At 43.6% G+C, this 52,085-nt stretch overlaps 2 protein-coding genes across 5 annotated transcripts in view; one reads left to right on the forward strand and one right to left on the reverse strand.

Annotated features, from left to right (window-relative positions):
- Positions 1-18,296: 18,296 nt before the first annotated feature.
- Positions 18,297-38,233, reverse strand: mrasa (muscle RAS oncogene homolog a). Of its 3 annotated transcripts, none has more exons than XR_014915582.1 (7): positions 38,064-38,233; positions 25,411-25,678; positions 24,484-24,637; positions 22,953-23,052; positions 22,522-22,601; positions 20,215-20,939; positions 18,297-18,629 (listed from the first exon to the last, which is right to left on the reverse strand). XR_014915582.1 is itself a non-coding variant. In XM_085434734.1 (6 exons), exons 2-6 carry the CDS (start codon positions 25,601-25,603, stop codon positions 20,840-20,842), a joined length of 627 nt encoding a protein of 208 aa, XP_085290860.1. In that variant the 5' UTR covers positions 25,604-25,678; positions 38,064-38,233; the 3' UTR covers positions 18,297-20,839. The 3 variants fall into 3 exon arrangements, 1 of the variants encoding a protein (XP_085290860.1); XR_014915581.1 differs by having other exon boundaries at positions 18,297-18,416; positions 18,566-20,939; XM_085434734.1 differs by having other exon boundaries at positions 18,297-20,939.
- A 12,431-nt stretch (positions 38,234-50,664) lies between these two features.
- tmem177 (transmembrane protein 177) overlaps positions 50,665-52,085 on the forward strand; it is a 2,983-nt gene continuing 1,562 nt past the window's right edge. Inside the window, exon 1 of one of the 2 annotated variants that reach the window (XM_085434735.1) lies at positions 50,665-50,774. The gene's annotated coding sequence lies outside the window, so the exon portion shown is untranslated. Of the gene's footprint in view, positions 50,775-50,824; positions 51,302-52,085 lie in introns of those variants that run through there. The other variant, XM_085434736.1, reaches the window with a different exon arrangement.

A 52,085-nucleotide genomic window follows, 5' to 3' on the forward strand; every position in this document is an offset into this window, starting at 1 on the left:
GTGTTTACCTTTTTTTTTTTTTTTGCACATTATACACATTATTCTGTTTCTATTTCTTTGCTATGATTTGCCATTTGTCAAGTAACATTGCTGCACTCACTATCCCAGGTTTGTTTGTGGAAGCGTTCTGTTGCCAGCAAATCAAACATTCTGCAAATTAAGGCAAATACTCAGTCACGTTTCTTTATATTTTATTACGTTACAGATTAAGTCACTTGTTCATACTTACTTTGTTCTGTCTTTTCAGTCTTCACGAAGATCAGGTGTGGGGAAATGCCTGCCTAGCATTTCCTCATTTTAAAGTCCTGCTGATGTCACACATGACATCAGCAGGTCAAACCAAGTGGAGGGGTTTCTTTGTCAATAGAAATGCTTCCTTTTTTTGTGTTAAGGTTTAAAGGGATTTGTTGAATGTTTTTCTTTTCATTAATACCACCATTTAGCTGTGTAAATGTGCATATTAGAAGTGTGAAGAGGTTTTGTGTCTTTTTAATCATCTGTGTAGAGTTTTAGATCCCTCAGTTCGAGTGAGTGGTACTGGCTGGGCTAATTGGAGGGAAATTGTTAGCCCTATTTAAAGCCAGTCTCTACTAGATTCAAGAGAGAGATGCTCCATACCAGTTAGTGGCGGTGAGGCGCCATTTTGCTGTTTGCCAACCGCTAGTGATGTGCATACCACTGATTTCCTTTCCGATCCCAAGTAATATTCAGGGTGGTATTGACGATACTTTGTGCAAAACCTTATTTTATTTATTGTATCTTAAATTATAGCGTCATAATGATTACAGGACATCAGATCACTTGTTCTTATCACTTAATAATGCAGAGTTCATCATATAAAACTGAAGTTGTGTGCTATTTGAACACCTTGCCTGCCTGCAGCACTAAAGGACCCCGTGAGAGACATCTGTCTCGCCCTAGCAGCACCTGTCCCTGTCCTCCTCTTCAGTTCGTCTCAACATACGCTCGTCATATCCTGTGATATGATTTACTCTGAGGCGTTTGACAAGGTTAGTGATGTTGCCACAACCATACATGCCAACCCTCCCGATTTTTCCAGGAGAATACCAAATTTCAGCGCCCCTCCAGAAAATCTCCCGGAGCCAAAATTCTCCCGATTTTCCACCCGGACAACAACATTGAAAAACCATATCGCAGAATTCATAGCGCGGCCCAGCCAATTCCATTTTCCAACAATGGCGGCAGCGACTTAGTTTTAATATTACTCTTATTTCTCTTTCTGGGTCGCAAAAAGACTTTTAACATATTTTCAGGTGAGACTATAGCTGTGTGAACTTCAAATATCTGAGCCGACCGACACATCGTCTTCAAACCCCCGCGGGCTTTCACTACTCGGGTTAAACATATATAAGTCACTTTGATAACTTAAAAATGTTATTGTTTGGCTTTTCCAGTGTTTTATTTGTTCGTGAGATTAAAGATATTAGATTAAATTAAATTTAACTTTATTAATCCCTCGGGAGGGTTCCTCCGGGGTTTTCACACAGTGAACATGTGGGAAAACTTGCTCCTGTGTTAATGTTCCGCCAATAAACCCTATACTGTAGAAGAAGAAGAAAGAGAGAGGAGAGGTGAGCTGTGTTACCTGATCCATGTTCTGTTGAGTTTTGTTAATTGAGTTGATTTGGGGGAAGTTTTGTTAATTTATACATTAAATTAAGTTCACTGTAAATAAATTGCTCACCTCTGGGAACCTGAAATGTCTGCGTAGTCTGCTTTCCTACCACCTTCCTGGACGTTGGAGTCTGACTATTCACAGGTTGAAACTGAACTTCTTTTTCTTAAACGTATGAATGGCTGTCTGTCTCTCTATATTAGCCCTATATGCTAACATACACTACAGCTCCCTTGTTACCTTGAATTGGAGTAATAGAAGAAAATGGATGTATATATTTTGACGTATGCAATAACAACATTTTATTGAATAATAATCTTGAAATTCTAGATATTAAAATCCTTCAATCAAAAATGAGCCCAATAGTTAGTTTAGAGCTTTAGTGATCGAGCCTTACATAATAACTTGGTGGGAGAACTTAGTGCTGCTGGAGCAAATATGCTCCTCACAGAAGTTGCTGGGGTTGAAATCTCCGAGTCGCCATGCTGCCGCTTACAGTCTGTAATTGCTATGCTTCAGGCTTTACTGGAGTGATTTTTCCAGTCATTTATACTTCACCCAAGTGCTGAATATCACCCTCCATACAGCTGCACCACAGCGGGGCGTCTGGGTGCACCTTCGACAAGGCCACCCTCTGAGACTTCCTCACCTCTCTGCCTCTGTAACTCCACCTCAACCGAAAACGACTGCAATCAGTCGCTTAGTTTCCCGTTACATCTGCCATTTGAAATTGTGAGGCACCGTGCAATCATTCTAATCAAGCTGTTATTGGATGCCACACGGTGAGTTAAACATAAAGGAGCAAAGTGAAAAGTCCCAGTTTTCTTGATGTCAAAGCTGCTGTGTTAATCTTTTCTGCACCTTTGACACGGAGCAGAGCTTTAGCACACAAACCTTTGAGTGCATAGCTGCTGAATCTGGCTTTCACTTCAGTCGTGCTGCATATGCTTACTCACAGACCGCTCTTTACAGCACATCTTCCTCTTTTTTACATTTCAAATGCACGGTTTTCACTTGGAGCTTCTCTCTTACCCTCAATCCATTTAATAATGCGCGCACTTTAGCACAGCCTACTTCCATGTCCTTAAAATTGTACAAAACCAAGAAGGAGATCCTTTGAAATGCTACTGAAAGGAAGGCCCGCTTCATTGTAACAATCAGTGAGCGTACCATTGCACTTAGTGATGAGGTTCTGCTCTTGAAAATGCAGCTCAAGTAAATCTAGCTGAAAAAAGCTTGCAGAGGATGATGGGAGAGTGCAATTAAGCCAGCCGGCTGAGCAGGTGTCAGTGGGTTGTTTGTTACCAAACAAGCTGCTGTTGCTGACCATGTCCATCCCTTTATGGCCACAGTGCACCAATCATCTGATGGCTCATTCAGGATAACATGGCACCAAGCTCAAATCATCTTAGACTGGTTTCTTGAACAAGACAGCTGACTTGACTCAAACGGCCTTCAGTCAGCAGATCCCTGCAGAGGACCTTTGGGATGTGGTGGAACGGGAGATTCTCATCAGCTGGCAAATCTGCAGCAGCCGTGTGACGCAGTCACGTCAACGTGGAGCGAATATCTGAGGAATGTTTCCAGCAGCTTTTTGATTCTGAAGGCAAAACCCAGCATTCACAGGTTGTACCTAATAAAGTGTCTGGTGTGCATCTGAATGCACAGATTGCTCTAATGAAAAGTAGGACATGCTGTAAAGACCCCAGAGTCCCTGAACAGTGCTACGGCAACATGAGGCTCTGTTTGCTCCTGCCTCAAAAAAAACATCACTCCTGGTTAATGTGTTCAGGCTGCTGTGCCTCAATTTGGTATTTTTCTATTTCCATATAAATGACTTATTTGTGAGTTTTCAAACTACTCGGAGAACTTGAGATTTTTGCCATTTTAATTCTGAATTTGTCCATTTTGGGGGGGTGGGTCCTTGAAGCAGTCTGTGGGTTTGCTCACAATGCAAAGGTGTGCTTGGCAAAGCTTTTGGTACCACTGTAGCGACAGTGAAGTACTGACCCCCAGTGGTGAGCAGTGGTGATGCATTTTAAATCAAAGCAGAATGTGGTTCATTTTTCTCTCATTTATTCATGTAAGTGTGCAAAAACACTGAGTTTAGAGCGTCATTAAAGCAGAAACAATCTTCTAGTTACGGCAAAGATGACCTTTTCTGCTTCATGTCCTGATCATTTAATGTTGGGGGCATGACTCACTGCTCGTCCACCTGGACTCACACTGAGCAGCCTCTTCCCAGTTCACCTGTGCAGGAACAGGACTATGAATGATTTACATGCAGGACTTGTTCTGTGTGCCAACCTGGCCAAATCCCCTCCGAGGAATTTGGACAGGCTTTTTTTGCCAACGAGGCAAAAGTGAAGCTTTCAGCATTCTCACAGTTGAAGTCGATGGAGTGTGACGTCTCTGAAGATTAATGAGGGGAGCTTCTGCTGAGCGAGCAAGGCGACAGGAAACACGAGCAGCCGCTGAATGCCACTCTGATCACATGATCAGGAGAGTACTGCATATTCTACGGATCCACCCCACCCACCCAAAAAGTGTCTAAAAAGATAAATCACAGTCCTGTTATTTATTTTATTGAAATATAATCGACCCCTGAGGCTAGAGAAGAAGGCCACAGATTGTGCCTCGTCTAGCGCCTCAGTCTGACACAGCCAGTTAGAACACAACAGACCTGCCAAAAAACACGTTACACAACTTGTGAAAACTCCTTTTTTGCAAACCAAATGTAAAAGTTTCCACCTTCATTCACTTACAAAGTTTCGGGATGTATAAAACTGAAATCTGTTACATAATTTAAACAGAAGCTCTTCATTTACTCACAATCGCCCTTTCAGGATTCCTCAGGGATTTTGATCAACCCGAGAAAGGCAGCAATCAAATGTTTCTGGACAAAAAACAGATACCAGCAGGTAGTTTGCTTAGTTTAGCACGAGCCTCACCAGGAAATTTGAAAAACACACACAGTGGGGAGCTTTTTTTCTTTGTCCAGGTCTGGGACACACTGAGGTAACAGACAGTAATAAATTATTTAATTCCTTATAAAACACACAAGATTCATATCAATAATACAAAATGGTATCAAACACACATGATGCAACATTTTCAACACATTCGGTTTTTCTTCTTTTTTCCTGGAGTCTGTTGCTTCTGTAATAGCTGGAGTCCTTTTCTGGAAACTCCTGATCAGTAAATGTCGATCAGTACTGTCAATGTTGTATTCCTCCTTTAGCAGAGGGCGATTCCCACTTCCACGCTCAGGTGAATTTGTCATTTAATAAATGATTTTTCACGGGCAGCCTTCTTAAATTCAAAACTGAATACCGAACAACGTTTTTTTAAATACCTTTTGAATATTTTTAGTCCCATCCTAGTTTTACTCTGTTACAATCACCACAGAGGCAACAGGCACACAGCGTTACGACACCTATCAGCTCGCTTCGTTTTCCCTATTTTTACATTCAGACGTTGTTACCGTGCTCCTCGCTTCTATTACTGATTCAGAAAGAAAACGTTGGGTTACTTAACGTAATCCCTGGTTCTTTGATAACAGAGTGAGGTGTTTCACTATGGGAATCGCCTCGGCGTGACCAACTACGGAAGCTCCAATGACACCACGTCTGTCTATGACAGACCTGTCGAGCCGTGCTCAGGGCTCCGCCCCCTCGTACTAACACGGCCGACCAGCTCCTCCTAACTCATTCCAAGCAGATTTCTTTCCGTGCCTAAGCAAGGAGGGAAGTGTTGGTGAAACACCTCACTCTGTTATCAAAGAACCAGGGATTACGTTAAGTAACCCAACGTTCTTTTTCTAACTTCGCTCGGTGTTTCACTATGGGAGATATGGCCCACTCCCGGATTGCGCCAGCTCCCGAAGCTACTCTCCAGTGCTACTCCAGGATCTCAGGTCGAACCTGAGGCACCAGAATCCAGCACCGTCTGAGCCAGGGATGACTGTGCAACATCCAGCCGATAAAACCGGACAAACGTGTGCGGCGTAGCCCAGCTTGCTGCCGCACAAATATCCTGGACTGATACACCTCTGAACAACGCCCAGGATGTGGCCACACCCCTAGTGGAGTGTGCTCGGAGTCCCGGGGGGGCCTGCAAGCCCTTACAGCTATAAGCCAGAGCTAAGGCCTCTACAATCCAATGAGCTAGTCTCTGGCGTGATACGGGCCTGCCCTTGTGAGGGGAGGCCCAGGAAACAAACAGCTGATCCGACTTCCTGAATCCAGCTGTTCTGTCAACATAAGTCCCCAAGGCCCGGACAGGGCACAAAGTGTTCAGCCTCTGCTCCCTCTCGGAAGAGAATGGAGGGGGGTGAAAAGCTAGGAGCTCTACTGTAGGGCACCTGTATGATGTTTCCAACACTTTAGGGACAAAGGCTGGGTTAGGCCTCAGGAGTGCTTTAGTGAGTCCCGGGGCCAACTGTAGACAAGAGGGGTGAATAGACAGAGCCTGTAATTCACTAACTCGCTTGGCTGTGGTTAGAGCCAACAGCAGAGTGGTTTTAAGAGAGAGAAACTTCAACCCCACTGCCCCAATAGGCTCAAAGGGGTGGTGGGAGAGGGCGTCTAAAACGACTGACAGATCCCATAAAGGGACCAGTGGTCTAGAAACTGGGAGCGTTCGACGCGCTCCTCTCATGAAGCGACCTACAAGGGGGTGCTGCCCAGCAGGTTTATCACCAAACCCCACGTGGCAGGCTGAAATAGCTGCTAAATAGACCTTTATAGTGGAAAAAGCTTTCCTTTTGTCCAGCAAGTCTTGAAGAAAACACAACAGCTCCACCACTGAACACTGAAAAGGGATAATCTGCTTTTCATGGCACCACTCTTCAAAAACACGCCATTTACTGCTGTAAATGGAACGGGTGGAGGAGGCTCTGGCATTCTGAATGGTTTCAATAACCTTCGGAGGCATGCCTGCTGCCTTCAAATTCCACCTTTCACGGGCCAGGCCCAGAGAGCAACCTGGTCTGGATGGGGATGGTATATCTCCCCCCGCGCCTGAGACAGAAGGTCCCTGCGGATGGGGAGTGGCCATGGCTCGTCCACCAGAAGCTGGATGATTTCTGCTATCCAGTGTTTGGATGGCCACCGTGGAGCTATTAAAATCAGAGACAGCCCCTGATCCCTCACTCTGATCAGTGTTGGGGAGATCAGGCTGAGGGGAGGGAAAGCATACAGCAGAGTTTTTGGCCAAGGATGGGCCAGCGCATCCACGCCCAGTGGCGCGTGTGCGTCTGACAGGGAGAAAAACAGGGGGCACTGTGTGTTTTCTCGCGAGGCGAAGAGATCTACGGCAGCCCGGCCGTATCTCTGCCAAATCTGCTCCACCACCTGTGGGTGAAGCCTCCATTCTCCGAACAGTGGATTTCCTCTGGACAGGAGGTCCGCCCCCCTGTTCAGAATTCCTGGCACGTGAGTTGCCCGAAGGGAGAGGAGCCGAGTGCTGCTCCACATAATTATTTCCCTGGCTAACCTGTGTAGCTGCCGGGAACGGGTGCCGCCCTGGCGGTTGATATAAGCAACTACAGTGGAGTTGTCTGTTTTCACTAAAACATGTTGACCCCGGAGATACGGCAGAAAATGCCGTAAGGCTAGGAGCACCGCGCGGAGCTCCAGCACATTTATGTGATTCAGAGTGAGTCTCTGTGACCAAACGCCATTCACTGCTCTGCCCATCATAGTTGCACCCCAACCTGACAGGGATGCATCTGTGGTCAGCGTCACCCTGGATGATACTGCCCCGAGCGGTACCCCCGCCGCGAGAGCTGTCGGGCTCCTCCAGGGCCGGAGAGCCGCAATACACGGCTGCGTTATTTTTACACCGCGACTGAGATGTCGGCGAGGGCACAGCTGCAGAGAAGCGACCCACCGCTGAAAATCTCTCATCATAAGCAGCCCCAAGTGTACCACCGATATCACCGAGGCCATGAGGCCGAGGAGGCGGAGACAGAGTCGGAACCGCACGACTTTCCCCAGCTGAAAACGGGAAAGACAGTGAGTGAAGGATGCGATCCTCCGCTCTGAAAGTGCGATACGATAAGAGATGGAGTCTATTCTGAGCCCCAGATACTCTGTAAACTGTGCGGGTTCCAAGTGGCTCTTTTCCAGGTTGATAGTGAACCCAAGCTCCGTGAGGTGATTCACCACCACCTCGGAGTCTTTGATCGCCTGCTCGCGCGATCTTGAGCATATTAGATAATCGTCTATGTAAGAAAATATTCTGATGCCGCTGTTCCTTAACGGAGACAGCGCTGCCTCCACACATTTGCTGAACACCCTCGGAGCTAAGGATAGCCCGAATGGGATAGTTTGAAACTCGTACGCTACGCTCTGATAAGCGAACCTGAGATATTTCCTGTGTGGAGGATAAATGGCGATGTGAAAATATGCGTCTGATAGGTCGATTGTAACAAACCAATCGCCTGTGTGAATTGAGCGACAAAGCGTCTTGTGTGTGAGCATTCTGAACGTGTACTTTCTCAAATGCTTGTTTAACACACGCAGATCCAGAATAGGACGGAGCGACGTTCCGTCCTTTTTCGGGATGAGGAAATAGCGGGAGTAAAAGCCCTGCTGAGCTTCTTTGCTCGGAACCGCTCCGATTGCCTGTTTGTGTAACAGGGAGGATATTTCCTCCTCCAGCACATTCGCTGAATCGCGACTGGCCACAGAAGCTAACACTCCGCCGAATCTCGGTGGTTTTGCCGCAAACTGTAGTCTGTAACCATGGGAAATGGTTGACAAGACCCAGGGATGAACTGCGCATGCGCGCCACCGCTCCAGCCGCTCTGCGAGCGGGCCTCTGAAGAAGCGGTAGCGTGACGTCACCCCTGTCTCCCGGAAGGAGTTGGGGCTCTCCCCCTCGGGAAGAGCGTGAGCTCCCCCCGCTGGGAACAAAGACAAATTGCAGTGATTTTCTTTTGTTTTTATTTTGAAACTGGGGGGACATTCTGCCCTTGGCAAACTGCCTGGCTGCAGAAATGCACGTTTTATTTCTTTTGTTACCCCCAAACCACAGTGAAGTGTCTGGTGACTCTGGGCAGTGCTTGGTGACACAGACAGAGTGTTTAGAAGTGTTTGGTGACACTGCGCCATTTGTCCACAAGTCTGTCCTCCCTGAACTGGAGGAGGAGACTGAGAGGGTGCTCCTGGTGAACTGGAAACTTCCGGAGACCCTGAACTTTGGAGTGATTTGGTTACCCCTTCTAACACCTTCCTTCTCTTTGGGGAAGAAAAGAGGGGTGACACAGAATGCTGCAGGTGTGCTAGGCTGACCGCTTCTTTTTTCCCTCTCCGGGGTGTGACGGCTTGTTCTTTGCAGCAACTGCTGCAAAGGAATGCTTGCCCCAAGGTCTTCGGTTCTCTACCTTGGCCTGGTGGGCACCCTGCTGGCCTCCTGCTCCTCTCTGCATTCTGACCCCACTCTGTCTCCCTCTCGCAGCTGCTGCTGTTGCTGCAAAGCCAGCTCTTGGCACCTGCTGGGGCTGAGAGTTAGGTTTTCTGGGTAAGCAGAGATTGAATGCTTCACCCTCCTGCTTTCTGCGGGTGCTTGTTTCTCTCATTCTCTCCAGGGCTGGGCCAAAGAGACCCTTGGTTGGGTCATAGGCTGCATCCATGACCTCAGCCTTCTGAGCATCACCCAGGCCTGACAGGTTTAGCCACAAGGCTCTCTCACCCGAGACTGCAAGGCCCATAACGCGACCACACCCTTGGACTGCTCCCCTGGAGGAGCGAAGAATGAGATCATTAACCACGCAGATTTCATCCCAGAGGGCTGGGTTCGGGGAACCCGAGTCAAGCTGACGGCCCATGTCTTCCAGAATTTCTGCCTGATATGCTGATAGCAGTGTGACTGCATTAAGCGAGCACACTGACTGTGCAGCATATTTGTATGTCCTTTGATAAATAGATGCCGTGAGGCAATCTATCTTGTTGGGCAAAGAAATGCTAGAAGAAGCTGAGATTGCCCTGCGGTTAGGGTGAAGGTGATACGCCACTGAAGGCTCCACTGCTGGGGGTTCAGTCAGCCCCAGTTCACCCATCTCCTGGATCTCAAGCTTAGAGCAGCCCTTGGTCGGAAGCTTGCTTTTAAAAGGGCTTGACCAATAGCGACTCATTTCTTTCATGCAGGCTGGGACTGCTGGCAGAAGCTGCTTTGATGGCGGCAAGGCTGGTGGGAGCCTCTTGCCGTCATACAAGTCACGTTCTGCCCCTTCGGCATCCTGGGCGGCTGGCCATGGGATGCCTAGCTTGGCAGCAGCCCGTTTACAGACCTCGTACAAATTGCTGTCCACCAGGGGTGCAACTTCAGCCCCACTCGGTGGCCTGGACTGCTGGGGAGGAAAGGTAGAGTCATCCTCCTGTTCCTCATCCATGTCCTCCAGGTCGAGGAGGTCGGAGTCGGCATCGCCCTCCGCGTCCTCGCCACCCGGCTCGCCCACGTTTTGATCGAGGAGGTCCTCGAACGATGGGGGCATGAGCGGGGACTCTTCTTCCATCATGTCCGCCCAGCTTGTGGAGGCTCGCGGATGACGGATATCGCTCGTAGCAGTAGCAGCCGACAGGCAGGGGTCCTGACTGTTCGTTACTGCTACTCTCAGCCTCCTTTCCAGGACTTTCTCTGGCATCAAAGCACAGTGTGGGCATCCCTGAGGGTCCGCCAGTGAAGCCTGAGCATGCTTGGCACCCATACAGACGATGCACATTGGATGAGGGTCCCTGCCCGAGATGGTGGCACCGCATGATGCGGGGCACGGGCGGGATGCAGCCTCTTTAGCCTTCGGCTCCGACCTTTTGGCGGGAGTAGGAGCCGTAGACATGGTTAGCGGAAAGGGGTGAGACTAGGCTACACCAGGCTCGTCTCGACACGTTAGCCCGTAAGTAGCTAGGACTAGCAGCGGGTGTTAAATCCGATCTAGTCGCGGCGGGAGTCAGCTCGTCGTGACACGTTGGCTGCACTCCGCTAGCCAATATCGTTAGCAACTTAATGCTAACCGAACCCTACGTCGACCAACAAGCTAATGCTAGTGAGACGCTAATGTGGTTCGTGGCCTGCTAACAAGTTAATGCTAGCCGGACACTGAACGAACAGCTCGCCGTAACGCGTTATCCCGAGTCACACAACGTCGGCTACCTCGCTAACTAAAACCAGGAACCGCTGGGACAGCTCGCCTGACGCGGTTGCTGTTCCACAGTGCAACTCTAAGTACACTTCTTTCGAAGGACTTACTCAGCACGATCCAAACTGGAACCGGAAAAACTGCGTTCGGCGACGTACTCCTACACGGGACGCCTGAGAACTGTTAAGCAGCTAATCAAGTTAGCCTGGATGCGCTGAGGGAGCTCAAAGTAGTTTCTCACGGGAAGAAAGCAAGAATGAGTTAGGAGGAGCTGGTCGGCCGTGTTAGTACGAGGGGGCGGAGCCCTGAGCACGGCTCGACAGGTCTGTCATATGTCGTGTCCAAATTCATGGGCTGCATTCTCCTGAGGCCGCATTTGTAGACCGATTACGTCACAGCGACGCGCCGAAGGCTGTCCAAATTCATAGACCCCTCCGAATGCAGCCGACAAATGCGTGCTCCTTTTTCCGAATTTGAAGGATGGGTCGGGTGTGTCCTTCGTGGCCCACCATATCCCAGAATTCATAGCGCGGCCCAGCCAAGCTCCAGTTTCCGGCTAATGGCGGCCGCTACTAAGTTTTAAAATTACTCTTATTAATCTTTCTGGGTCACAAAATAAACTTTTAACATATTTTCAGGCGAGAAAGTAGCTGTGTAAACATCAAATATCTGCTCGGTTTATCAAGATATCGCATCTTTGCTAAAGTGCTTCGACGTTTTCGGAGACGTCTGCTACCCACCAGCTCGATAGCTAGCCGGGAGCTCGAGGGTTACTGATGCGGCCGAGAATGGCACAACTCCCGGCACATCATTTTCAGATCACCGCGGACTTTCGCTGCTCGGGTTAAACGTTGTCAGCCGGTGAACGGGGCCGGGGTTAAAAGAGAGACGCCAGACATCATTCTCTTCGTGTCAGGAGCTCCGAAACTCTGCCGACGTCAGTCTCCGCCTGATTCAGCAACCGTGAGTGATTATCCCTTCAATCCTTTTTCTCTTCCCGGCTCCGCTCGCTCTCTGTCGGTAACGACCGTTCCGAAGCCACGCTTCGTGCACTGATCGTTACTAGAATAACTGCGTGCCTGCTCCAAACCCACCGCTAGCCTTCGCCGCGCTTGGGTCTAGCCAACACGCCACACGGGCACGCCGAATTACTGTGTGTAACCCGCCCGGCCGTGACAAACGTAATATATAAGTCACTTAGACAACCTAAAAATGTTATTGTTGGGCTTTTTTTCAGTGTTCTGTTTGTTCGTGAGTAAATCGGTTTGGCTGAGATTAAAGTTATTAGATTAGATAAAATAAAACTTTATTAATCCCCCGGGTGGGTTCCTCCTTGGTTTTTACACAGCTGACTAAACGTCAAACAGAAAACTGCACAGCAAATCACTGGAGTTAAATATTCTGGAGTTAGGCATAAAAGTGCGCAAGAGTTACATTCCGGGAGTTTATTTTTCACCTTATACTACAGTCAGTGTTGGGGAGTACTCTAAAGCGGTGTAATATTTAGGTGTTCATTCACTGGGTGCTAAGGAGTCTAATTCAACACATTGCTGGTGTTGTTTGTCTGTCGACCGTTACAGCGCCTATCTGTGTTTCTTTCTTGGACTCCGACATGTAGGAGGTAAAAATACTTTATTTACTTTGGAATTTTCTGTGAGTGTAGTGATGTTATTTATATATATATATTCAGTTACATGGATGCACAAGTAAAATATAAAGTTAACTAACTAGCACTACATGTGTTTTCTGTATGTTATGCTGATTTGGAGATAGCAGCTAGGCTAATGCTAGTCAAAAGTTAGCTAACTTACTTATCTTACTGTATTTTAAGATACACATTTCACGTTGTCAATGAAAACGTTTATTTCTATTTCTTAATTTTAACACCAACGTTTAATTTAACGTTAGCTAACTACAGTAATATTCTGTTTAGACTCATGGTAATGGCCGTATTTAACCAAAGAGAGGTGCAGCCTGCACTGATGAGATGTTGAGGTACCATTAACATCAGTTAGTTAGTCCTGCTGCACACTGAGACATGCACACAACCCTGTCTCCAGAACTGTAAAGACAAGGACACAGCAAACATGCAGTCACATTGTCTGCTAAACCAGCCTAGCTAAATAGATTTTAAGCAATATTTAGTGTGGACAGGCTAACTCAATGTAAGACAGTGTTCGTTGATTAAGTTATACACAGTTTACATAGAGTTACCATAAACAACCTCTTCTTCTTGTGTTGTGTTTCATAGTAGTAAAGGTATTTTTTTCCGTAGGTGGCCAAGATGTTGATAAAAGTAAAACACAGAGAGACAAAGAAATATGCAAAATTGGAAGAAGTCAGCTTCACAGATTTTGTGAGAGCAGGTAAGTTATGGTTTGTACTAAGTCATTAAAGAAGAAATGATAATGTTGTTATTAACTAAGTGATGATTTTACTTCAGTGCAGCAGAAGTTTCTCATACCAGAAAATGCAGCACTGAAAGTCACGGATGAGCAGGGTATAGAGGTGGATGAGGATATCTTTCCTGAACTTGCAGCAGTCAAAGAGGTGTGTTTTGTCATCTATACAGCTGAAGGTAAGTAAATATATGCTCTGATAGATTTTGAAGGATTTGATTTGTACAGTTACTCTTAAATAAACATTTTTAATTTGTCTAATATCCTGTGGTAACAATCACAAAATGCTGTTTTCATGGCTCAACAGTAAGTTGGATTTATCACATGCATTTCAGACATCCTGGAAACACAATCATCCAAGAAGCTGCGTGACTGCTCAGACCTAACACACTATGTGACACTCACACCTTGTGGTATGTAAATTGTATATTACCATAATAAAATACAAAATAACCATCTGTTCTCCTGGGAGAAAGTATAATTTAATCAAACCGTGCAATTTACTGGCCCTGTGTGCATAAATGGTATCTTTGTTGTGTTGTGTTTTTGATTGTATATACCTTGTATTCTAATATTTTTATTTGTCACCCTCAGATTTGACTGTCCTGAAGCAACATGTGGAAGAGCCCTCCTCTCCAAGTCTAACAGATACATTGTCTGTCTCAACCACCAGCAGTCAGAGCAGTGACACAAGTGATGCCGGACTTCAAATGGTTCAGCCTCTATTGGACAGCATACATGAAAGAAATGTAGATACAGTACTTAATTGACTTATACTTGACTCTTTAGTTGCCATTACTTGAAAAAGCTTAAACACGAAGATAAAACAGATTAGAGAAAAATAATTTAATATAGTATTTCATGTAGTTTGCTCTGCAACTGTAGTGTGTAATAAGACTTGCTCTCTCTCTCTCGCTCTCTCTCTGTTTTTGTTATGCATGTTAACCATGAAACGTGTTTCCATGATCAGTGTCCTGCTTTTCAGGTAAATGAAACCATTTTTAAGAAGATACTGGTCCTAGAAAGGGAGAAAGTAAGACATTTCAAATGTTTTGATGCCCAAATGTCATATGGGTGTGATTCACAATTTTATGTTCTGTGAGAGAGTTGCATTACTTAATTTGTTGGCTTGATGGAGACTTTACAGAGTCTTCCTCACGTTAACACTGCATTACAAGAAGTGCTTATTCTGTAGTCATTTTTTTCCTTTAATTCTGTTTTTTTTTTTCTTTTCGCCCAATGTTAGGCCTTTCTGACCTCAACTGTTTAGCTGCCAATAATGGTGGATATTATGCTATTACAGTACTGTTACACAGAATGTATGTTAATCCATGCAGCATTCATATTTGAATATGTTATTTTTGATAAATAAAATCCATACATTCATAATAATCACTATTGTGTTTTTGTAGTAATTTGCACCAAAAACCTAAAACTTTTTTCAATTGATGAGTAACACTACAAAAGAGTTAATATCAAACTTAACTCTAGTTATGAGTTAAATTTTACTCTATATGGTAGTAGAAATTTCACTCCGTGAGAGTTTAGTTTTAACTCCTATAAAGAGTTGAAAAATCAACTCCCGGAAAAGAGTTACTCTAACTCTGCACTAGAGTTCATTCGATGGTCACGCATGTACACTCAAATGTAGTTAATCTGAACTCCCTGAGAGTTTATTCCAAAGACCAGAATTTGCTGTGTGATTAAACAGAAGTGTGAGATGGCCGAGAGTTTACTCCAGTGTCCTGTTATATTTTAGACAGCAAGGAGCAGACGGCTGAGTTTATTAAACTCCACCGAGACAGCGGTGACGCTAATCAGAAGGCTAGACCGTCCAATTTCACGGCCGTTTACTTCCGGCCTACCCGATCTTCTGAGGACCCGGCCCACGTAGACCGCGAAGGCCGGGTCCTCCGGAGAATGCAGCCCATGAATTTGGACATGACCATAGACAGACGTGGTGTCATTGGAGCTTCCGTAGTTGGTCACGCCGAGGCGATTCCCATAGTGAAACACCGAGCGAAGTTAGAAAAAGAACAACATGCCGATAGGAAAGTGAGAAATCGTATTAAAAGTGCAAAAAGAAAAAAAAAAAAAAGATGCACTCCTTCCTTCAAGAGTCCGTATTCATCCAGAGAGCAAAGTGTCAGCTGAAACTTTAGTGCGTTAACAGTACGAGCCATTTCGTATATTATTAAACTGTACATTCCTATCCACCGCACGACCACGAGCACCGAGTCACTGAGCGTGTTGTGTAAAGTTCAAATACCTGAGCCGACCGACACATCGTCTTCAAACCCCTGCGGTCTTTCACTACTTGGGTTAAACATGATATATAAGTCACTTTGATAACTTAAAAATGTTATTGTTTGGCTTTTTCAGTGTTTTATTTGTTCGTGAGATTAAAGTTATTAGATTAGATTAAATTAAATTTAACTTTATTAATCCCTCGGGAGGGTTCCTCCGGGGTTTTTACACAGCTGAATAAACATCAAACAGAAAACTAATTAAACAAAGTGTGAGACGGTCGGAGGAATCGATATTTCAGGATCGATCCGCACATCACTACCACCCGCCAATAAACCCTATACCGTAAATTAAGTTCACTGTAAATAAATTGCTCACCTCTGGGAACCTGAAATGTCTGCGTAGTCTGCTTTCCTACCACCTTCCTGGACGTTGGAGTCTGACTATTCACAGGTTGAAACTGAACTTCTTTTTCTTAAACGTATGAATGGCTGTCTGTCTCTCTATATTAGCCCTATATGCTAACATACACTACAGCTCCCTTGTTACCTTGAATTGGAGTAATAGAAGAAAATGGATGTATATATTTTGACGTATGCAATAACAACATTTTATTGAATAATAATCTTGAAATTCTAGATATTAAAATCCTTCAATCAAAAATGAGCCCAATAGTTAGTTTAGAGCTTTAGTGATCGAGCCTTACATAATAACTTGGTGGGAGAACTTAGTGCTGCTGGAGCAAATATGCTCCTCACAGAAGTTGCTGGGGTTGAAATCTCCGAGTCGCCATGCTGCCGCTTACAGTCTGTAATTGCTATGCTTCAGGCTTTACTGGAGTGATTTTTCCAGTCATTTATACTTCACCCAAGTGCTGAATATCACCCTCCATACAGCTGCACCACAGCGGGGCGTCTGGGTGCACCTTCGACAAGGCCACCCTCTGAGACTTCCTCACCTCTCTGCCTCTGTAACTCCACCTCAACCGAAAACGACTGCAATCAGTCGCTTAGTTTCCCGTTACATCTGCCATTTGAAATTGTGAGGCACCGTGCAATCATTCTAATCAAGCTGTTATTGGATGCCACACGGTGAGTTAAACATAAAGGAGCAAAGTGAAAAGTCCCAGTTTTCTTGATGTCAAAGCTGCTGTGTTAATCTTTTCTGCACCTTTGACACGGAGCAGAGCTTTAGCACACAAACCTTTGAGTGCATAGCTGCTGAATCTGGCTTTCACTTCAGTCGTGCTGCATATGCTTACTCACAGACCGCTCTTTACAGCACATCTTCCTCTTTTTTACATTTCAAATGCACGGTTTTCACTTGGAGCTTCTCTCTTACCCTCAATCCATTTAATAATGCGCGCACTTTAGCACAGCCTACTTCCATGTCCTTAAAATTGTACAAAACCAAGAAGGAGATCCTTTGAAATGCTACTGAAAGGAAGGCCCGCTTCATTGTAACAATCAGTGAGCGTACCATTGCACTTAGTGATGAGGTTCTGCTCTTGAAAATGCAGCTCAAGTAAATCTAGCTGAAAAAAGCTTGCAGAGGATGATGGGAGAGTGCAATTAAGCCAGCCGGCTGAGCAGGTGTCAGTGGGTTGTTTGTTACCAAACAAGCTGCTGTTGCTGACCATGTCCATCCCTTTATGGCCACAGTGCACCAATCATCTGATGGCTCATTCAGGATAACATGGCACCAAGCTCAAATCATCTTAGACTGGTTTCTTGAACAAGACAGCTGACTTGACTCAAACGGCCTTCAGTCAGCAGATCCCTGCAGAGGACCTTTGGGATGTGGTGGAACGGGAGATTCTCATCAGCTGGCAAATCTGCAGCAGCCGTGTGACGCAGTCACGTCAACGTGGAGCGAATATCTGAGGAATGTTTCCAGCAGCTTTTTGATTCTGAAGGCAAAACCCAGCATTCACAGGTTGTACCTAATAAAGTGTCTGGTGTGCATCTGAATGCACAGATTGCTCTAATGAAAAGTAGGACATGCTGTAAAGACCCCAGAGTCCCTGAACAGTGCTACGGCAACATGAGGCTCTGTTTGCTCCTGCCTCAAAAAAAACATCACTCCTGGTTAATGTATTCAGGCTGCTGTGCCTCACTTTGGTATTTTTCTATTTCCATATAAATGACTTATTTGTGAGTTTTCAAACTACTCGGAGAACTTGAGATTTTTGCCATTTTAATTCTGAATTTGTCCATTTTGGGGGGGTGGGTCCTTGAAGCAGTCTGTGGGTTTGCTCACAATGCAAAGGTGTGCTTGGCAAAGCTTTTGGTACCACTGTAGCGACAGTGAAGTACTGACCCCCAGTGGTGAGCAGTGGTGATGCATTTTAAATCAAAGCAGAATGTGGTTCATTTTTCTCTCATTTATTCATGTAAGTGTGCAAAAACACTGAGTTTAGAGCGTCATTAAAGCAGAAACAATCTTCTAGTTACGGCAAAGATGACCTTTTCTGCTTCATGTCCTGATCATTTAATGTTGGGGGCATGACTCACTGCTCGTCCACCTGGACTCACACTGAGCAGCCTCTTCCCAGTTCACCTGTGCAGGAACAGGACTATGAATGATTTACATGCAGGACTTGTTCTGTGTGCCAACCTGGCCAAATCCCCCCCGAGGAATTTGGACAGGCTTTTTTTACCAACGAGGCAAAAGTGAAGCTTTCAGCATTCTCACAGTTGAAGTCGATGGAGTGTGACGTCTCTGAAGATTAATGAGGGGAGCTTCTGCTGAGCGAGCAAGGCGACAGGAAACACGAGCAGCCGCTGAACGCCACTCTGATCACATGATCAGGAGAGTACTGCATATTCTACGGATCCACCCCACCCACCCAAAAAGTGTCTAAAAAGATAAATCACAGTCCTGTTATTTATTTTATTGAAATATAATCGACCCCTGAGGCTAGAGAAGAAGGCCACAGATTGTGCCTCGTCTAGCGCCTCAGTCTGACACAGCCAGTTAGAACACAACAGACCTGCCAAAAAACACGTTACACAACTTGTGAAAACTCCTTTTTTGCAAACCAAATGTAAAAGTTTCCACCTTCATTCACTTACAAAGTTTCGGGATGTATAAAACTGAAATCTGTTACATAATTTAAACAGAAGCTCTTCATTTACTCACAATCGCCCTTTCAGGATTCCTCAGGGATTTTGATCAACCCGAGAAAGGCAGCAATCAAATGTTTCTGGACAAAAAACAGATACCAGCAGGTAGTTTGCTTAGTTTAGCACGAGCCTCACCAGGAAATTTGAAAAACACACACAGTGGGGAGCTTTTTTTCCTTTGTCCAGGTCTGGGACACACTGAGGTAACAGACAGTAATAAATTATTTAATTCCTTATAAAACACACAAGATTCATATCAATAATACAAAATGGTATCAAACACACATGATGCAACATTTTCAACACATTCGGTTTTTCTTCTTTTTTCCTGGAGTCTGTTGCTTCTGTAATAGCTGGAGTCCTTTTCTGGAAACTCCTGATCAGTAAATGTCGATCAGTACTGTCAATGTTGTATTCCTCCTTTAGCAGAGGGTGATTCCCACTTCCACGCTCAGGTGAATTTGTCATTTAATAAATGATTTTTCACGGGCAGCCTTCTTAAATTCAAAACTGAATACCGAACAACGTTTTTTTAAATACCTTTTGAATATTTTTAGTCCCATCCTAGTTTTACTCTGTTACAATCACCACAGAGGCAACAGGCACGCAGCGTTACGACACCTATCAGCTCGCTTCGTTTTCCCTATTTTTACATTCAGATGTTGTTACCGTGCTCCTCGCTTCTATTACTGATTCAGAAAGAAAACAACATGCCGATAGGAAAGTGAGAAATCGTATTAAAAGTGCAAAAAGAAAAAAAAAAAAAAAGATGCACTCCTTCCTTCAAGAGTCCGTATTCATCCAGAGAGCAAAGTGTCAGCTGAAACTTTAGTGCGTTAACAGTACGAGCCATTTCGTATATTATTAAACTGTACATTCCTATCCACCGCACGACCACGAGCACCGAGTCACTGAGCGTGTTGTTGCTTCTAGTGTGCAGTTTCCCTACACCTAACCGTGGTCTGTGGCTAAGCTAACATGGCTTTCAGCCCTGGGAGCGCCGCGCCGCCGACACATTCCCAGGTTACCGTTTTTACCCCCCACACAGATTTATCTTATGACGTAGTCCTGAATTCAGTGGTGCAGTCTGAACAGCCTGTAGACTGAAATAAAGTGACATCACATGGTTTTGGTTAGTGGCCAGCGCAAATCACGAAGCTCTCGTTATCCCTTATTCTATTTCATTAAGACTTTCCTGGAGAGCTTCTGTAAAACAGCACTGAATCTGTTTACATTGCCACAGTTTGTTTTTTTAATATCAAATATAATCATATTTTTCTGTAATATTTCAGCTATAAAAACATGGGAGGAAAAGAAAAGTATCAGGACAGCTGATCGTACAGTACTTAACAGATTGCACTCGTTACCGACGACGACTGAAGAGGCAACCGAACCAACCGTCAAACACTTCGAGACAAAGTGGCTCCTGGTGCCGTCTGTTTGCACGTGAGAAACTAGTCCCGCGTAAGAGTGTAAACAAGGCCTTTAACAGATCGCCACGCCAACCGGTCTCAGTATTCTCTTTAACAATAATCAAACACTTGCTGATCTGCTCGTAGCATTCACTGACACATGTGACACGTTTCTTTCACTTGCCCTCTCGCCGCCCTCCAAACTGACATTTCCAAACCACATCACCACAATGTTCACGCTCACTATACTCACTGGGCTCACCGTCCACGTATCGACGACACTGCACAACATCTATTGTCACCACTCTCGGCTTCGTCCGCTCTGCAGAAAGAGAACAGGGATCCAAAGCCGGCCTCGTCGGGCATCACGTCGGAGCTTTTCCCACCGGAATTGAAGGTGCGTGGGGACAGACTGCTGGGAGTCAAAACCACAAACACCGCTGCTTTTCCTTCCCTTGCTCAAGAGGACAAAAGGTTCCAAGTCCAAGGTGATTCTGACCCCTGTCTTTCCCGGACAGTTTGTTGTCTTGTGCCACGTTTCATAGTAAGTTCATGAATTAGATAACTATGCATTTCAGGGACGAGTACAGATGGGGAGAGGTTCTCAAAGAAAGAAGAAAAACCTTTGAAAAGGACCATATAGTGAGGGGGGCAGGCGTAGCGCTCAGTCCGAGGCATCGTGAGGGGCCGAGTCCAACATTTCAGATCAATTTCATCCTTCCTGGATCCATCGAGTCATTCCTCAACCAACCCCCAGTCCCTTTTGTGCTCCCGTAGTTTGACCACTGCTGGGGAGTTCCCTGACATCCAAAGGTTTGTTGGTGTGTGTGCGTGTGTGTGTGCGCGCGTGTGATAGATGATGGAGATGATGAGCTTGGTCACAATATGGCGCAGTGGAACCTGTGGGAGGCCGTGGAACGCTCCGCCCTCCACTTCATCTTCTTTTTCTTCTTCTGGTTTCTCTCTGGGACCTGTTGTCTGCAGGCAGCAAAAAAGAAGAAGAAAAGGCATAAACCCCTTTTTAATCATTTGAAAGCAAAACTTTAACTTTGTACTTTAGAATTATCTCATATAAATGATCATTTTTCTCCAGCTCAGGAAATCGTCATTTTAATCTCCAAATTTTACCCACAAGGTCAATTTCCCAAGTTTTACTTTTGATTTCCATTTCTGACGCCGAGTAGTGGGAATCAAATTTAAAAACAGCAGATAATTGCAATGATCCCCCTGAACTAGTACATTACGCCCCTTTAATAAAACTCTTTTTATAACCTTTGCACTGTTTTTACTGAGCTCCAGGCTTGTGTGTCTAATGTTTTCCTGTGCTCATGTCTCCAGAATCGAGACAGAGCCGAGTCCACTGCTATAAAAGAACCCATAAATCCATAAATCAATGCACTGGCTGTTGCTGATTAAGTATAGCATTTCATGAGTGCTCAGGGCAGATCATTCAATATTCTGTGAACCTCCCTGGTGACTGGATGTCTAAAGTATGACCACAGGAGGGCAGTGTTGATTCATCGAGCTCCAAATGTGTTGCAAAGGAAGAGTTTTCTCATGAGTCAGCTACAAGCTGGCAAACGCACAATAAGAGCTTTCCACAAGTCTAGTAATCGTCTTTTTTTAATAACGTGTGAGAGAACGCACTGATCTGCTGCTGTGTAACGAGCACGAAGCCCCGACACCACGAGAGGGATTACTTGTCGCCCTTCGGAGTGTTCGGCCAGACTTATAAACAGGATGTGACCACATACAAAAACCAAATTCTTCTGAAATTACACGGGTCAAGACAGGAAGTGGCTTTGGTCTTGTTTCCCCCCCCCCCTTTTTTTTCCCCCCATCCTTCCTAAAAACACTTTCACAGTCCAGCGTTGCGCTGCGTTGCATCACTTTAGCTTTATGGCCAGCTGATGCATTTTTACTGTTGCTTGATATGAGATTTCAGCTGCTCCAGAGTTTTGAAGTTTTCTTTGCCATGCTGTTTGTTATAGGTGACTGCAGATCAGACTCCTTTAATTAGAGCTGCATAGTCATGTTTTGTGTTTTGGTATCATCTATGCCTCTTTGATCCAAAACCCTTTTACCAAGTTTATAATTAACAGCACCGTCACAGATGTGCATATTAGCCAATGGCATTTTTTTTTTTAATCCTTTATTTATCCAGGTAAAAAATCTCATTGAGATTAAAAATCTCATTTCCAAGAGAGACCTGGCATCATGGCAACAAAAGTCACATACCACATAGGTATATAGCATTCAAACTAATACCCCCTCCACACCATCTCACACGCCTTTAGGACAGAGCGCTGTTGTCGGGAGGATTTTGTAAAAGAATCCGAAATTCGTGTCTTGTAAAACAAACCTCACTTCATCTTTAATGAGACGGGAACACGTCGGCGTTCCTTTGCAGTTTTAACCTGCACTCACAGGCGGTACCACGATTTTTGTTCCATCTGTTTTAATGAAGTGCTGCCTTTCACGCAGTGGTGACCCATCTTTACATAAAGTGCATCCCTATCCCAGCGTATTTATTTCAAAGATCTGAAGGTCCTCAGGTTACCTTATAACACGAACCAGTTCATGAAAGGCTTTGTCCACGTTCATTGGGGGGTCCTTGGCACTGGTTTCAATATAAGTTATCTGAGGAAACAAATATGAAACATGAGCAGCTCAGTCAGGTGTTTAAGTTTACAGTAATGTGCAGTTCAAGTCTGTGATGGTTCTGAAAGACCAATAATGATTAAGCATTAATCGCATTCAGAACTGTTGCCTGTCTAAACAAGCTGAGAAGTAGCAGCTTGCAGGCCTATAAATGCCATTTGCTCATTTCCTTGAACGCTGGTCTTTTCTGCCCCCGTACACAGCCTGTGTTTATTACAGACTAACATGAAAACACTGAAACTTAAAGCTTTGCATAATTCAAAAACCCTGATGCTGTTTGTAGGCGGTAATAAGTCATCAGGGACACGTGCTTAAGGAAAGACTACTTACATTATGCTTTGCAGCCATCTCCTGCCCCTGGTCAGTTGTGACTTTTCTTAGGTGGACCAAGTCCACTTTGTTTGCGACCAGCACCATGGGGAAGGCCTCCCTGAGACGATAAGGACACAGAGTCGAGATGCAATGCATCGCTGTATTACTGAATATTTTATCGATGCGTACAGATGTTTCAAACAGCCTTGAATGCTTAGTCATAGGAGGATATGACTAATTCTCGCTTGCATTTGAAACGCTAACATACTAAAAAACAGGCCATGTTTAATTTGGGATAGATCAGCTGCTGATGAGCGCAAATTTTGACAGACTCCAACTCGTTCAGTTCCGTTTTTTTGTTTTTCCATTTCCTGCGTGTGACTCAGTTTTATTTGTCAGTCACAGTCGAGAACTGACGACGACAGATTTCAGCTTTGGAAATAACTGATGTTCCGTCGGTGTGAGCAAGAGCGAGGAAAGGAGGAGACCTTCATCTTCAACCGCCCTTAAATCACATGATAACCATACCCCTCAGCGCGGCCCGAGTCAGCGAGGGCAAAGTTTGGTCTTTAATGAATATGATGAACTACTTCCTCTTTTGCTATATTTAACAGAGTGGTTCACACAGACTTTCAGTTGAAATGTTGGTGCTTTCCAGACTGCTCGTATAGCTTTTGCAAACAAACCTTTTGAACTGCGTACCCTTTGTGTTCATAAGGGCACACTAGGACAGAGACCAAGACTCTCTGGAAGATAACATGTGCCTTAAATGGAAAGGGGAACCTAATCGGATGCTATATATGACATCTAAGGCAAAATTTACTTCACAACATTTCAGTTCTTTGTCTCCCTTTGGACCAAACATGACACAGACAGCCCTGACTGCACATTTATGACACAGTCTGACACAGATCTGTCTGACGGTGTAATGAGACATTTATACTGAATGAGATTAACAGTATAAAGAAAAGGTTCAATAAAATAAACTACATACAACTTGCCTCCAACTTTCACACAGTGCAATCAACGTTCGTGGCACCAGTGATTTCAAGCGTTTCTCATGATTAAATACCGTCTCAGGTTGCTTGGCACCATGTTAGCAGTAACCATCCTCTGACTGAGGACTTCTGAAACCCCCCAGTGCAGCCAAAGCCAAGAAACAGGTTCAGTCACCAACACACTAAAAAGTGATTCTCTCCACCCAAAAAATACTATCCTCTGTGCTCTCATGTAACACACTGTAAAAAAAAAAAAATGCCCACTTGGAAAAGTGTGGGAGTTTAAACTTGAAAAAGTTTAAACTGCCTATATATGGATAAACAAATGCTTATAATGCACTGATACAGTAAGCGCACCGTGCATTCATTTCTTTGTATAATCTTCAGCTGATAAGGCTCACTGCTATGACGTAGTCAGCTAGTTATTAAAGCCATGTTTTAATAACTAGCTGCAAAACTTGCTCCAAGAGAAACAAAGAAAAGAGGGACTGCAAAAGACTTTGCAAGAATATTTTATTTTGTTGTCCAAGTGTTTATTTTTCTGCTCCTACCTGTCTTTGACCCGTAGTATGAGTTGATGGAATCGGTCAACGTGTTCAAAGCTGGCCTTGTCCGTCACCGAGAAGACGATCAGGAAGCCGTCTCCCGTCCTCATGTACTGCTCCCTCATTGCACTGAACTCCTCCTGACCGGCCGTGTCCAGTACTGTGTCCATGTCGGGACAAATGCATTAATACACTGAGAAGGGTCTCAGGGCTCTTCACTTAAATCACACAAGTACACGAAATACTCCCCGAGCATCATCTGATGCAAGGATCGCACTTTGAACATGCATACGTTCATTAAAAATACATCAGACTAAAACAAAACTGATCCACACACAAACATCAGTAGTATTTAAAATGTGATTTTTATCAGAGCCACTGTGGACGTCCTGTCACTACAACATGTGAGTTTTAGTTTCATGCCCCCCCCCCACCAGCACAATCGCTGCACACTGGGAGAAACACATTTGTACATCTACGTGGGTCTGTGGGCCACTGTCCTTATCTTGAGTGCATTCATGGCTTAGCTACACGCTTGCGTAACAGTTGCATCACAAAGTGACATTTTCTCTTTGCAAAGGTCAGAAGTTCACTTATAAAAGACTGAACATATTCAATGATAGAACAATTTAGAAATGATCTGTTTTTCAGGTGTTTTTGCATCCTTTAAATATAAATTGAGTAATTATAAAGGGAAAGGATAAAATTATGGAATTGTACACAGTTTCTCTCACATGGAAAAACCACAGCTGATGTTTTATATAAAGCTCAGTGTAGACAGCTGCCGCAGGATTGTAATTACGGGCAAAAGAAGAACAATAACAAATGTTAACTTGTGGCACGATGATGGATGTGTTGTGCTGACTGAAACAAAAGGAGGGAAAAATAAGAAGCATAGAAGATTTACAAGCTGTCTGGTTCTTTGGAACTCACCGTCCAGTATGGCCCACTGTCCGTCTATTTCTGTGTGTTTAAGATACGAGTCCTCAATCGTGGGATCGTAGTCTGGCACGAAGATCTTCTGGAAAAACTGGATGGTGAGGGCACTCTTCCCGACACCCCCATCCCCCACCACCACCAGCTTGTACGTTGGCAGGTTGTCACTTGGCACGGCGCTGGTTGCCATGGCTACCCTCTACAGTGGCGGTAAAGGTGGGAAGTAGGTAGGATAGCAGGTGGCTGACGAGACGCACCTGGCTGGCTGAAATGCAGAACCAAGTGAGGGAGACGAGGGATTGACAACAAAGGGAGGGAGGGAGAGAACAAGCCAGAGATGTGTTAAGATTTTTATTTCCCCCCCCCCCCAGGCTGGTTTTACATCACCATGGAGACAGAGCACAGCCAGGAGATGTAGATCAAAGCAGAAAGAGGAAAAACAAAGATGGGAAAACTAGAGCAAGAGAGGCCAAAAGGCAGAGTTCAGCTCGGCTCACGCTGGATTATTTTCATAGCTGAGTAACAGTAAGTTCGTCCCAGAGCTGCACCCACCAGAGGAACAAGCTCAGCGGCATGTGCTCACGGGCTGAAAGCCCAAAGCAGCGACAACACAAGCTAGGGCTGGGTATCGTCGCCGATTTTTATAATTGATTCAATTCTGATTCACAAGCTCCCGATTCAATTTTGACTCAAATGATCAGAATTAGAATATTTCTGTCTCAGTACATGTCTATATTTTTATATCCATGTATAGAAACAAAGCTGACACGTGTGAGCATCACAGCAGATGACTGTGTCAAAGTAACCAAGGATAAAAACATGAAGGCGATTTTCCTGGCCTGGCTTTTTATAGCAGATAACCCTATTAAAATATTCTGCAGTAGTTAAGAAAACCATGAATCAACATACGAACATTGAGTCACTTAAGCAGCATCAGGTAGAGCTCTCTCTCTCTCTCTCGACACATACACACAATCATAGGCGAGCGCTTCCTTTGCAAGCAGCTAAAACCACCACACAGGAAAATCCCTGCCAAGCAAAATACTTCGGTTTCAAATTAAGAGCTTTCCTCTAAAATACAAAAAAGAAAATGCTGTCATTCTGCTGCTGCGTGAAACAGACGACCATTAGAGCGTGCATATGGCATCTTTGTAAGCTGGCACATTTTAAATCTAAGTGGGAAGCTTTCCTGCGTGTGCTTCACAAGTCAAAACTAAATGAATGACGACAACAAAGCCACAGAAATATGACGGCTCAAACACAGATGTACAGCTGGAGCTTCTAATTACTTTTTAAGAACAAAAATGAACTTCAACATTAAGGGGTTAAACTGAAGCTTTCTGTGGGAGAGGCGTCAGTGCTCAGTATATCAAATCATTCAGAGGCATTCTGCACTTAAACCACAGGAGAACAGCCTGTTTGCTACTCAGTCGTAAGATTATGTGCTTCGAATCAGGCATCGCCTTGTTGCTGGAGCTTTAATATCCACCGTGCTATCTCAGTCTGTCGTGGCAGAAAGTTCAGACCACAGCTGTCCTCGAAGCTCCCAAATCTACAAAGAATGAGTCACGAGAGGAGAGCGGGAAAGCGGGTGAGAGAAATCGGAAGCAGGAGTGAGGCGGAGGAAGTCGGGCCGTACGAGGACAAAGTTGACAGAAATGTTGTAGCATGGTGTTGAGTCGCTGCACAGAGAGCCGCTTTAGTTCGCTTCCTGTTTTTGATGCGTGACACTGACTGCTCTTAACTCCAGGCATACAATTAAAACAGTTTTTTAAAAATAATCTGAGCAGACTAGGGCTGCCACGATTTGTCGACTAGTCACGATTACGTCGACTATCAAAATCGTCGACGACTGATTTAATAGTCGACGCGTCATTTGAAGCTTTGTAAGATCACAAAAGACGCAGGAATAAGTGGCAGGATTTAAGAGTGTAATAACGGACTGAAACAGAAGATGGCAGCATTGCATGTACAAGGATGTCAGCTACCGTTAAACCCCGAAGAAGAAGAAGCAGCTGTGTCCCAGAATTCATAGCGCGGCCCAGCGCAGTTTCCAACAATGGCGGCAGCTAGTTAGTTTTAATGTTACTCTTATTATTCTTTCTGGGTCACAAAATAAACGTTTAACATATTTTCAGGCGAGAATGTAGCTGTGTAAACCTCAAATATCTGCTCAGTTTATCAGGACACCACATATTTTCAAAAGCGCTCCGACGTTTTTGGAGACATCTGTTACCCACTGGTTCGTTAGCGAGCCGGGGGCTAGGCTCACTAGCGCCGTGAGAACACCGGACTCCCCGCAAATCGTTTTCAAACCCACCGCCGTCTTTCGCTACTCAGGTTAAATATATATGAGTCACTTAGATAACTTAAAAATGTTGTTTGGCTTTTTTCAGTGTTTTATTTGTTCCTGAGTAAATCAGTTTGTCTGAGATTAAAGTTATAGTTTTTACACAGCTGAATAAACATCAAGCAGACAGCTGATTATCAGAAGTGTGAGATGCTGGAGAATTTACTCCGGTGTCCTGTTATATTTTAGATAGCAAGGAGTTTATTAAACTTCACCGAAACAATCTGCAAATTTCATTAAAATTTAATAAACTATCATCTTGTCTTTATTTTTAGTTAGCACAGACCTTAAACACTTAAAGCTGTAAGCTAATGATAGTTATATAAGAGCAGATGCTGCTGGTGCAATAAGCTGTAGTTTTACGTCCAATGGATGATGAGCTGATTAGTCGACTAATCGCAAAAATAATCGGTGACTAGTCGACTATCAAAATGATCGTTTGTGGCAGCCCTAGAGCAGACAAATAATCGCACAACACTTCCTTCATGGAATTAGATCTGCACAGGTTGGAACAAACTTTTCCTCATCATTCACAACACCCAAATTACAGCCACAGTCAGCCCAGACGCTGCCAACCTTCAGTCCAACCCAGAGCCATGGGAAGCTTGGAGATGTGTGTGATAAATCTGGGGTGACCAGAAACAAGTCGATCAGAGGGACCGCTTGGCTCGAGCAGTTTGAGGACAAAGTTAGAGGTTAGAGGAGGAAAAGATGAAGAGCACCGAGAAGCTTCATGGATGTAATGAAGGAGGACATGCACAGGGTTGGTGCGACAGAGGCAGATGCTCAGGACGGGTGAGCTTTAATAAATTTGCATTTTCCTCTGCGTGCCCTTCCTAATGCAACCCTCCCATTTACCTGTGCTTGGAACCATTACTAGGAGTGACCAACGCCCATGAGACCGGGTTTGTGTGTCATCCCCTCCCAAACCTAGAATCTTTCACATGTCAGACAAATAACCACCATGGAGCCCCAGAATTTCATCACAGGCTCTACAGGTCGCTCTTCCAACTGCTGCTTATAAAGAAAAAGCATCTGCAATCTTTTAAGAGTGTGCATGAAGATAACCTGCCAAAGAGGCCTTTCTGTCCAGAAAGAGCGTTGGAGTAAATCTGCAGTTTGATCTTGAGGGTACAAAGAGCAGGCCTTTTGAAACAGAACAATCAGAGAGAGTCGTTTTGCCAGTAACTGAAGCATGACGATAGGAAATCTTATTGTTCTGGATTGTTTTGCTGCCTCTGGACAGCTCTCAGTCGTTGACTCAACTATTCATTTTTTTTGTATTGGGAAGCATCTGAGGAAAATTTGAGGCCATGAGTATCAAAGCTGAAGTTGAACTCCAAGTAGACCTTGTAACAGGCTAATGATCCTAAGCACGCTGGCAAATCCACACTGGAATGGCTCAAAAGCAAAAAAAGACCCAGATATGAATCTCATTAGAATGTTGAAACATGAGGCACGTGCAGGAAAATCCCCACACAGCTCCAAACTTAAAGGATTTTTCCACAGAAAAAAAAAAAAAATGTGTCTGCTGATGTTATAAAAGCTGATTTGATGATACCAGCACTGCTAATCTGTAGATACCAAATATTTTTAAAAATTAACAAATTTAAATAAGATGTACCCTTTTTAAAAACAAACAAACAAAAAACAAACATTAGTTTGGGGAGCTTTCCTCAACATAAATAAAATAAATTATCCAAATGGTTCTTATTATTTTGATATCATTCCAGACTCTTTGGCTAGAAATGAAACACCTCCAATGTTCATAAAGAGAAATTTGCTCCAAGGTCATTTTATTGGTAACATTAAGTATATGAAATTTTATTGCAAAGATATTAAAACATGCACCCAAAGCCATCCAAATACATATAACACATAAAATTAAAACCAGACTTTCACATTACAACGAAACCTGCAGATTTACAGTTTTAATTAAACTGCAGCAAGAGATAAAAGCATAAAAAAAGAGAAACATTCACCCACTAGCATCAACACTCCTACCACCCACACACCCATTCCTCCTCCATCGTGCAGGAAACAGCTGTCAGCTGGCTAAAGTCCATCCTTTCCTGCAGCACAATGGAGGGAAGGAAGATGTTTCCTTCCTTTGCAATGCCAAGCCAGGTTAAGCAAAAAGATTGAGTCAAATTCCTGATGTTAAAACAAAAAAATAAAAATAAACTCTTCAGTCGTTTAGATGTCTGGATGGCTGTCAAAGCCACAAAATAGGTGTCTATTCCACTTTAAAAGCCATCTATGACTGAAGAAAAACAAATAACCTCATGAAGCACTCTGAAACCACAGCACACATTACAGCTGTGGTTTTTACACCAGTCATACATTTGGTGTTCTCGATGAAACCAACTCACATCTAAACCTTATCAGGTTCATCTTGATTTCACTCTTAGACTATTTGGTGGCATCTCCCTACAACTGCATCTGTGCCTTAGAAAAACAGAACGACAGGTGACATCAGAAACCACACAGAAGACTCTGTGGAGAATCTGTTTATTACAAACTAGCCAAACCACTTAACCCCAGCACAAAAGAGACAAATAACCCTTAACCTTCGCCTGACTTTTGGACAATAACATGCATCGAGAAAAAGAGAGCGATAACATGAGGACTAAAATGTTTGATGTGTTCAAGAGAAGTGTGTTAAATTTGTAAAATAAGGACAACGTGTTACAAACCACCCAAAACAGTATCTGCTGACACTTCTGAGGTATCACTTCACTTTAAACAGACTGTACTTGTGTTTTACTCAAACCTGGCATCAGCTGCAGGACAGAGATGCTAACTAGCCAACTGTAACAAAATATAATATAATATATGGCCGGGAAGCATTAGCATCAAAGGGTTTGTTTGTTTTTTAAATATAGATTTGTCTGTCTGTGAGAACGTCATCTTCGACTGCTAAGTTAAGTGTTGACGTGTTTTCCAATCAGCTGTGCGAGGCCCTTCTACTCTCCATTCTTGTGTATTTGTGAGCAGCTCGCTCACTGGTCAGGTTGTTGTTGCGACAGTCCTTCATCATCTACCCTCAAAACCAGTTTTGTCCTTAAAGCTGCAGAGCAGGAGTTCAGGATGAGAGACTGTCTCAGTAAGGCAGCTGGTTTACTGCCTACTCGTATTAAGTGACAAAGAAGAAACATGAAAGTTGTGCTCAGATCACACATGCATTCCTCTGTGGAAAACCATCCCTGTTGTATTTATAACATTATGATTTTAGGGGAGGAATTATGCTAAGAAAGCAGTCATGGTTTATAATCCTAAAGAAATCCTAGAAGGCAGGTTTAAGGTTCAACAATCCAACTCTAACCCAAACTCATGTCAGTTTCCCACTGGGCTACACGAGAAAGTCGTTCACTCCTTTAATAGATTCTTTCAAAATAAGACACACCTTTGATTTCTCACTTGTTCTAAAAGCATTTCCTCCCACATTCATTCCAAGTTGTTAAAAGTACACCCAACTGCACGTTACAACTACAGTTTTCTACAGTGTGTCCCATTACACGAGTCCAAAAACCACAAAATTAAATCACAACAACTATGATTTCAGTAAATACCCTGTGGGACACAAACAGGAGCACTCGCTCATGTCTTCACCGAACTCGGCAGCCCCAGCTGACCATAAAATGCCGTTTCCCCCCCTCATCCCTCACACAGCCAGTAAATCTGCAGCACATCTGCTTACACTCTGCTGGTGTGTGCATTTACACAGAAAATGGATGAAGCTGGTGTGTTTTGAGCCTCACATTCTGCCCTCGCAGAAAGTCTCCCTGGGCTCGAGACGTGGCTAGTTGCTGTTGGGAAAGGATCAAGGGATTTCCCTCTTCACGTGGGAACAAAGCAGCTCCATAACTCACAGAAGGAACACAGCAGTGCACGCCCCGGTCTGCACTGTACTGCTGATATCAACACTCATCAATCAGATGAAGTGTTAAACCATAATTCACCAAGTTAAACATGCGATAAAGTCCACACAGATTCCACTTTAACGTTTTAACTTATCCATTTCGAAAATTTACATTTTGCTGAAGTTGATCAAGAATAATAATCGTTTATGTTGAAACTAACTTTTTGTTGAGAAACAGGGTTCAAAAAGCAGGAAAAGCAGTAATTCACCATAGAACTGCCTGCCACTGAATCCATCCACAGATAACTCCCCAACGGGGTGAAATCAGTGCCCGACCCATCAAAATCAAGACACAAGAAGTGGAATCCTTCACTGCGCACATTAACGCTGTGGATAAGAACATCAAGTTCACCAGGGAAGACACAAAGGACAACTGTTTGCCTTTCCTGGACTGCGCTGTGCACATTGAAGAGAACGGCAAACTCAACATCGAAGTTTACCGGAAGCCCACACACACAGACCAGTACCTCCTCTTTGACTCCCATCACCCTTTGGAACACAAACTTGGAGTAATCAGGACCCTACACCACCGGGCAGAACATGTTCCCTCTAAGCCTGAAGGGAAAAAGAAGGAACACACACATGTAAAGGAAGCACTCAAAACGTGCGGCTATCCTAAATGGGCGTTCTTAAAGTCAGCAAAGAGGCACAGAAAAGAAGATCAGACACCAGCGAGGGAGGATAAGAAGGACAGACGCAACAACATTGTCATCCCGTATGTAGCCGGTGTATCAGAGAAACTCAGGAGAGTTTTCTCCAAGCATGACATCCCAGTGTATTTCAGACCCAGCAACACGCTCAGACAGAAACTGGTTCACCCGAAAGACAAAACGCCAAAACACAAACTTAACAATGTGGTGTATGCTGTACAGTGCAGCGAGGAATGCCCAGACCTCTACATTGGAGAGACCAAACAGCCACTTCACAAGCGCATGGCACAACACAGAAGAGCCACCTCCACAGGACAAGACTCAGCAGTCCATCTGCATCTAAAGGTCAAAGGTCACTCTTTCGAGGATGCCAATGTTCACATTTTGGACAGAGAGGACAGATGGTTGTAAAGAGGAGTGAAAGAAGCCATCTATGTCCACTGTGAGCGACCATCTTTGAACAGAGGCGGGGGTTTACGACACCAACTCTCTGCCATCTATAATCCAGTTTTGAGATCCTTCCCAGACGCCTTAACGCCCACTCACATCCTGGGCCATCTGACCTCAGGAATTCGCATGATAAGGTGGGGGCAGGTTTCACAATGAACACACCCGAAACTCTGGCTGATTGGGACCCACGCCCAGTTTCCCACCTTGGCTCAGGCGATTAGAGGATCATCAGGGGGTCCTTTGTCCCTCTGTGGGGGGAAACTCCCACTAGGTTTATATCTGGGACTCTCCACCATTTGACCTTAGAACTGAAGAAGCTTCTCGGATGAGAGGTGAAACGTCTTCAAGCAACTTAAAGAAGTCCAGACGCTTTTCTTTGCAAGCTCCTTTGACTACGATGACCTGGATGACTGAGAACCTTCACAGACAGACCCATATTAACCATGTAATGATCTAATCGCATCACAGTTTATAACAGCCAGTTATATAAAAACAAATAATTTATTTTTTTACTATAAGCTGGGAAAAACTTCCTTCAATCGTGCATGTTTAGAAAGCCATAAAGACGCCAACCAGCTGATCAGAGCAGCAGAGAATAAAGGAGTGCATAAATAACTGTGCGTTAAAGAAAGAAAACTGCTTATATATTTAAAAAAAAAATTTTTTTTAAACCCTTAAAACTAACAGCTAATAGCTGAGAATGCCACTACCTCTAATTAGAAATTACAGTCTATAATCAGTCGGCTTAAAATAACAGCAGTGTGGATCTCACCTGTTCAATCTGGGAGAGAAGGCACTGCACAGCTCCCACCATTTATAATGTGTGACAGTCCTGCCATCTAGCCAAAAATCTAAATACACAAACCTGCTCAGGGACAAAATAATAAACATCAGGCTGCAAAAAAAAAAAAAACAAGTGCAAACAGCCAGTGAGTCTCATGTTAACAGTGTTAATCCTCAAACAGGAAACGCTAACATTATTAAGGTAACGCCACAGTCCAAGGACAAGCATCACGCCGACTGGTTCAGGACATATCTGTGGCTCGAGCCTTTAATGGCCGAGCGAGCTGCTTGGTTGGTAAAATACACGGCGGTGTGTTACCTCACCACCGTGTATTTTACCAACCAAGCAGCTCGAAGCCAGAACGAACAGAGCAGAAATGAAGATGAGAGAAAAGTGAAGTTAAAGCCATATTATAGCTGGAGGAGAACAGCGATCTGAGGTCAGCTCACAGGTTACGTTCCCACCATCCTCGCCTCCCCCTGGGTGGGGGGCCAGGGGGAGGCGAGGAGCATTTAAGGGGGTGACTGTGGAATAATCACACAGCCAGTCATGTACACTGGGCACTTTAAAATGTTTGTGTGAGACAGACTGGGTGGGAGTAGTTGCAGTACAGGACTTTTCTGGAAAGGGTCATGTAAGGGGTGTGGGGATGCTGGGAAGGATATGTAGTGACTGACACCATCCAGCCAGGAAGCACATGAGTAATGGTTTTCAAAAGACTGTCTCTGCCCATCAACACTAAAAACAAGCTCTGTTTTCAAGCTAGAACTGGCTCAGCACCATTTCCAGAACCTTTTCCAAAACGCGGGACTCGTGCAGACGCAGCAAAAGCTGCACAGAAACCGAACGTGCAGCCTCCGTGTGGAGTAAGATGCTATCCCCAAGCCAGCGTCTTATTGCACAGCTGAGACTGCTTCAAAGTAATGATTATTTAAGCAGCAGCAGGCTTTGATAATTACACTTCACAGTCAGATGCTTTAAACTCATTCTGGCAGTCGGTGTTTTACTGTACGACTGCCTCCAACAGGAACACATCAATCAAAGTCTCCCGCCTTCGACGCATTTCCTCCAGTAACACATTTCACGCTCAGATCTCAAACACCCCACGGCTGAGAGGACAAAGTGCGAACAGCTCGCTAAATGACTAATCACATGATTGCAGGTCACAACCACTTAGCAGCCTCTGGTCTCAGAGCATTGTTGGTGACCCGATTTAAACAAACTGCACAAACAGATGATGTGCAGCCTGAAAAAACAAAATAATCCATAAATTTTCAACAATGTGTGTCAGTTTGATCCAGAGTCACTCCCAGTACAGAGACACGCTCCTGTCATAAATCAAAGCAGCTCCGGGGCGCGGCGGCTTGGTGTTACCATAACAGAGCATGCAAACTGCTGTCAGGGAGCAGCTTTAAATGTGATGTTTGCAGTGCGTCTTTGTACTAGAAGAAAGATGAAATGCTTTTAAAGTTTTTGGTTTTTTTTAATATTTGATTACGCAACAGTTTTAGTGGTCACTACACTGCATACAGCTCATGAAATAGAAGGGCGATCTCAGAAACACAAATATAACGTTGTCTGTGCTTTGTGATTAAATTTGTCAATTTGCTTGCTAGTCAATATAAAATGAGAGTATCTGTGACTAATGTCACCGCCCATCAGTTAGGAAAGTCCTGTTGTGCAGCCTCACGAGTGTTTTCAACATCACCTTCTTGAGGTTTTGAAATCATATGACAGAGCAGGGAAGTGTTTCAAACCGGGCAACCGTGGCCAAGGAGGTTGGGAAGCGCATCTGTAACCGGAAGGTTGCCGGTTCGATCCCCGGGATCGCTCTCTGTCCTGGTCGTTGTGTCCGTGGGCAAGACACTTTACCCTACCTGTTGGCCAGAGGGCTGCGATATGGCAGCCTCGCTTCTGTCAGTCTGCCCCTGGTGTGGCTACAACTGTAGCTGCCTCCACCAGTGTGTGAATGTGAGAGTGAATGAATAGTGGCATTGTAAAGCGCTTTAGGTGCCTTGAAAAGCGCTATATAAATCCAATCCATTATTAATTAAGACTGGGTAAGTGTGGCCCAGGTAGGAACTAAACTGGTTTGGGAAGAGTCATTACATCCCCCATTTACCAGTAATACCTTATTTGCATACCTCACATAGTAAAAATGATGGATAATCTGCAAATAATGCAGATTACAGCCTCAATAACCTGCATAAAATAATGATTTTTATTTTAATTGTGCAATTCTTCCGTTAAATCATGAGCATAAAGAGAAACTCGGGCTTGTTTTTACACTCGTGTAGCTCCCGTTTCTTCTATCTCAATACGACTTAAAGTGTGTAGTTTATTGCTGGGCTTCAGTACAGTTGCATCCATAAATCAGCACATCTCCAGAGGCGTGCTTTTCCTGCAAGACTCGATATTGTGAAATAATAAAACATCCACGAGCAAAAATACAGGCAAAACAAGTTACTTTCCAAAGGTTTTGTTCACTTCCAAGTACTTTTTCATTCTTTGTCACTCAGTTTTATTAATTTTTTTAAATCCACTGACATGGAGTGCCCACCAGTATTTGGACTTGTGTTTAACACACACACACACACACACACACACACACACACACACACACACACACACACACACACACAAAAAATTGTCTTTCATTTCAGGAATAAATCCTAGTTTGCTTTTTTTGTGGAAGCTACTGTTCTGCCTGTGATGGTGATACTGTACATGCACACCGCCTCCTCACTTTTACAGTCTCTCTCTCTGTGTTCTTTACAACTTGGTGGCCACACACAGAAAACAGCACTGTGTATTTTTATCCTTAGAGAAACTTGTAGCTTCTGTCTCAGATCTCCTTTAAACGGCTGCTTGGTTTGTGATAGACCAACACATCCTAAACTTTGAATATGTTGCAGAAGCACCTGAACGCGCTTATTTCAAACACTGAATTTAAAGACAAAGGATCAGGCAGGAGGTAGCTGTTTGTCAGCTGATGTTATATTTATTGCATTTTCAGCATTTTCTTTTCATTTGAATTTAGGTAAAAGTAATTAAAATACAACCAACTGTTGAGCATAGTTCAACCTTCTGAATTCTGACCTAAGTGACTTTCAAACTTTATGCTGAAGAGACACCAAAAACAACTACAACGACATCCAAGACAATTTCGTCTCGTCGGCCGAGGGCACTTTTGAGCGCACCGCCTACGATGACTTTGTCTTGCAGTAAGCTCCAGTAGCATATAACCTGCACTTTCACACACACACACTCACACACACACACACACACACACACTCTCTCTCGCTTACTTCCTGTGGTCCACATCTAATGTTGGGTCACAGGACACAAAGTTGCTCTCAGAGAGCTCTGGCTCTTTAGCTTGCATCAGTTCACTCAGCCCAGTAAATGAAACCCTCAAGCAGAAGTCTGACCTGACAGTTGTGTGTGTGTGTGTGTGTGGGTGATTTTGGTCTGAGTTTTCTCTACGGAGTCAAGTGACCAGCTTCATCCTCATTATGGCCTTTCATGTACTTTTTGTGCAGTTGCAATCATTTGGGAATCACTGCTGGACCTAATCAAGCATGAAGGATACCATCTCAGTACATGACGGGGACAGCGGATAAAGGCTGTGAAGTCCCACATAAAGCTGGACACCTGGTCAATCTAGTCTGCAGCCATCTGAATGTAATTTACCTGCATGAAACGTCACAAAACTGTTCAGAAAAAGTCAGAAAAGCATCCAGCACTGTGCCCACCATCATCATCCTCATGAGGAGCAGAGGGAGGTGGAGAAGGAGAGAGGAGAAGGGTTTGGCCTTTCTCTGAAGTTCTGATGAAAAGATAAAGAGGGATCTGTCTCCAGACAGCCTAATGAACTGATGATTTCACTTTGCTATTAATAGTGGTGTGTGTGTGTGTGTGTGTGTGTGTGTGTGTGTCTGTCTGTCTGTCTGCAGGCTGACTGGTGCTTCTGAATGATCTCATCCTATGATTTGATGTATGAAGAATCTCTCTGTTCTCTCTGTCCAGCGGTTAAATCTGCACACGATTTCTTCCTCACAGCCGGACACCACTGTGTGTGTGTGTGTGTGTGTGTGTACACAGCTGCTGGAAATAAAGAAATAGAGTAAGAGAAAAGGCAAACACTGTGTTTATGACTCTTCCCTGCTGGAAACGTCTGACACACGGAGCCAGGGCCTGCCTGAGTGTGAGGACGCCGACAGTAACCGCCCCTGAATAACGGATTTCGGCTGCTTCATCCTTTTCTTCAAGTTTGCACTGAAAAAGGAAATTCCGCAAATGTGATGCGGTAGGTCGTACGCTCATTTACAGCGAGCTAATCCCCGCCGACCGCCTGCCGTGCTGTCATTACTCGAAGTAATCCTGTGGCTGTTAGCTAGGCTACAGTAAGTTGTTGGCTTTCGCGTTAACGGCAGATTTCACCCGCGGGAACACCGACGCCCGCATTCACGACCTCTAGAGTCTCACACTCACCTACAACGAGCTTCCCTCTGGCGCAACGGCGACGTGTCCTCACACCGACATGTTTCTCTTCATCCTCCAGCTCGACTTCAAACCACCGCCGCCCTTTCGCCTCAGACGAGAGTGAACTGCCCACATCTACGAAACAATACGCCGAGTAGCTAATCTTTGTATTGCAACAGCTGATGCTAAAAATAGATGCGCCCCCGAAGGGGTGGACAATGGTTTTACTGTTGAGACGCGAAAGGACTAAATGTTGTTTTTCAGTGTGATATTAAATGTGTGTTCATGATTATTACAAAAATATAAGCCCTCTGTCTTTTCCCAGGATGTGTTTCTGGTGTTAAAATGTATAAAAAACCACGAGGCAGTGACGGAGTACCCCCTTTTTTACTGAAATGGACTGTTCCCTTCTTCAGCGGAATCGTTTAAAGGGCTAGTCCTGTCAAACTGACCGTTCCTAATTTAGGGGAAGTCAAACGGATTAATTAGAAGACTGAGTGTTGATGTTGAAGCTTGTTCGGGATTGTTGGGGGTCTAATTCGCTTATACGTCCACGTATGTGGGCCTATATAATATAGTTATATAGAGTATAATATAATTTCATGTATATATAAAGTATTAATAAGCATTAATCATGAAGCACAATTCTTTGGACAATGTGAATCACGATATAATTTTTGGACATCTAATTGTATTTTCGTAAGGTTTGCAGCTTTTCCTACTCATGAAGACCTCCCCCGTTCCCATTCATACTACATTAAAATAGAAATACACGACCAATGAAATGACAGAAAGTTCCCGTTTGTCACTATCTGCTGTAGAAAATTCTGATTTTCACAGCAGATTCACAATAACACTAACAAGGTTTCTTTACATTTTACAATTTGCATTTATTTCTTACAATTTAAGCCCAAAGAGTCATCCTCACAGACTTCTTTTATTTACTACAGCAGTATTTCTCTATTAAGCAAAAAGAACCGAGATGCACTATTGAAATTACACTTTTTTCTTATATTAAAATATATCAGGGTTTAAATGTGAAATTAAACTTCTTTACACTGACAGAAAGCTGAGTTTTAATTAGTTAAACACCGTGTAAAATGAGTTTGTCATCCCTGCCCTGTCGCTTTGAGCAAAGACACAACTCATCCCTTCTTGTTTACCCACTTTGTGTCGAAAATTATTTCATAATGTACAGAAAATATAACACACGATTATATTAAATACTTAAAAAACTTATAATATAATATAATATGCATACATATTATATGATGTCTTATACAATGCTGAAGGTAGTGTTCCATATGTGATACCATAGCAATGAGCCAAAACACCAAAACCCTAAAACTGAAGGTGTTACTGTTGCAGCGATGTGCAGGGCTTTGACTGCACGCTTTTTTCTTTTAGTTTCCGTATCCATGCCCACATACAGCCTTTTCAGATGTTAGTAATTGGCACTTGCAGTATGTTGTTGTTTCATTATATAATTCTCTCACATGTGAGAATCTCATAGATTAACTCCTTTATTTTTTATTACCAAGTCTTAACCTCCAAACTAGGAGACAAACTGAAAACTGTGATAGAAAATATCAACATCATCCCTTTTTTTCATTTATTTTTATTTTTGTATCTATTGATTCATTTACTGAATATTTACTTTGGTAATAATAATTATTATTTTAATAATGACTTGAGGTTAACCATGAATTTCACCTGTGTCATTTACGTGTATCTGTAACAGTGTATCTGTTAACAGTTTTGTGTAAACATGCCCATGCAGGAAAACAGTGCACTGTTAGCTCGTTTTTGCAAGAGGTCAATAAAAGCAATCAAGAGAACGGGAGCAGGACTGTGCGTAAATGCACTGATAATGATTGAAGGTAAAGAATGTGTATCACTGAGAACAGATAACTGCACATGCTCTAAGGTTCATTTCTGGCACTTAGACGTAGTAACCACTGTTTGTTTTATAGATTTAAAAAAATGACTAGAAGTTACATTTGAGCCATCAGGTTCATTCACAACACTTTGAAAAGACACCGCATGTCGTCATAAAGTGTAACTCTGAAAGGCAAGGTCTACAGGGTTGTCTAATTTAAACAGAGGCTTCTCATTAGTCACACTAAGCAGTAGAGCTTAAAAGAGGAAACTTTATACCGTAAGCTTGTTTGGAGGAGGTGAGTGTATGCTCTCAATATCAACCTGGAGCCAACAAAGAGTAAAGCTAGTACTGTATCTCATGAGAGAGATCGAGGCTAACATTGTTCATGAGTGGGCACATAGACTGCATATTCAAATACAAGTGTGATTACTGATGGGTCTATATTTAGAATAAAGTAATAACTGACTTCCAGTAACCCTCAGAAATATGTGTGTGTGAGAGAGAGAAAGATGTAAATAATTCAATTGAAACGAGGAAGAAGGAGCCGATATGCATTTTACCTCTGAAAATAATCAGATGTTAGACATTTTACAACTCACATTACAGTGAGTAAGTGATGGGAAATGAAGTCGTCGCTCTCTGGCAGCATTTCCAGGAAAGCCCATTTTAAAAGCATGTACTCAGACACACACACACACAGCCAACATGCACACACAGTCATTCTTTCCATATGATTGATGTGGTGGTAAATGTGATATTGAATCGTTGTTGGTCTTGATAATATCTCATCAACACTTGTGGAAGGAAGAAAGTGAGGAAATGAATTTAATCTCATGTTTTCCTTGTTTTGATAAATGGGCTGGTAGTTAGTAGTTACTCAAGATACCTTTTTCTATACTTGTACGCACTCTCTGTCACGGATGCATTAAAGTGTCACGAGCTAACAGAATGATCACCTAGGTGTGAAGCACTGTAAGAGTTCAACAGATTTATTGACAAGTTTTTTTTTGCACAGTGAAAAGGTAGTAACAAAGCTGATGGTGGGGCATTTGAGTTCCAGCAGTGGCAGTCAGGCAACACAGGCTTCCCAGGGCATGCGCACACACACAAAACAGGGCTCATGGGAGTGGGGCTTCATAGCAAGAAAGGTTACACAGAGAGGTTATCCAAGACATAAAACACACAAACCAAACAGAATCAAGGGCGTCTCTTGGCTGGTGCAACGTTGTGACAAGCTTGAAGTAGTTAGCCTAGTCATAGACGAGCAGAAAGTGAGTCAGTAGAGCTGATTGCAGGCAGGTGCGTGCCTGAAGGAAGGCGGAGAGGCAGGAGGAGCTGCACTGAGGCAAGGTGACCACAACACGCCAAAGAGACAAAATAAGAGAGGCAGGCCAGCGCGAGAGACTCGAGGAAGTTGGCACAAAGTTCAGTATTGTACCCAAGGATGCTTCATCATGCAGGCTTCTTCTTCTGCCTGCTTCCTCTAGGGGTCACCACAGTGGATCATCTGCCTCCATCTCACCCTGTCCCTAGCTTCCTCTTCTGGCACACAAACCCTCTGAACATCCTCCATCCTGTTCCTTTGTATTTGGCCGACAGCAGCGGAGGCAGTCACTGTTAACCTGCATGGAAATCTCATCTTTTATATTCATATATGATGCAGTTGCAGACACTCATTTTAAACATGGTCTGTGTTTGAAAACACGAGATAACTGTATGTGCATTTTAGTCCTATAACCTGTGTGCGCACTGTTTTTTTGTTCTACTCCAGCCTTTATGATGTCAGGCTGAGTACATATCATTAAGAGCAATCTTAAAGCTGTTACACAAAAGCTCCACCAAAGCTTTTATCTGTAAGAGAAACCCAGTTAGAACAAACTTGTCTTAAAAGGAGGATGGCCTTAAACAGACACCATGTAAAACAGCTTGTTTCAGACACAGGATGAATTGAGGAGCTGCATAAAGGCAGAGTAAAATTTAAATAAGGATTATTCTGAACTGTGAATCATGCAAAGCTACTCTGGAGCACAGGAATAAAATATCTGGAAATAAGCTAAACTTTAATTTAGCCTCTCAGATGCAAGGCTTACATATGTTTAGAAAGTAATGGTTGCCCTGCTCATTCTCGATGTGAAATATCTGAGCTCTCCAGGTTTTCTGTGACATATCAGGCATCGATTTGACAGTTTCAATATATCCTCACATGTTCACAAAGGTAAACACGGTGCTGTTCAGATCTACACAAGAGCAAGATCTCTGCTTTGGTCTTACCAGTGTGTTTATGAAGATGTGAGAGTCATGCCCTGTTGAAACCTAAAGATTTATTGATTAAGGCTATGGTCGACTTGTAGGACGCAATCAAGAGGTAGTAAATCGGTTGGCTGGAATACTGATTTAGTCATTAATTGAGAGGTCTCACTGCGAGCACAGGCAGCAGGCTGATGGGATGTTAATTTGATAAGCGATTGCTTTGCATCTACTAATTTGTCCTCGGATTCTGCAGGTTGAGCCTTTCTTGTGGCCACCCTACACCTCCAGTAACAGATTGCACTTAAACTGCAATGCCGATTTCCTCTGAAGGGGTATCAAAGGGTGTTCTTCATGTTCATCTTGCACAGTGCCATAAATACACCACTGACATCTGTGTGCATGTGTGAGCAGAGCAAGACCTTCACCACCACTTGATGGATAAACACGGATTTATTTCGGGGTCAGAAGGAATGCAGCTTGAAATTAGCTCTTGTTTATTTAATAAAGTGAAAGGAGTTGACAGTATAGGCTCCAAGCCGTCTTTAGCCTGTGTTTAGTCCTCTCATGCAGATCTTAAATGCCAATATCTGCCTGCCTAAATCTTTTCACAGTCATAGGGACGTAGCTTCTTCCAGCATGTAGTGTGCAGAAGACCTGAGGAACCACCACAGAAGGGCCGGGCATCAGTCAGAGGACTGACACGGTCCTGTGTGACGTGCATCACCATCAAGTAAAGCCTTATTTAGGGTTATAGCTCAGTAGAGGAGAATGTGTATCCCCCTTTAAACCCACATCAAACACACACACACACAAAGACACATACTTCTATTGCCTCCTGCCTGTTGCCATGGAGACACTAGTGAGCCCTTTCCTTATACCAGGAACAGACTGATTACATCACAATATGCAGACGCGAACAGTGCACACACGTGTACTGTAAAGTGATTTCATTTTACCATTCCAGTCTGTGAAACAGTTGCTGTGCCCTCAATGTGCACACAAGCTTATGTTGTCATCGCTCGACAACATCTATTTATCTCTGTGTGCGTGCGTATGTCATTTATAAATGTTTACCATGAATGGAGTCTTGTTTCCAGATCCTACAGATCCCTGCAGACAGTATGTTTATGTTTGATGACGTGCACTGGTTTCATATTTGTGTTTTCATAAGGAAACCATTACAATAGAGAAGGGGGTGAAATTAGCTCAAAGAACTGAGAGTGATGAGGGGAAATATGAGCTTACTGTTGGGTGATTAAACTAGATAGAATAGTAAACCTTATTAAGAATGAGAAAAGTAGACTGTGATTCTCTTTCAAGCTCCATGCAGATGCAGTGAAAGAGCCTGAAAATGTGCTCAAAGGATATTCTCTACCAAACTCATCGGAAGACTTCCAATAATGTTTTAACTTCTTCTCCAAACAGTTGTCACATTGGTGCTAGAGCCTCCAACAGGGTGGGCTACACTTTGAGCATCTGAATTAACAGGTGTCGCTTACAGCGCTGGTTTATGCTGAAGTCTGTTCATTCTGAAGTGGGAATAAGAGTAAGTAAGAATAGACTGTTGTCAAGAATAAACGTTGATGTTGTTGTGTTATTATGATGCACTCCTCAGATTCGGCATCAGTGTTTAATGTAATATTTGGCACTGAAGTTGTTTTAGCTCAAAGAAAAAACTTGGAGTGCCTTCTTTCCTCACAACAAGTATAGACACATTTACATAACGCTGCTTTGTATTTATTTAGTTGTTTAGTTTTGGGTTGGTTGCTTAGTGTCTCACCCTCCAAATGGCTCAGGTGTGGGGGGGTGATGGGTAGGGATGGGTATCGTTTAGGTTTTATCCGATACCGGTGCCAAACTGGTACTTTTGAAATGGTCCCGGTGCTTAAACGGTGCTCGGACCGCTGCTTAAAGAATGGAGAACACAAACTTTGTCCAAAAACCTCTCATGTTTAACTGTTTCCCACTTTTTCTTTGGTCATTTTAGCCTTTTTGGCCAGGGTGAAGGGAGTATCTGCCATCAAACAAGAAGACAGCCGCATGTAGCTATGATGATGTTTGCTAGTTCACCTTACATGCATTAATGTAATCACGTGGTTAGCCTACTCAACGTAAATTACACACGAACAACATGAAGCTACTCACGCAGAGAAGAACGGCTGCTGCTGCATCATCATCCTCATCATTTCTGCTACACTGGCAGGGCTAGGGGCCAGGACTCTCCTCTTCGGGTTCTTGGGGGATGTTGCTAACTCCGGGTCTGATAACAGGCACCACACCCGCAGTAGATGTGCTCGGTGTGAGGTCTCGCAGCAAGCTATCAAGTACGGCGCATTTCTCTGCAATTTTAAAAAAAGCTATGCGTCGCCAGGTGTTTCATCAGATTCGTGGTGTTACCTCCTTTGCACTGTATCACAATATCACCTTAAAGCACGTGTTGCAGGCTGCTGAGTTTGCATCTTTTGCTGTGAAGTACAGCCAGACTTTGACCGCTTCGCCTTGGGCCTTTTTAATCTGTAGCTCTGCTCTAAAAGAACGTACGTACCTGGGCCCGCCTACTATCCTTGCAAAGGTAAAATGATTGGCTAGAATCCAAATGTGCGCTGCTTTTCGGTCTGGTTACTACCGTTTATGTCAGAACCGGTGCCATGATGGAACCAGATACTGGTACCCATCCCTAGTGATGGGTGGAGGAAGGTGACGGGGCGGAGGGCCCAGCTTTGGTCCCACAGGACCGAGGTGAAGGTTCGGCTTTCAGAGTTCATGTCTCGATGTGTTCCCTGTAACTTCTCAACAAGCAAAGTTAGGACGTGTTCGAGCTGACTGACACTTTGATGGGACACGACTGCTGAGTCTGCAGAGTCCAACCGGTGGCCAGAACATTCAGTCACATTAAACAAAGGATTGGACTCAATAAGCAGGACCCGGGTGCCAGCAGCACTTTTACAGATCTTATTACAAAGATTGAAGAGCTGGTAAGTGCAGGTAGGCCGGGGGTTCTCCCAGAGAGAAGAGAAAAACAACCAAGGTGAGTTTAAGATGATTTTGTTAAGTCTTGTAATTGGATTTAGTTTGGATTGGTTTCCAGAGAGGTGGAGAGGGATTCGATGGAGAGTGGAGCAGGGAGGTAAAAGGATTAACTCGGGCTCTTTAAAGCAGCAGGGATCCATGGAAGCTGAGGAGTAACTCTCTCTGGAAAACAGACGAGAGAAAAGGGTTAAAGGGCACAAAACATGAGGATGAACTAAAGACATGCGAGTCTTAAATACCACCGTGGGGGTGACAACGGCCTGGGCGAGAGCAGATTTTTCCTCTCCAGACTTTTGTGGATTACATTTCATCACCGCCCACTGTCACTTTAATTTGTTTTAAGGAGTTCAGCTCCAATCAAATGTCACATAATTCTCAGAAACCTAGATAATAATTTCCTCCCATCTGCTGAGTCCCCCCTACACTCCGACACCTCCCAGCCATAACCTTGACATGCCTATCCCCATCTCATCTCCTGCTTCACTTCACCTCCTACATGTAAACTTGTACCTTTTGGTTCATCATTCCAGTGCTCCTGCTATTGCTTCATTACTTCACGATAAACAAACCAGTTAAAGTCTATGTTTCCTTTACTGACGGATTTGTTTGCGAGTTTATCTGCTTTCTCATTTCCTGGAATTCCTACATGAATATTGTGTTTTTCCCTTGACTAATTAGCCATGAAGCGACTTACAGTACTCCATAAAAAACATGTGGTTATTGGTTACTCCTGTAAAAGCTGAATGTTGAAGCTGAATCACCACATGAGTATTTTGTTCTCTGTCACTTCCTCTGTCTGCTCCAGAGCTAAAACTACTGCACATCTTTACCTCACAGTCAGAGCACAAACCGCTCCTTAAGAACCAAAAGCTGATGACTGAATGTGCTGAATGTAGCACAGGTGTGAAGAACCGTGGCCATTTTATTAGGTTCAACTTTTTAACATAAATATATATTCAGCCAATCACTTGGTGCATTTAAGCATGCAAACGAGGTCAAAACAACCTACTGAAGTCCAAACCAATCATAAGAATGGAAAAGGAAGGTGATTTAAGTATTTTGAACAAGGCTGCTCAGAGTATTTCAGAAAATGCTGATCTTCTCAGATGTTCCTACAAAAACCATCTCTGGGGTTGAACCTTGAATCAGATGGGTTACAGCAGCAGAAGAGCACACTGCGTACCACCCAGTCAGCTGAGAACAGGAAGGCTACAATTCACACAGACTCACTAAAAGTGAACAGCAGAAAACTGAGAAAACATTGGCTGACCTGATGAGTCCTACTTCAGATGCTAGGGTCATAAACATCTTGAGAGTACGGATCCATCCCGCCTCGTATCAGCAGTTCAGGCTGCTGGCAATGACGTGGCACACATCTCAAACTGGTTTCCTGACCATTTCACTGTACTCACACGACCTCCACCGTCACAGATCTCCAACAGAGCATCTTTGGCAAATCTCCAGCATCTGTATGACACAGTCATGTCCATATGGACCAGAATCTCAGAGGAATGTTGAAAGCAGAATGAAGTGGACACTGAGTGTATGGGTGCAGTTATTTTTAAGCATTAAATAACTTTAATTTTGATGGTCACTGAGACAAACAGAACAGGATGTATAGATTCAGCAGTGAAATCTGAGTAAAAACACTGAGGCACAGAGAGGATTTTCCACTTCAGCACAGAAAGGCCCGAACCAACAAACCTACAACCTTCCCTCTCTGTGGAAGAGTAAAAAGCTATTTTAAGGTAAATAAAGCTGTGCAAAATACTGGGTGCTGAACTTGAAACTAATTTTCTGGGTGAACTGAAAATTAGTGACCAATCGGCACACAATGTTCTCCCAGCTTTGATGAAATCTCCCTCAACACAGCATGTTTTCACTGTTTAACCAACAGCCCTTTGCTAGTAGTAATAGTAGTAGTTCTTTTTTAAACAATTATCATTAAAGTTCATCACTCTATCAATTCATCACATGAAACCGACTATTTTCGCACTTTTGGTTGCACAACTTTCACTTCCTCCTATACAGGGCAGCCCCTGGATGGGGAACAAGTAACAGTCTATGATTCAGCCTGTGCTGCTGTATATTACTGTAGAAGTACCTATCTAGACTACATTACTAACATCTGCCTGTTTGATGTTTTACGGGAATTTTCCACAGAGGGGGAACCACATTTTTTTAATTTATAATATTTCATAAAATTATTGCCAAGCCTCATCAATCCCAGCTCTTCCTGTGCTCATCTCTGCATGTAAGCCTGTTAATATTAATCAGGTCAATATTATACCAGCAGCGTAACCGTGTTGGACTCTTCTGCTAAATATTTCATTACTTTGAATTATTAGATTCTACGGAGGGAAATGTGACCGCATACTGCAAGAGACATCTTTGAGGCTGCTTTCAGGCTGACACCAAATTCACACATGCAAAGTGTCAGCGACACATTTTTAGACGCATGGCTGAGCAAAGCCTTGAATAGCTGCTGCAACATCTCCTTCCTGCCCTTGATGTAAAGTGAGATTATCATTTAAAGCCGTCCTCCACTCCTTAACCTGTGATCCAGTTTGCAGCAGGCTATTTTATTTCTAGGAAGAGAACGGCTAAATAAAATCACGGCTGGACACAGTGAAGCAACGAGAAATCTGCTGACCCTGTGTGCGGTAGAGCCGCATCAGCTGGCTTAACACAGATATGGTAGCTGAAAAGTTTGTCGTGCACAGTGAGGTTTGGTGATAAAGCTGCAGAAACGTTGTGAGAGGCTTTTAGGCTCAAATGTGTACCATTAGCAAAGGACAGAAAATGCCTGTGAGGTGACCGGAGCTGTTTTCTGCTCTTTCAGCACAGTAACAAATTAGGAGCTTCAGGAAAACAACAGAGCTGGGTTTGGTGTTTAATGTGTGCACAGTGAAGGCTAATTAAGTAGAACTCGTGCACACTTAGGTGTAGAGCAACACTTGATTAATATGGAGTTTTAAAGCCAGAGATATTATTATTTAAATCACAGAGTCAGAGTTACTCGTGCTGAAATTAGTCTGCGTAGCAAGCAGTAGCGGTTTTTTGATGCGGGCGACACGGGCGGTTGCCCGGGGCGGCATCACGGGCATCGTGGAAAAAAAAATGCTCGTACTCATGCTGCCCCGACATCACGCCAGCGCATATTGGGAATGGCAGAGGCACCGATCGGTTTTTTATCGCCCATTTGCTGGGAGTAAGGGCGCCCTCCGTTTGCGAGGTGCGCCTGCTGCTTGCTGCACAGGGAGGAGAGGACGGAGCGGCATCTAATAACCAACTCGCAAAATAAAACAAAATAAAAACAAACCAACAAACACGAAAACACCAGACATCATGATACAGACTTATAATTTGCAGACTTATAATATTTTTTTTCGACATTCTGTACGCGAAAAGTGAGCGCGAGAGCCCTCGGTGCGCCTGCTCGCTGCTGAAGTCAAAGTAAACTTTATTGTCATCTCCGCTACATACAGTCCAGTATATAGAGAGACGAGACGACGAGGCTCCAGTTACAGCAGTAAACAAACAATAAATATAAGAAGAGTAAGAAAATAAATATACACTTTAGGACTCGGGGTAAAGGATCAATAACAATTTAAATTTATAATTTACAGTTTGATGATTTAAAGTCTCACACACAACCCGTCGAAAGGGGGCCGGCTGCTTCCAAATAGAGCACATTTCATTCATAATGTTGTAAATCTAAGCCCATCATGTATTCATGATTTGAATCCTGGGTTGTGTGAAATCCCAGAAATAAACCTTAGACAAATTGAATCTGTGAACTAAGGTGTAGGTCTGTTAGGTTATGTTGTGGTGATCCTCGGGTTGGGGGATGGGTGTTCATACTGGAGTGCAAAATGAAAACCAGTGGAAGATGGACAAGAAAAGTTCAAAGCCATCAGGTGCTCAGTTTAGAAAAAGAGAAAAGAAGAGGAGGAGAAACGAGCAAAAGATGCAGGTAAGCAGATGTGTGATTGGATAATGGCAGCTCATCCTGAAACAATCAGAATCAGAATACTTTATTAATCCCTGAGGAAATTATGTGGGTTACAGTTGCTCCAAGAAGAAATGGTAAAAATAGTAACAGTAACAGACTAAACTCCAAACAGTACATTATGTTACAGATTGGAATATTAATTAGACATTGTCAATTGTTGATTTGTCCTGTTCTCATTGCATGACGAATTATGATGGCTGTTTGGTAGCTGTTTGCATACTATGCATACTCTCTCTCTTCGTGTGTGTGTGTGTGTGTGTGTGTGTGTGTGTGTGTGTGTGTGTGCGCATGTTTCTCTGGTGAAATTCAGTATGGTTCTGACAACAGTTTTATGTGGGGGGGCGCCAGAGACAGTGTTCGCCCACGGCGCCAAACAGGCCCGCCACTGGTAGCAAGGCTATAAATTGGTCAAGGGTTAGAGAGACAGTCTTCTGAAGTCTGTTCTATTAAACATGCAAAAGATTTCGACCTTTGTCTTAAACGTTTTCCCTGATGTCATGAAGAGCACCTTAAACTGGAACAGCAGAGAGGTCATATTTTTGGTTGTGTTGCTTTTTACCTCGCCGCTGTGCAACAGGAAGCAGCATTTCGGATGTAACCTAGTTGTCCAAGCGCAACTTAAAACCAAAAGAAGGGCACTGCCAGCCAACAATACCTCAGCTTTATTCATAGCAGTCAGTATTAACAGAAAACAAAGTGCAAACCCATACAAACCACATACGGTCAGTTTGTACAGCACTGTTTTACCATTTAGAGGAGTTGTTTTTTTATGAAACAAAACAAAACCGGATGATAAAATATATGTTGTTGAATTTTTCTTTTTTTTGTCCTTTGTATCATGTTTTTAATTTAATTTTAATTTCAGCTGAACTAGAAATTCAATAAAGGCTTTTTTTAAACAATTATTATTATTACTATTATTTATGCATTTATTTATTTGTTAGCCAGAAATGTTACTTATACCGTAATATGAGGTGTATAAGCTTGACCTGTTGGTGCTGTACACTCTTTTCTGTCACTGATATCTTTAGTTAGACTAAATGTATAATATATATGCAAACAGAGCTTTAGAAATGCATACTGATTAAATATGTTCTGCTCTTCTAATGCTTAAAAATCAATTCAGCTACATGAGCACAATGCATTAGATTTAATAATTAATGTTAAGGTTGAATAATAAATAGGAAATGATTTAAATTTAAGTTCATGCAGCTTATTTATTTATTTACTACCTTTGGTAAATGTATTCACAAAGGAACGTTTAGATGTTGTTAAATATATAATTTTTTAATTGTTTAACAAACGGAAATTAAAAAAAAAAAATTAATTAGCAAGACCACTTCAGAAAAACAAGTAACTGAAGATAATAATAACAAAAATTCACGTCAAATCAATGAGCCTTCTAACTTTACCGTCGTGAAACTGTCGTGAAACGCCATGACGACAGCTAAATCGCTTTCCGGTCACTGTTATGTCTCCATGCCGTGCAGCTGTCCTTGGAAAGTGTCTCGTGTGCGGCTCGTGGGAAAGATGCGGAGAACAGGTGAGTGTCCACCGGAGCGGAAACTGAAGCAAGTGTTTCAGACGCGCTCGTGCTAAATGGAGAGAAGCGGACTCGTTTACGGCTCTGTGTGTAAGGGTTAAGGCTGCTGACGTCATGCGCAGTAAAAGCATCATTAACAGGCTCGTCGTTGTTGCCGTTTGCAGTGAAGTACTTCACGTTTCATCAGTGACAGCCTGCCTGTGCGTGCTTCAGAAGCTGTTGGTGTGTCTCCGACGACACGACCGCGGGCAGGTGTGAGGCAGGTTGTAGGGTTAGCTCGGTTTAATTCATCTGTTTGTTCACAGCGAGTCCTGAGTGAAGACAAGACTGACTATGATTAAGTTTGACCCCAAACTACAAAACAAGTTAGTCTGACTCGTCAGCGAGTTAAAAAAAAAAAGTGCAGAACTGCTTCTTTAAAGTCCATGAATGATGACGTCATTATCACGGTTGCGGATTTGACTCGATCCTGAACACTAAGGTTGTTATTTGGGACTGTCACCACATCAGGTTGTCTCTGTGTGACTGTAAGTATTCATTTTAATGAGGTACTACAATACTGCATGTACTACTATACTACTACAGACCATAGAAGAAGAATTGTGCTGTCTCTCATCTTTCATTCAGGTAAACAACACTTATGATAGATACTTTATCGATCTCTCAAGGGAAACTACTACATTACAGCAGCATGTTACTCAATAAACATACTTTTAAAATGTAGAGATTTAAAACAATAAACTTATAAATAAAAATGATATTCAGTTAAAGAAGTGTAAATAATAAGACTAATAATAAGAGAGCAGGTGTGATGGGTTGTCCATGATGGAGAGCAGTTTGTTCGATGACCTCCAACCCTCGCTGACTCAGACGCCTCCAGATTCTGGCCAATGATGTTCCAGCCTGTGGATCAGTTTGTTGATCCTGCTGGCATCTCTTGCTCTGATGCGGCCCCCCTCCCAGCAGACAACAGCAAAGTAAATGTCCCGCGCCACCGCAGACTGGTAGATGGTCTCCAACATCCTGCTGCACACTTTAAAGGATCTGAGCTTCCTACAGTAACTCCACTAAGGTTTAAATGTTTCCATGTTACAAAATACAGAAGAGATGGAAGTGACCAGCCAATCACAGCCTGAGGCTTCAAGTTTAGTTGATTTTCAGCTTGTTGTGTGATTCTAAGGCAGCTCAAGTTCATTTAACTAACATGTTTTAGGTTGTAGTACACTGTGATAACCACGTCGTGTGCACTGATGTTGCGTTAGCCCGCATGATGAGCCCTAACCTCGAATGAGATCGTGCTATGTGACATGT

This window comes from Copadichromis virginalis, linkage group LG16, assembly GCF_057382275.1.
Source record: "Copadichromis virginalis isolate Kocher_CV1m ecotype Utaka linkage group LG16, C_Virginalis_male_GT1.1, whole genome shotgun sequence".
In the NCBI taxonomy this organism is placed as follows: Eukaryota; Metazoa; Chordata; class Actinopteri; order Cichliformes; family Cichlidae; genus Copadichromis; species Copadichromis virginalis.

Excerpts from the sequence above, each read along its gene's own strand:
- mrasa (XM_085434734.1), bottom strand. The coding sequence starts at position 25,603 with ATGGCAACCAGCGCCGTGCCAAGTGACAACCTGCCAACGTACAAGCTG. Across the intron at positions 24,638-25,410 it reads ACAGTGGGCCATACTGGACG|TACTGGACACGGCCGGTCAG; the intron begins GTGAGTTCCAAA and ends ACATGGACACAG. Across the intron at positions 22,602-22,952 it reads AGATGGCTGCAAAGCATAAT|ATAACTTATATTGAAACCAG; the intron begins GTAAGTAGTCTT and ends TTGTTTCCTCAG.